Source organism: Schistocerca serialis, chromosome 2, assembly GCF_023864345.2.
Source record: "Schistocerca serialis cubense isolate TAMUIC-IGC-003099 chromosome 2, iqSchSeri2.2, whole genome shotgun sequence".
NCBI classification, from domain to species: Eukaryota; Metazoa; Arthropoda; class Insecta; order Orthoptera; family Acrididae; genus Schistocerca; species Schistocerca serialis.
The window spans coordinates 253253650-253325738 of record NC_064639.1 but is presented as its reverse complement, the minus strand read 5'-3'; positions in this window follow the sequence as shown (position 1 = coordinate 253325738).

Below are 72089 nucleotides of genomic sequence, written 5' to 3'. Positions count from 1 at the left end.
AGGACAAATATAGGGATGTAGAGGCTTGTCTCACTAGGGGTAAGATAGATACTGCCTACAGGAAAATTAAAGAGACCTTTGGAGAGAAGAGAACCACTTGTATGAATATCAAGAGCTCAGATGGCAACCCAGTTCTAAGCAAAGAAGGGAAGGCAGAAAGGTGGAAGGAGTATATAGAGGGTTTATACAAGGGCAATGTACTTGAGAACAATATTATGGAAATGCAAGAGGATGTAGATGAAGATGAAATGGGAGATAAGATACTGCGTGAAGAGTTTGACAGAGCACTGAAAGACCTGAGTCGAAACAAGGCCCCGGGAGTAGACAACATTCCATTAGAACTACTGATGACCTTGGGAGAGCCAGTCATGACAAAACTCTACCATTTGGTGAGCAAGATGTATGAGACAGGCAAAATACCCACAGACTTCAAGAAGAATATAACAATTTCAATCCCAAAGAAAGCAGGTGTTGACAGATGTGAAAATTATCGAATTATCAGTTTAATAAGTCACAGATGCAAAATACTAACGCGAATTCTTTACAGACGAATGGAAAAAATGGTAGAAACGGACCTCGGGGAAGATCAGTTTGGATTCCATAGAAATGTTGGAACACGTGAGGCAATACTAACCTTACGACTTATCTTAGAAGAAAGGTTAAGGAAAGGTAAACCTACGTTTCTAGCATTTGTAGACTTAGAGAAAGCTTTTGACAACGTTAACTGGAATACTCTCTTTCAAATTCTGAAGGTGGGAGGGGTAAAATACAGGGAGCGAAAGGCTATCTACAATTTGTACAGAAACCAGATGGCAGTTATAAGAGTCGAGGGACATGAAAGGGAAGCAGTGGTTGGGAAAGGAGTGAGACAGTGTTGTAGCCTCTCCCCGATGTTATTTAATCTGTATATTGAGCAAGCAGTGAAGGAAACATAAGAAAAATTCGGAGTAGGAATTAAAATCAGTGGAGAAGAAATAAAAACTTTGAGGTTTGCTGATGACATTGTAATTCTGTCAGAGACAGCAAAGGACCTGGAAGAGCAGTTGAACAGAATGGACAGTGTCTTGAAAGAAGGATATAAGATGAACATCAATAAAAGCAAAATGAGGATAATGGAATGTAGTCTAATTAAGTTGGATGATGCTGCGGGAATTACATTAGGAAATGAGACACTTAAAATAGTAAATGAGTTTTCCTTTTTAGGGAGCAAAATAACTGATGATGGTTGAAGTAGAGAGGATATAAAATGTAGACTGGCAATGGCAAGGAAAGCATTTCTTAAGAAGAGAAATTTGTTAATATCGAGTATAGGTTTAAATGTCAGGAAGTCGTTTCTGAAAATATTTGTATGGGGTGTAGCCATGTGTGGAAGTGAAACAGGGACGATAAATAGTTTGGACAAGAAAAGAATAGAAGCTTTCAAAATGTGGTGCTACAGAAGAATGCTGAAGATTAGTTGGATAGATCACATAACTAAAGAGGAGGTACTGAATAGAACTGGGGGGAAGAGAAATTTGTGACATAAGTTGACTAGAAGAAGGGATCGGTTGGTAGAACAAGTTCTGAGGGATCACCTATTTAGTATTGGAGGGCAGCGTGGAGGGTAAAAATCAAAGATGGAGACCAAGAGATGAATACACTAAGCAGATTCAGAAGTACGTAGGTTGCAGTAGGTACTGGGAGATGAAGAAGCTTGCACAGGATAGAGTAGCATGGAGAGCTGCATCAAACCAGTCTCAGGACTGAAGACCACAACAACAACAACAACAACAACAACAACAGTTAGGGGGTTCCTCTCCAAGTTTGCTGCATAAAAGAGAATACTTTTCAAAACATTCTCCTCTGTTTCTGCAGAGAGACACTACATTTTGCATTAAAATACACTCTTGGAAATGGAAAAAAGAACACATTGACACCGGTGTGTCAGACCCACCATACTTGCTCCGGACACTGCGAGAGGGCTGTACAAGCAATGATCACACGCATGGCACAGGGGACACACCAGGAACCACGGTGTTGGCCGTCGAATGGCGCTAGGTGCGCAGCATTTGTGCACCGCCGCCGTCAGTGTCAGTCAGTTTGCCGTGGCATACGGAACTCCATCGCAGTCTTTAACACTGGTAGCATGCCGCGACAGCGTGGACGTGAACCGTATGTGCAGTTGACGGACTTTGAGCGAGGGCGTATAGTGGGCATGCGGGAGGCCGGGTGGACGTACCGCCGAATTGCTCAACACGTGGGGCGTGAGGTCTCCACAGTACATCGCTGTTGTCGCCAGTGGTCGGCGGAAGGTGCACATGCCCGTCGACCTGGGACCGGACCGCAGTGACGCACGGATGCACGCCAAGACCGTAGGATCCTACGCAGTGCCGTAGGGGACCGCACCGCCACTTCCCAGCAAATTAGGGACACTGTTGCTCCTGGGGTATTGGCGAGGACCATTCGCAACAGTCTCCATGAAGCTGGGCTACGGTCCCGCACACCGTTAGGCCGTCTTCCGCTCACGCCCCAACATCGTGCAGCCTGCCTCCAGTGGTGTCGCGACAGGCGTGAATGGAGGGACGAATGGAGACATGTCGTCTTCAGCGATGAGAGTCACTTCTGCCTTGGTGCCAATGATGGTCGTATGCGTGTTTGGCGCCGTGCAGGTGAGCGCCACAATCAGGACTGCATATGACCGAGGCACACAGGGCCAACACCCGACATCATGGTGTGGGGAGCGATCTCCTACACTGGCCGTACACCACTGGTGATCGTCGAGGGGACACTGAATAGTGCACAGTACATCCAAACCGTCATCGAACCCATCGTTCTACCATTCCTAGACCGGCAAGGGAACTTGCTGTTCCAACAGGACAATGCACGTCCGCATGTATCCCGTGCCACCCAACGTGCTCTAGAAGGTGTAAGTCAACTACCCTGGCCAGCAAGATCTCCGGATCTGTCCCCCATTGAGCATGTTTGGGACTGGATGAAGCGTCGTCTCACGCGGTCTGCACGTCCAGCACGAACGCTGGTCCAACTGAGGCGCCAGGTGGAAATGGCATGGCAAGCCGTTCCACAGGACTACATCCAGCATCTCTACGATCGTCTCCATGGGAGAATAGCAGCCTGCATTGCTGTGAAAGGTGGATATACACTGTACTAGTGCCGACATTGTGCATGCTCTGTTGCCTGTGTCTATGTGCCTGTGGTTCTGTCAGTGTGATCATGTGATGTATCTGACCCCAGGAATGTGTCAATAAAGTTTCCCCTTCCTGGGACAATGAATTCACGGTGTTCTTATTTCAATTTCCAGGAGTGTATCATACTCAGGTAACTAGTATGCCATCAGAAATTCCATTTTTGTGAAAACTACTGAGCTAAAGAACACTTTTGATAGCTTATTGTTGGTCATTATTTCTGTATCTACACTCTTTATTTACAACCACTACATACACAAAAATTATGTCAGCTGATAACTGCACCCTGAGTAATGAGAATATTGGAGAATCATTAACACAATTATTAACTGGCCAAGTGCTCAGTTCTGTCACTGAAAATGAAACACACACCAACATGGATTTGATCTGACTTGAGAGTATTTGTGTATGGTGGAGAAAATGCAAGGGGACGAGGCCCCCCTGGCAACAGCATGGCATGTTTGTATTTGCCGGATTGGGTAGTGGCTCTGGATGATGGTTGCGCACTTGCTTTGCCCATCAGGTGTTGATGCTGGATATAAATGCTATGGTGCTACAGTAATTAAAACGTCCGGGCTAAAAGGCCGTGGTCCAATAGTAGAAATACTTCTCCCTGACGTTTCATTGCCAGCTGCGGGCAACATCATCTGAGGTGAGTCTACGACTGGCTGCTAGGCCATGGAGGTCCTGTTTATATAGAGCGCGAGAGGGCGCCACCACTCGTCACGTGTTGTCAACAGTAAAACTATCTCTGGCTGGCGTCATTACTCTCGATCGAAGGTAATCGATTGTCACATCTTTGGTGCAGAGTCGATCGCCATATCTTATCTAGCTTCAAGCCTTCTTCTTTCCTGTTAAAATTATTGTGATGTTTAAAAATCTCTACAGCCTCTCTATACATACGTGTATAATAATAAGATGTCTTAGTTAGCACGCTCGTCTCACTAAATTTTATTTCATGGTCACCTGTTTCAAAAACATGTTCTGCTACAGCCGATTTGTCCGTGTGTCCCAGTCGACAGTTCCTTTTATGTTCAGTTAGGCGAGTATTGATACTTCTTTTTGTGGTTCCAATGTAAACCTTCCCACAACTACACGGAATCTTATAGACACCAGGAGTAGCTAGCGGGTGTCGTGCATCTTTCGCTGATCTTAAGCATTCACTAATCTTCTTGGTGGGTCTGAAGATTGTTTCAACTCTGAACTTGGCCAGCACTTTCCCGATACGGTCCGTAATATTGTGGATGAATGGAAGAAAAACTTTCCCCACCGATGGTTGTTGTTGTTGCATGTTTTCGGACATTTTTCTTCTGGGATGGAGTGCTCTATCTATCTCCTTGCCAGCATACCCATTTTTCTGGAAAGCGGTTCGCAAGTGGTTTAGTTCCTCTTGCAAATAAGCTGGCTCACAGATTTTATTAGCCCTGTCCACCAATGTCTTGATAATACCTCTCTTCTGCCTGGGATGATGGTTTGAATCCTTATGAATATAACGATTGGTATGCGTATCTTTTCTGTAGACTTTGTGACCCAGAGTCCCATCTGCTCGTTTAATTACTGAGACTCCAAAAAATTTATCTGTCCATTACTTTCTGTCTCCATAGTGAATTGTATTTTTGAATTGATGCTATTCAAATGCTTCAAAAAACGGTTCAGTTCTTCTTCACCATGATTCCATATGACAAAAGTGTCGTCCACATACTGATACCACTTAAAAGGCTTTTTTTGGCTGACTGCAGTGCTTGCTGTTCAAAAAATTCCATAAAAATATTAGCAACGGCTGGACTTAGAGGGCTACCCATTGCCACTCCATTAATTTGCTCATAGAACTCATTATTATACTGAAAATAAGTCGTGGAAAGGCAATGTCTAAACAAAGCTACTATATCAGTAGGAAATATGTCAGATATGCAAGCAAGAGCTTCGTTTGCTATGGTGCTAGTTTGTGTGGGTGTGCCACCACAGCAGTCTTACCTTGCAGACTATGCGATATTATGTTAGTGTTACATCTGATATTATAACAAATTTTGCATATGATTATTTTAAGAATATTATATAAGTACATACAGAGCACTCAGTAACTAATAAAAGATTATAACAACATATTATGACAATGAGGAACAAATACATTGTTTTATATCATGGAGAAAAAGAATAGAGAATATTAAAAATACACTAATTTATGCTGAAGTGATACTGTAACTTCATATTCTGGATGTTGAGTGGCTTCTAGATGGTAACGATTAAGCAATTATGGGAATGACACTATCACCAGACAGCTTATGAGGTTCTACATATGTTTGCATGTCAACAGACACTGAATTATGTTAGTAGGTTACAGTCTCTTCAAAAACTCCATGATTATTATCAGATTTGTTGCATTTGCTGATGTGAGAATAGTGATGGTAAGAGTCTTCCACATAGTTACTTGCTAGATACTGCAACTTCACTGAGTCTTGGTTAACATAAATGTAAAATTAATCACCAGTCAGCATCACATTGTTGCCACTTAACCAGCAGAGGGTGAAGACATGCATAATTAGCAATGACAAATAGTGATTTAATTTAACAAATCAGTGTATGGATTTATCATCTGGCCAGAGCAGCTGGAGAGTGTGATTGTGTGTGCCTGCTTATGTGAATGGATGTGTGTGTGTGTGTGTGCACCTTTCTTTTCTGAAGGAGGCTTTGGCTGAAAACTCTGTATGTAACAGTCTTTTCATTGTGTCTGTCTGCAGCTCAATGTGTCATCTTTACAGTGAGTAGCAATCTATCACTTTTGTAATTGTTAAAATATAGATTCTGATCATTAAAAGAAAAATATTGTGAAAAGAACCTGTGGGATAATAGTGTGGGCTACAACAATTATCCTTGACTATATTTATTCAAATGATCACACACAAGTTTGAATTCAAATGATGACCTTACACAGATTGTTGACTCATTACAATTGAATCAAAATACCACTGAATTATTAATTTATAGCACAAAAAGAGCATTTCACAGTTAGTAGCAAGTGTCAGTTAAAAGCCTGAGCACAGTAACAAAATCACAAAATGTTTGTAATGATAATCAAAAAATTTCAACAGCTGAACACAAGTCATTAAATATTAACAAAGTTTTACTACTGTCAGAATTATTCAATCACTGATAACCAGCCTGTCACTATGTTCACCAGCATTTCGAATTCCAAAATTAATCTAAATTCTGAATTGATGGAGGCTGAATTATTTATAAGTCTGTACTATCACACTTAAACCAAAGTGGCTCTGTGGCTGCATGATCCTGCCTAAACACCATACCCAGTCAACTAGACACTGACAGAAGACTGCAGGCTCTGGCTTGCATACCTGATTAAAACCTTGGTCACCTGACCACTACTTAAGTCAATACAGCAACTTGCAACTTGACCACCATTCGCAAAATTCAATATTTTATAACATTTATACATTTTAAATATGTACAACAAATTCCCTTGGTTAATTAACAACCTCTTATGACATTATTTCATTCCAAACATGGCAATAATGGTGGATTTATGACAATTTTTTATGCCACAAACAAAGTGACATCACGCCAGTTCACCTTGGCATTGCAGTCCTGTGTTGATCAAATTACCATTTTATTTATGTAAAGTTACAAAAATTGCATTAAATAACATATGGAGTGATAGGACAATAGAATGAGTCTAGTGGTTTTCTTACTCCTTTTCCAATTATTCATAAAATTATAAAATTCTTTATGTATTTGTTTTATAATATTAGAGGGGTATTCATCCAACAGTTGACACCTAAAGCTACTTAACAGTGCATCACATTCCTATATTTCATTTATGTGTCATATGTTAGTAATTTTATAAACAATTTTAGTGTTAAATGTTGATAACTTTGTTAATAATAATTTCAGAGGTATTGTAATAATTTTAATGAGCTCATCTCACTATTGTCAATCAGGCACTATTTTTAGATTTTTTGTAGCATTTCTATTAGCAGTTTTGATATTTTCAGTGAATATACTTGGTCTCAGTTTTTAGCATACTCAGTTCACATGCCATCTTGCCTCACTTTCTCAAGTATTTGACACCACATGCTCCTCCTACCACTTGGGGTATCCAAGTTACTGAGCCACTGTAACCTGCTGAGTGACCCCTCCTGCCTTCTTTCCCTTTCGTCTCCTCCCCTTTCTGTCTCCCTCCTCCCCTTCTGCCACCCACCTCGCCCTCCCACCTCACTCCCCTCTGCCTCCTTCCCCTTCTGCTTCACTCCTTCCACACATTACTTTTCCTTCCCCTTCCACACCCTCCCCCTTCTGCCTCCTCCCTTTTCCGCCTCCTTACCACCAGCTCCCCCCCCCCCTCCATTCCTCCCCAGCACCCCCTCCTATCTTCATTCAACCGCTAACATATCACTGCATTAGACAGAGTGCTCTGCCCAGTGCGAAACTAAATATACATGCCACACTTAGTGGACTGACTTCTCACAAAGTCACATAACCCTCTTTGTGCCATATTTGTCTGCTAACTGTGACACAAACGAACACCAGTTATATCAATTTCCTTACACACCTATTTGTTGTGACAAACCTGTGTAAAAAATTGTAATAGTGGATCAAGCAGCGTGAGTGTTTTTATGTAAACATATACAAACCTTTCGCGGCTACGGATACTGTCGTCATGTAGGTGTTGTCCACTAATTGCACCAGGTGGAAGCAGCCAGTCTCTCGTCTCAGTGCAAATGCAGACCGTTAGTTGCATATGTATACAGCCAAGAGATTAATTTCAGCACAACGGCGTTCCGCCCCCTCAAGAGTTTTTTTGAAGACACTGGAATAAGTCGGCACCGACTATTTAAAATAATAAACGCTTACTAAATCACAACGTATCTATAATATACTGCTGTTGGCACCAGTGAACATACGACAATGGGTGACCAACGTGATGAGATGGGCTGGGCGAGGTTTTGTGTGTGTGTGTGTGTGTGTGTAATACAACCAAGATAAATTAAGCTCGTTCCGAAGTTCTGATGATTATGTAACGGTAACTTCCGTGTCGACTGCCTTTGTTTACGACCGTACCACCTTTCGTTTACGACTACCAGCAACCTCAGTGATGTAGTAGCATGGCAACGTTTCGTGTTACATTTGTCAATGAGAGGCCAAGGAGCGTCTATAATGTACTTCGACTTTAGCTCCTTAAAACAGATTTTGTTTTTTTGGACCCATCCTGTGATTTTTTTTTAATTTCTCTGTTGCAGAGCTCCTGAGCAATAATAACATTATCTGCTTTGGTTAACAAGTTTAAGTCATCTGCAAATGCTGGCGTCGTTGTGTTAGCTTTGTAATCCAATTTCAGCAGAGAATTATACTTGTTCTTCCAAAAACGTGGGCACCCTTTCGTCACCTTCTATTGTAGTTTGATGTTGTTAAATGTTAACACTGCTGTTCTGTTACTGAAATAGTTTTTAGCTAGGTTATATAATTTCCTAGAACACCGAAATTCTAGTAGCGCTTTAAGGAACTGGGCCTCTAAGCTGTGTCAAATGCTTCCTGAACATAAAGACTTACCTTTATTATGTGTTGTCGTCGTGACTTACTTTCCTCCACAAACCCATTAACAGCGAACGATGCAGTTACTTTCCGTTTCTGTGGAGTAAATCCGTACTAGCTGTTGCTTAGGAGATACTTAGAGAAGACACGATGATGCATAATTATGTTAATACCTTTTCCAATACTTTTCCCTCCGCACACTGATAGCTGATAGGTCGAAATGTGGATTCTTACGTGCTGTTTTTTCTTGCTAGGTTTTAGAATGGGTACTATTTTGGCTCTTTCCCACAGTTTCGGAAAACAAGCACTCTTTAGGCAACTGTTATATAATGCGGTAAGATAACGTAGATGAGGAAAACGCTGTGCAACGGACAAAGAATCTTATTAGTAATACTATTTTCAACAAGAGTGGTGCTTCCAGGAAAGTTCGTTATTATTTCCTCTATTTCTGTCTGTGTAAAAGCTACATCATCTATTGTTCCGTTGGGTCGTAGCGTTTGAGATCTTACTACTTCATGGTGTTTGTATCGTGTGTTTGATCGTCCTCAGGCACAAAATATTCGATAATATAGGTGACAAAAATTGGCTCTGAGCACTATGGGACTTAACATCTGAGGTCATCAGTCCCCTAGAACTTAGAACTACTTAAACCTAACTAACCTAAGGACATCACACACATCCATGGCCGAGGCGGGATTCGAACCTGCGACCGTAGCGGTCGCGCGGGCCCAGACTGTAGCGCCTAGAACCGCTCGGCCACTCGGGCCGGCAATATAGGTGACAGTTTCGATTATATTCGTTATTATGATGTTATCACTTCCCCTTGGAGTTGTCACAGGAGGATTATTTCTGATTTTCTCTGGTGCGATTCAACTGACTACGTTCATTTGTTGCGGTAAAGCTTCAGTATTGCTTCCAGGACTATCTTTTTGCTTCCCGAATAGCTGCGATGTTTTTTTTTTCTTTTTACAATATTGTTGCCTTCATAGCTTCCTTAGTAATTCGTTGTCTTTTATCCTCTGGTAAATTCGTCTTAATGTGTTGTTGTTTTTTTCGCATTGCAGTTAGTTCTGATGTCCAACAGGGGACAGATTTTCTCTCAGTTCTTTACTTCTGCTAGTTTTATGTCTTGGACGATTTATTGCATGAAGTATCTAGAACTTCTTCAAATTATGTAATAAGAGTTTCAGTATTTGTTTCCTCTTGAACTTTTACTGCCAAATTCTCGTCAGTTCCTTTTACGTTGTGTTAAGTCTATGTTTGATAAATATTTGTGCGTAAGTTCTTCCAACAACTACCCGTCAAAGTCTCAGCATAAACTGTTGGGCACGCTCCTACGCTGAATGTAATAAACTTGTGTCGGAGCAACTCTCTTCTTCGCCACACGCCAATTAGCTTAGTATCGGCAGCAAATGGGAGGTGGTCGTAGTTTAATCAATATTCCTCATCTCTTTACTATTTTCAGAAGTGGTCCATGATTCCCCTCTTTCAGTAGGTGCAGATTAGTGGAAGCCAGAAATTCTTCCGTCTCCTTCCCTCTGGAGCTCGTTAACTGTATTATGCCACTCACGGGCGACCGCAAGAGCAGATGCCCCTAGTGAGAATTCACTTAATTTACGGATATGAAAAAGCATCTGTAACCGCAGGGTCCTGATTTTTATGGCCTAAAATACTTATTTACTTGCTCCTTGGCGGACATAGCTCATATAGGGGCTTGACCTCTCTGACGATAGCAGTCCAATCTTGAGGAGCTTCTGCTCGTTTCTTCAACCTTCTTACTCCCATATTGTTCAAGTCACTCTCCCCATCACCCAGCCATCGTTTGCGTGATCTTCCTTTGCATCTCCTGCCACTTGGATGTCCTCTATAGACTTCTTGACGGATCTAATCTCTGACGTTCGCTCTGTATGGCCCAACCATCTTAGTCTGTTACACTTGATTTCTGGAACCAGATCAGCAGCGTACCCGCATAGTTCTTCCAATTCCTTGTTTTTCCGTACTCTGCATTGTCGTGTTTCACTCATTGCTCCAAAAAACTTTCTGAATATTTTCCTCTCCCATCTTCACACCAACTCCTCTTCTGCCAGGTCATTGTGCATACATCACCACCGGCTTTGTAATTTTTCGGTCGATAGGCAGCTTTCATAATCGGCTTAGGTTATGTGACGGAATAAACACAATTAGGGCTCAGTAAGCTCTACCTCGCCAAGCGGTCTAACGCACGGCTTCCCGGAGTGGGAAGGAGCGCCTGGTCCCCGGCACGAATCCGCCCGGCGGACTTGTGTCGAGGCCCGGTGAGCCGGCCAGTCTGTGGATGGTTTTTAGGCGGTTTTCCATCTGCCTCGGCGAATGCGGGCTGGTTCCCCTTATTCTGCCTCAGCTACACTATGTCGGCGATTGCTGCGCAAACAAGTTCTCCACGTAGGCGTACACCACCATTATTATACCACGCAAACATAGGGGCTACACTCGTCTGATGTGAGACGTTACCGGTGGGGGAGGGGGGGGGGCACCGGGGGCTGAACCGCACAATAACCGTGGTAGTCGTCGTGGGGTTGTGGACCACTGCGGTTGTGGCGGGGACGGAGCCTCTCCGTCGTTTCTAGGTCCCCAGTTCGCATACAGCATACAACAAGCTCTAATTCCCGCGGCAATCGTTGCTTTTATTTCTTCAGTCGTGTTGTTATCATCTGTTACCAGCGCTCCCAACTACTGTAACTTCTCACAACTCTCGCAGTTGGCTCCATCCAACTTGATAGCAGCGTTTCTCCTGGAGATGAAAATATACTGTGTTTTGGTGTCGTTAACTCGAAGCTCCAACTTTTCTATCTCTTGGTCTAGTCTGCCATATCCTTCCAGCTCTTTCAATCTTCTCGACATTTCCTAGGTAATGGTTTATGCGGCTAAACTGAGTGCCATCTGGATTATTGATCTCCAACCTTCTCATCACTCTCTCCAACGCGAAAAGCAGTGTGGATAAGGCAATTCCCTGTCGTAACTCTTGATTAACTTCAAATATTGTACCCGTGTTTTCCTTCTACTTGCACCTGGCATTTCATGCTGGTGAGGATCATTTGGACCAATATGGTTAGTTTATAAGGAAACATCGTATCAGTTAGGATCTGATACAGCTTTTTCCTTGTAAAGCTATCATAAACCAGTTTGAAATCTACAAAGAACAGACGTACATATACATTATATTCACAGCACTTTTCCATTATTTGCCTGACAGTGAAGGTATGGTCAGTCGTTGATATCCCTCCTAAGTGGAATGAGTCTCATAACAGTGAATTTGGCGAAGACTTTGAACACAAAGCTAAGTAAAGCGTTGCCACTGTAATTCTCACAAATTGCTTTGTCCTCCAAGTATGAAATTTTCGCTCTGCAGTGGCGTGTGCGCTGATATGAAATGTCCTGGCAGATTAAAAAAGATGTAAACATCCTCAAGGTTGTTGCTAAGACATGTCTCCGCAATATCCTTCCTTCAAGGAGTACTAGTCTTGCAAGTTTCTCAGGAGAGATTTTTTGAAGTTTGGGCAGTAATGGCTGGCTCTGAGCACTGTGGGACTTAACAGCTGTGGTCATCAGTCCCCTAGAACTTAGAACTACTTAAACATAACTAACCTAAGGACATAACACACATCCATGCCCGAGGCAGGATTCGAACCTGCGACCGTAGCAGTCGCGCGGTTCCGGACTGCGCGCCTAGAACCGCGAGACCACCGCGGCCGGCGTTTGGGCAGTAGTAGACGAGGTGCGGGTGGAAGTACAGCTGTGAGGACAGGTCGCGAGTCGTGCTTGGGTAGCTCAGTTGGTAGAGCACTTCCTCGGGAAAGGAAAAGGCCCCGCATTCGACTCCTGATCTGGCAAACAGTTTTAATCTGCTTTGTCGTTCTACTTAGGAATCTGGCAAATAATCGCCAAGTGCCACTGATACGGCATCACTTCTTTTCCGCGTATTTCAACGATCAGGTAGTGGAAAAACCTTGTGAAATGTTCACATCCCACCCCTACCCTCGATCATCTCTGCTAAAATTTTATCATTCCCTGAAGCATTATTATTTTTCAGGCTTTTGATTGCCAATCTGACTTCCTATAGAGTTGGTATTGGTATAGGTGTTTCATACTGACTAACATTGTGCCGTGGCTGATCGCTGTCTGCTACATTTTCTTCCGGTATTACTATCGCTGTAGTAATGTTCAGCAATTTACTGAAGTATTCAGCCAGCCGATCTAGAATCTGTTCTTCTCGTCCTGCAGAATTTCCTTCTGTATCTCAGCACAATACAGTAAGTGGTTAAAAGTCTTCCTTCAATGCCTGAACTCTTTTGTAGAATTTCCTTTCTTCGTGGTAGTTATATTCTTCTTCTCGTATAGATTCTCTGTGCCTCCTTCCATGTCTTCGGAAATTCATCCGTATTAGACCTTGTTGCCCTATTTATCATTTTGTTTTTTGCTCAATTTCTGTCTGTCCTTGCATTTTTACCATCTTTGTCAGACCACCCTGCACTTTCTACCCTTTCTTCTGTGCCTAAAACTATGAGGTGCGGCAATAAAGAAACCGGACTAATGCTCTAACTCTATTGAAAAATCTTACACAACTGAAATGTTGTCCGCTTCCTTCCCCGATCCCTGCAGCGTTCCATGCGAATTTTTCTCTGTTAGAAGCAGTAGTGCAAATCTTTTTCTGTTACGTTGTTGAGAAAACTCGCCGCATTTTCCTTCACTGCATCCACAGACTCAAAACTCGCTCCTTCGAGTGCAGACTTCAGTTTTTGGAAGAGAAAGGAGTCGCATGGTGCTAGTTCAGGCGAATACAGCGGATGATCCATCTGTGGAGTGTTATTTTCCGCCAAAAACCTCTTCACAGACATTGCGTTGTGGGTCGGCGCGTCGTCTTGACGAAAAATCCATGAGCGATACTTCCACGTATCTGGTCTCCTTCGTTGCACACGTTCATGGAGGGTCTTCAGAACAGTTACAAAGTAAGCTTGAATGACAGTATGACCTTCAGGCACCGAATCAATGCAGATAAGCCCTCGGATAGCAAAGAAACCAATCATCATTGCTTTAAATTTAGATTTACTCATGCGCCCTTTCTTCTTCCTAGGCGATTGAGGGCTCTTGCAATGCATAGATTGCCGCTTAGTCTCTGGATAATATTGGAATATCCATGTTTTATCACACGTAATTCCTTTGCCTAGTGGTCAGGGTTGATTCCAATGTTTTTAAGGGTGTCAGCACAACAGTCCACTCGATGTTGCTCGTCGTGAGGATTCGTCACCACTTTAGCATAAACCTGTGTCATACCCAGATCATACTGCAAAACCTGTCTTAACAGATTCCACATTGATGCAGACAAGTTCTGAAATTTCTCGAATGCTCAGGCGGCGGTCTTCTCGAACAATTCTACTGAGATTCTCCACGTTCTCTTCAGTTTTCGAAGAGGAAGACTCGAAAGCAAAATCGAGTTGTATCGCCTTCGACGTCTTCCCTGCGTCCTTGAGGCTCTTAAACCACTCGAAAGCTTGCGTACGATAGAGACACTGATCACCATAAACTTGTTTCAACAGATCTTAAGTTTCTGTGGCGGATTTTTAAATTTTTGTGAGGAATTTGATATTGATATGTTGTTCCACTTGAGAGCTTAGTATAATTCTGCCGGAGCTCTGACACACGACCCGTTTCTAAGAAAGATCACAGCCAGACTAATGACCACAGAGGCGTGAAATTTTGTACAGGTGTCTGGGAGAGACAGAAGTCATGGAGGGCTCGTTGTCATCGACGAAGCCGGAAATGCGCACAACAACCAGTCCGGTTTTGTTTTTTATTGCCACACCTCGTACTTTTGCGGTTTCTTTTAGAACATCTTTCCTCACACTCCATTTCACTTCGATGTATTCCAATGTCCAGTTTTGTTTACCCTCAAATTTTTTCTACAGCTCCGTTTCATACCTGTCGGATGTTACCTTCTCATTTAAGTTGGAATCGTTGTATCTTACTGGAACTTTCCTCTTCACTCCGAATCTAAAGACCGCTATACATTGTCTCTGTTTCGTTTCTACGGTGTAATGATACGAGCCGCAATGAGCTTCCCTGTAACTATCAACCTCAAGGTCAGATTCTTGTCTTCTGTCAATTACTATATCGTTAATTTGATTAAAACTGGTACCACCTCGGGAGCACCATGTGACATTCTTTATGCTCCTCAACTGGAGACAGGCATTCTTTGCTACCACTGCTTTGCCTATGGCAAAGTCAGTAAGTCTTTGTCCATTTTTACTCGACTTACCACGAAAGATTTCCTTTCTCACTGTTTCAAAAGGCATCTTCTTTTTCCACTTTTGCGCAGAAGTCCCCTAACACTATTTTCATATCTTGCTTGGTGTACTTCGTAATTCCTGCTCTAGTCGACCATATAATTCATCTTTCACTTCGTCTCGTCATCTGCTGTAGGTACATACACACGTGAAAGGGTGATGTTGAAGAAACGAGCCTGCATTCTCAAAGTTCGTTTCCTTTCATTTACATGGTTAAAATGCAGAACTGATTTATGCTATTGTCTACAAGAAAGCCTGTACCGCTATACCACTATCCCTTCCACTACAAAGAATTGAACTAAAATACCTGTGAATACTGTACCACTATCCCTTCCACTACAAAGAATTGAACTAAAATACCTGTACCACTATCCCTTCCACTACAAAGAATTGAACTAAAATACCTGTGAATACTGTACCACTATCCCTTCCACTACAAAGAATTGAACTAAAATACCTGTACCACTATCCCTTCCACTACAAAGAATTGAACTAAAATACCTGTGAATTTATCACAAAATGACGTGATAATATTGATAAAACGTCGTAAAATATAATAAATGTTTAATCGCAATCTCCAGGGTTTTTTTTCATCGATGTGACTGTTAATGAAACCCTGATCCATCACTACACACCAGAGTCGTATGGCAGTCAAACAATGGCCAAAGGTTAGTGAAAGTGCACCGAAGAAGGCAAAAACCATTTTGTCAGCTAGTAATGTGTTGTCCACTGTTTTATGGGACTCTCAAGGAATAATCCTCATAGAATACTTGAAAAAAGGCAGAACCGTAACTGGAGCCTATTACGGTTCGTTGTTGGATCGATTGAAACTTATGTTTTCTGTAGAAAGACCAAGGCTGGCGCTTGTAAAAGTACACTTTCGCCATGATAATGCAGCATCCCACACACAGTCACTGACAGTGGCGAAAGTGCATGAAATGGGCTTTGAATTATTTCTCATTCACCCTGTTCACCAGACTTAGCCCCCATGTGACTTCTTCCTGTTCGAAAACTTGAAACTTTGGTTTTCTGGGAAGAAATTTTCGTCAAATGAGGAAGTGGTTGTTACAGACAATGAGTCTTTTGTAGAGTTTGACAGAACCTGTTTTTCCTGTTTCCCTGGTGGGATTAAGAAGCAGGAGGATCGCTGGACCAAGTGTACATTTCTCAAAGGAGACTATGTCTAGAAGTAAGGTAAGTTACTTATGAAACAAATATTTTTCTTGATTTTTTTCGACTCATCAAACCACCTTCGTATAAAGAGCATTTAGCTTTATTATCAGTGTTTCAAACAATGTCTGTAACATTAGAATCTGAAGAGAGGCCTACTAAGAAGAGAACAGGGTGTGGAAATGTCGAGGAGATTATGGAAACAGCGAGACTCAAGGGGCAGTAGTTCGTGAGAACAACTGGAAGGTTATTAGAGAAAAAAAGAATCTAGGACCGATTGTGGTTGTGGAAAAAATATTTTGCGTGTTCATAGTTTAGGAGACGAAAAAGCTACAACGTACACATACACAAACGAGATGTGTTCTATGTTGTGCGACTATATTAAGAACAGCATTGATAGCCGTGCTATCTGAGGTGCCTTGCCACGGTTCGCGCGTCGCCCCCCGTTGGAGGTTCGAGTCCTTCCTCGGGCGGGGGTATGTGTGTTGTTCTTAACATAAGTTGGTTTAAGTTGGATTACGTAGTGTGTAATCCTAGGGACCGATGATCTCAGCAGTTTGGTCCCATAGGAACATACCACAAATTTCCAAAACAGCATTGACCCTCAACTCTTTACGTGTTCAGTGACTCGTGCCCTAGGCAAAACCGAAACCAAACATATTTCGATAATTTTGTTTCTTACTATTATTACGCGATTTAACGGGGTGCACGATTTGATGAGGTGCATGCACCTTTTTCTACTGGAGGTCATAAGTTTTTACCCTGTGACCGAAAAAGTGACAAAGAAAACGATTCGTCGCTACGTCAAGGTTTATTCCCATGTCAGAGCGACGGTATGATTAGCACTATTAAAACAAAGTAACCTTCATTCATCGTTAAATAGAAGTAAGTGAAGACATTTCGAATTTTAACGACAGGTGGCGATAATTTTTCATAAAGACATGTGTCAATGTAAGGTTGGGTTGATTTTTGGAAGAGGCCGAACAGAGAGGTTCAAAAATGGTTCAAATGGCTCTGAGCACTATGGGGCTTAACTTCTGAGGTCATCAGTCCCCTAGAACTTAGAACTACTTAAACCTAACTAACCTAAGGACATCACACACATCCATGCCAGAGGCAGGATTCGAACCTGCGACCGTAGCGGTCGCGCAGCTCCGGACTGTAGCGCCTAGAACCGCAAGGCCACTCCAGCCGGCGAACAGAGAGGTCATCGGCCTAATTGGATTAGAGAAAGATGGCGAAGGAAGTCGGCCGTGCCCTTTCAAAGGAACTATCCCGTTATTTGCCTGAAGCGATTTAGGGAAATCACGGAAAACCTAAATCAGGATGGCCGGACGCGGGATTGAACCGTCGTCCGCCCGAATGCGAGTCCAGTGTTCTAACCACTGCGCCACCTCGCCCAGTGTTAATGCTGGTAATAAAAATCTTTCATAATAAATACTTACGCTATCACAGCAGCAAAAAAGGGATATATTACCGCTTATATGTTTATAGATGGCTCATCCAGTGAAGTTTTCAAGCTGTACAGAGCAAATGAAGCTTACGTGCATGTTGCGAAAGTGTATAAGAGAATTGTTCCCATTAAAAAGAAGAATTTGTAATTACTACAAAAAGGGTAATTTAAAATCGCTGTTTTCCTTGAAGATATCTCATACTTTGAAGATGTGCGAACATTGTCGAATACCCGTCGTAGAGCTATTGCAGTTTATGGTAGTAAGCATCCAAAGGTTCTCGAAGGTGGGAGAACGTCTCTTGTCCGACAAGATGTGCTTGCAGTTCGAAAATATTTCAACATTTGCCGAAACAACTGGAGGTACACTTTCATATTTTCCTATAGGTTCAAAAGAGAACCAAAAAAAATAGAAGCATGAATAGCGTTATTTCACGAATGGACAACAAGTTTGGTACAATATCGGTACAAATTATCGATATCTCTGTTTCAAAACTCACAACTGATACAAATTAACAACAGCAAGTGACGCGCCAATAGATGAATAGTCAGTTTATTTTCAACATGTACGAATACATTATTGATCAATATTGTTGGTTTTTACATGCCAATATTAAGAGAATGAATTGTTGCGTCCCAAATGAACATTAAACATAGAGAGGTAGAGAGTGAAGACTTAAAATGCCATCGTCCTTTAAATTTTTTAAAAAACAAGTACGTTACATACACGACGAAATACGCTAAATTAAATTTGTATTTCTATAGCCAAAATATTCGAGATTTTAGTACTTGTGCGCAATGTGTAGCTCGTAAGTCAAGGAAGACTACATGTCAACAAATTCCAGGAATTACTACGAAGCTGTAATAAAATGAAAAGGAGGTGCCTATCGAGTGAGTGACGAAATACGTATCTTTAAGTGTAACCCCCCCCATGAACCATGGACCTTGCCGTTGGTTGGGAGGCTTGCATGCCTCAACGATACAGGTAGCCGTACTGTAGGTGCAACCACAACCGAGGGGTATCTGTTGAGAGGCCAGACAAACGTGTGGTTCCTGAAGAGGGGCAGCAGCCTTTTCAGTAATGCAGGGGCAACAGTCAAGATGATTGACTGATCTGGCCTTGTAACACTAACCAAAACGGCCTTGCTGTTGTGGTACTGCGAACGGCTGAAAGCAAGGGGAAACTACAGCTGTAATTTTTCCCGAGGGCATGCAGCTTTACTGTATGATTAAATGATGATGGCATCCTCTAAGGTAAAATATCCCGGAGGTAAAATAGTCCCCCATACGGATCTCCGGGCGGGGACTATTCAAGAGGACGTCGTTATCAGGAGAAAGTAAACTGGCGATCTACGGATCGGAGCGTGGAATGTCAGATCCATTAATAGGGCAGGTAGGTTAGAAAATTTAGAAAATAAAATGGATAGGTTAAAGTTAGATATAGTGGGAATTAGTGAAGTTCGGTGGCAGGAGGAACAAGACTTTTGGTCAGGCGAATACAGGGTTATAAATACAAAGTCAAATAGGGGTAATGCAGGAGTAGATTTAATAATAAATAAAAAATAGGAGCGCGGGTAAGCTGCTACAAACAGCATAGTGAACGCATTATTGTGGCGAAGATAGACACGAAACCCACGCCTACTACAGTAGTACAAGTTTATATGCCAACTAGCTCTGCAGATGATGAAGAAATTGATGAAATGTATGATGAGATAAAAGAAATTGTTCAGGTAGTGAAGGGAGACGAAAATATAATAGTCATGGGTGACTGGAATTCGAGAGTAGGAAAAGGGAGAGAAGGAAACATAGTAGGTGAATATGAATTGGGGCTAAGAAATGAAAGAGAAGCCACCTGGTAGAATTTTGCACAGAGCATAACTTAATCATAGCTAACACTTGGTTCAAGAATCATGAAAGAAGGTTGTATACATGGAAGAACCATGGAGATACTAGAAGGTTTCAGATAGATTATATAATGGTAAGACAGAGATTTAGGAACCAGGTTTTAAATTGTAAGACATTTCCAGGGGCAGATGTGGACTTGACCACAATCTATTGGTTGTGAACTGTAGATTAAAACTGAAGAAACTGCGAAAAGGTGGGAATTTAAGGAGATGGGACCTGGATAAACTGAAAGAACCAGTGGTTGTACAGAGTTTCAGGGAGAGCATAAGGGAACAATTGACAGGAATGGGCGAAAGAAATACAGTAGAAGAAGAATGGGTAGCTTTGAGGGATGAAATAGTGAAGGCAGCAGAGGATCTAGTTGGTAAAAAGACGAGGGCTAGTAGAAATCCTTGGGTAACAGAAGAGATACTGAATTTAATTGATGAAAGGAGAAAATATATAAAATGCAGTAAATGAAGCAGGCAAAAAGGAATTCAAACGTCTCAAAAATGATATCGACAGGAAGTGCAAAATGGCTAAGCAGGGATGGTTAGAGGACAAACGTAAGGATGTAGAGGCTTATCTCACTAGGGGTAAGACAGATACTGCCTACAGGAAAATTAAAGAGACCTTTGGAGAAAAGAGAACCACTTTCATGAATACCAAGAGCTCAGATGGAAACCCAGGTCTAAGAAAAGAAGGGAAAGCAGAAAGGTGGAAGGAGTATATAGAGGGTCGATACAAGGGCGATGTTGTTGAGGACAATATTATAGAAATGTAAGAGAATGAAGATGAAGATGAAATAGAAGACATGACACTGTGTGAAGAGTTTGACAGAGCACTGAAAGACCTGAGTCGAAACAAGGCCCCGAAGTAGACAACATTCCATTGGAACTACTGACGGCCCTGGGAGAGCCAGTCCTGACAAAACTCTACCATTTGGTGAGCAAGATGTATGAGACAGGTGAAATTCCCTCAGACTTCAAGAAGAATATAATAATTCCAATCCCAAAGAAAGCAGGTGAAATTACTGAACTGTCAGTTTAATAAGTCACAGCTGCAAAATACTAACGCGAATTCTTTACAGACGAATGGAAAAACTGGTAGAAGCCGACCTCGGGGAAGATCAGTTTGGATTGCATAGAAATGATGGAACACGTGAGGCAATACTGACCTTACGACTTATCTTAGAAGGAAGAGTAAGGAAAGGCAAACCTACGTTTCTAGCATTTGTAGACTTAGAGAAAGCTTTTGACAATGTTGACTGGAATACTCTCTTTCAAATTCTGAAGCTGGCAGGGGTAAAATACAGGGAGCGAAAGGCTATTTGTACAGAAATCAGATAGCTGTTATAAGAGTCGAGGGACATGAAAGGGAAGCAGTGGTTGGGAAGAGAGTGAACAGGGTTGTAGCCTCGCCCAGATGCTATTCAATCTGTACATTGAGCAAGCAGTAAAGGAAACAAAAGAAAAATTCGGAGTAGGAATTAAAATCCATGGAGACGAAATAAAAACTTTGAGGTTCGCCGATGACATTGTAATTCTGTCAGAGACAGCAAAGGACCTGGAAGGGCAGCTGAACGGAATGGACAGTATATTGAAAGGAGGATATACGATGAACATCAATAAAAGCAAAACGAGGATAATGGAATGTAGTTGTATTAAGTCGGGTGATGCTGAGGGAATTAGATTAGGAAATGAGACGCTTAAAGTAGTAAATGAGTTTTGCTATTTGGGGAGCAAAACAGCTGATGATGATCGAAGTAGAGAGGATATAAAATGTAGACTGGCAATGGCAAGGAAACCGTTTCTGAAGAAGAGGAATTTGTTAACATCGAGTATAGATTTAAGTGTGAGGAAGTCGTTTCTGAAAGTATTTGCATGGAGTGGTGCCATGTATCGAAGTGAAACATTGATGATAAATAGTTTAGACAAGAAGATAATAGAAGCTTTCGAAATGTGGTGCTACAGAAGAATGCTGAATATTAGATGGGTAGATCACATAACTAATGTGGAGGTATTGAATTGAATTGGGGAGAAGAGGAGTTTGTGGCACAACTTGACCAGAAGAAGGGATCGGTTGGTAGTACATGTTCTGAGGCATCAAGGGATCACCAATTTAGTACTGGAGGGCAGCGTGGAGGGAAAAAATCTTAGAGGGAGACCAAGAGATGAATACACTAAGCTGATTCAGAAGGATGTAGGCTGCAGTAGGTCCTGGGAGATGAAGAAGCTTGCACAGCGTAGAGTAGCATGGAGAGCTGCATCAAACCAGTCTCAGGACTGAAGATCACAACAACGACAACAACAAGTGTAAACGGTCCCATAACCAAGTATACCGATGGTGAGAGGTCCATACTGGAAATTTGCCCTCGAATGGAACGAAAATGTTTTCCTTCAAGTCACTGAGTGTGCACATTTTAATAAACCTCAACTGGCTATTGGTGTAACAAAATAGTCGGACGATAGAACACGTTAAACAATGATTACCCCTTCGTAATTCAAATAATGGTTAGCAACTGTCAGGTGCTAGTTAAAAATGGCATAGCTGTTTGTTTCTTTTCATTTGATGAAGTGTTCATCTATACTATGTGGCTGCTAATTACTTTGTGCCTGTAGAAGTAGGAAATCGTCGTCATCGGACACCGCAAATTTATGCAGTATAGCAATAGATGGCACTCTCAGAGTAACTGTAGTAAAGTAGCCTTCATCTAGGAAACTTTATAATTACTGCTGCAAATAAGTACCACATCGGAGAGTGAACCTCTCTATAACGCGCTATCGCGAAACTCCGGCGACAGACATGTTGCGAGAGTATTGTCGGCAATGAATGAAGTTACTTCTGAATATTTCCATAGTCAACCATGGCTTATAAGCGAGAAGTGATCCATAAACGTGGTTTATTTAGAATGTTGTGCTTGTGAGGTATAAAAGCATAGTGAATAGAGTGAAAAATGACCGATATTCCTAAGGTTTTTGTATCTCATAAATGAGTGAAAACCGAAAATGAAACTGATGGAACACAGTAACTACTACCGGCGATAAAATATCACAAGAAATGGTTGTGGTAAAGTCAAATATTTGTATTAAAAATCCCATTAATGGTACTGATGTGTAAAATGTAGACGTAGCCAGTATCTCTGCTGGCTACACGTGCTTTGACGAAAACGATAGTGGTCCCCTGGTCAGTATTTCGGATGTTAGAAATTACGTTGAAGAAAAGGGAGAATGACGATTCCTGAAGGTGCAGGATCTCATTGAATCCATGTCAGCCTTGCACAAATCATAATTTCAAGAATGTTCTAGATGTCATCAAGAGAACATTCAGATTGCTCAGGCTATCATTATATCAGTAAAGCAGTGAAAGGTGTGCTTTCTGTGTTGTGTGTGCTTTCCCAGCCACATGTAATGCAATATAATCGTCATGGCACATTCATCAGTTTCAAAAAGTTTCATAAATCTCCAAAAAGGCATATGAGTCTCAAACGGCTTAAATATGCAGTTGAGAAGTCAAATAATTTTGTTAATATTATGCTGAATGAAACTAAGGTTGTAGAAGAATTCGTCAGTGAGAATCTTGCGAAATTAATACAGACTAATCTGATGTTACTTGCATCTTGTTTTGTTCATTACACGATTTGAGTTTAAGAGGAAAAACAAATTTAAATGCTGGTTTTGATAATGTAGCGCAGTTTACAGTAGGAGAGAGCGATGTAACAAGATGGTGCACGGCTAATGACAATTGGCTACAACCGTCCACACGTTACTGAACTAGTTTTAAAAATATACTTCATTTTACTCAGCACAGAGCTCTGTAATTGAAGAATTACAAATTTCCTCCAGATAGCTTTAAAATATTATACAACGCCTAAATATGCAGAACTCGTAGTATTTGCAAACGCCTGACAAAACACAGCTCATGTGTCACAACAACAGAAACAGCAGAAAATGCCGGAAGGTGCTTAACGGTTGTTTCTAGTGCGCATTCATTCATGTGATTCTGAAATCTGTCACTAGACTGAAACCCCGATCAGAAAATGTCATGTGTTCCTAGATACACTATCCTCCAGGTACCACACTTTCCCCTGCAGTCAAGTGACGAAACATTGAGGAAACATTTTGGAAGTATTCTTAAAAATGAAAATGATATAGTTTTCACATAAATAAATTTGAAAATCGATGTTGAAGTTTGAGGTAGTGGCTCAATAGCGAAAAAAATGTTAATGGTAGGAAAATAGAAAAAATAGAGCTTACGATGGGAGCAACAAAAATAAAGTAAATGATGGGTAAACGTAAAATCTGGGAATGTAAAAAGAAATTGTACTATAATTATACCATTACATTGTTGATATTTATAACATTGACCCGGTACTAAAAGCGTTCCGTGGGAACCGGTATGAGGAAATGATGGGTAGATGTCCTCAAAATTACTGAATGGGGAAAATAAATGCCCTTACTGAGACGAAAATCTGCGGGCGCCCCTGGTGCCACATGCTGGATCTTGCACTGCTGTCCATAGCAATTACTAAACCAGCTCCTTCATTGTAGGCTATCCTATCGTCAATTTTTCTCAGGTCATCTTTTTGGTGATATGGATGTACACACTAGATATGAAGAACTGCAAATTTTCTTTTACTATATTTGCAAATACCGAATCTTCGCCAGACAAGTGGCTGATTATTGCGGAATCAGTAGCTTCGTTAGTTATCAATATTGCTGCGTTTTCCTTGCGTCACCTGTGCTAAATATCTCATAGCCTCTAATGATTCGAACTACTTTTGTTGATAACAATGTTGTTCTTGGATGAAAGCCATGTCAATCTGATCTTGCACAATAAGCTGAATTTAGTTAGTTGTTGCAGCTCTGCAGCGCTGTAGATTTTTTTCGTATGCATTTGATTTGTTTTTGAAGAGACCAAAAGATTTGGCTTGTATTTGGTGTTGCGATTAGTGATAATCAGTGTTCTCTTTGGTTTGTGTGATGTTTACTTCGGACTTATCCACACTACTGCATTGTTCTTGCCCGAACACACAGATGACGAAAACGTATCTCATTCAGCAACCATTTCTTTTTTAATTACACTTAAAAATCGCTGTAATTTTTGTAAGTTATTTATCAATTAATTGCTGGAGGGTTACAAAATCTTTAGTGGACTGTTTTGCAATCGGAAGTATTATTTTCTGATTTCTATTAGCTTTTAAAAAGGCTTTGGATTCTTTTGACGACGTGAAGTAATCTTTAGGGGTATCTTTCGACAGTAACTCACCGCTCATTGAGGAATTTGATACTGACGATCCACATTCGGATCCTGTATCTACCGTGTCATCGTTTTGTTGTACAGCACCAGATGCGGGTAGTGTATCAGTAGTAACTGCTGCGCCTGACGATATGTGAGCTTGATTAATCAGTCTCGTCAAATTCACATAAGTCTTTAGTTTCCATAGGAAGGACTCCAACAATTTTATCTGACATATTTTTAATCTAGTGTTCATTGGAAGAAATACTATTATTATTGACTACTGAACTGTTGACGGTATCCTTATAGAAATCGAAATCAAATCCACGTCTGTTAGTGTGTTCGGGTGATAATTATAGGACGGTAGCAGCAGAGTCGGATGTATGTTGCTCTTTACCAGACTGTGTAGGAAGAAGAGGAATTTTAGAAACTACTTCGTGTACCGATGATGATGTTTCTAACATTGCAATAGAAGAGTCAGATGTATGTTACTTTTTTCCAGACTGTTTGGCAGGCTGAAAGATTTTAGGAGATGCTTCGTGTCAATGATACGGACTTCTGTGTAGCAGCATCATGTGCGAGAGCAGAATTTCCCTTTCAGTATACGGAATAGTCGTGTGTGCGAGCAATCTGTCTTGATGTGACCAACGCCTTTGCAGTGATGTCATATAACATTATCCATGGTAGCATAGACAGTGAAATAATTTCCTCTTTAGGGAATCTACATCGTGGATGGTACTTTGGTTAAATCACCGAATATTTATTGAGCAGTGCGACGAAATGATTTTACTTGAGAGCATCTCTGAATCCTGGAGCTGTTTGGAATATCTACGACATGTTCTAGCACACAGACATTTTGTTAAATATTACAGTATTACTGTTGTTGTGGTCTTCAATCCGGAGACTGATTTGGTGCAGATCTGTACGCTACTCTATCCTGTGCAAGCCTCTTCATCTCTGAATGACTACTGCAACTTACATCTCTTGGTCCCCCTTTACGATTTTTAACCACCAAACTTCCCGTAGTACTGAACTAGTAATCTATTGATGTCTCCGAATGTGTCCTATAAACCGGTCCCTTCTTCCAGTCAGGTCGTGCCACAAAGTTCTTTTCTCCCCAATTCTATTCGTTACTTCCTCATTGGTTACGTCATCCTACCCATCTGATGCTCAGCATTCTTTTGTAGAACAACATTTGAGACGCTTCTGTTCTCTTCTTGTCTAAATTGTTTATCGCCCACGTTTCACTTCCGTACATGACTACACTCCATACAAATACTTTCAGAAACGACTTCCAGACCGTTAAATCTATACTCAGTGTTAACAAACCCCTCTTCTTCAGAAACCATTTTCTTGCCGTTGCCAGTCTACATGTTATATGCTTTCTACTTCGGCCATCAGCAGTTATTTTGCTGGAAAAAGAGCAAAACCTATCTACTGCTTCTAGTGTCTCATTTCCAAATGTAATTCCCTCAATTTCACATGATTAAATTGACTACATTCCGTTATTCTTGTTTTGCTTTTGTTGATGTTCATGTGATATCCTCCTTTCAAGACACTGTCCATTCTGTTCGACTGCCGTACGAAGACCTTTGCCGTCTCTGACAGAATTACACTGTTACCCGCAAACCTCAAAGTTTTTATTTCTTCTCCCTGAACTTTAATCGCTGCTACCCATTCCCCTGTAAGTAGCCTTTGATCCTTGTATTTTATCCCTGCTGCCTTCAGAATTTCGAACACAGCACCGCAGTCAATGTTGTCAAAAGCTTGCTCTAAGTTTTCAAATGTTATGAAGGTGTTTTTATTTCCTTAACCTATCGTCTAAGATGAGTTGTACGAACAGTATTGCCTCGCGTGTTCTTACATTTCTTCGGAATCCAAGTTGATTTTCCCCGAGGTTAGCTTCTACCAGTTTTTACATTCTTTTGTAAAGAATTCGTGTTAGTATTTTGCAACTGTGACTTACTGAACTGAAAGTAATTGCTGACAGATGTGAATTTTAAAATTCACATTTGTCAGCAATTACTTTCTGTGGAGGCGTTACAATCTTCGTGAAGTATGAGACTATTGCTCCTTTGTCATACATCTTGAGCACCATGTGAAGAGTTTTATCAAGGGTGGTTTTTCCAACGCTGCCAATAGTTCTGATGGAACGTCTTCTGCTTCGAGAACCTTATTTCGAAATAGGTCTTTCAGTGCTTTGTCAAATTCTTCTCGTAATGTCATATCGTCCATCTTCATCTACGTCTTTTCCATTTCTATAATACTGCCCTCAAGTACATCTCCTCTGTTTACCCACTCTATATACCCCTCCCACATTTCAGCTTTCCCTTCTTTGCTTAGTAGTAGTTTTCCGTCTGAGTTCCTGATATTCATAAAGTTGCTTCTCCCTTCTCCAAAAGCCTCTTTAATTTTCCTGTAGGTGACATCTATCTTACCTCTGAATGCTTACATTTGTCTTCTAGTCATTCCTTCTTAGCCACTTTGCGCTTTCTGTCAATCTCATTTTTAGACGTTTGCATTCCCTTTCACTTGCTTCATTTACTGCATTTTTATATTTTCTCTTTTCATCAGTTAAACTCAGTATCTCTTATGGTATCCAAGGATTTATTCTAGGCCTAGTCTTTTTACGTATTTGATTCTCTGCTGCTTTACTATTTCATCTCTCAAAGCTACCTATTTGTCTTCTACTGCATTCCTTTCCCTTGTTCTAGTCAATTGTCGCCTAATGCCCCCTATGAAACTCTCAACAACCTCTGGTTCTTTCAACTTATCCAGGTCCCATTTCCATAATTTCCTACCTTTTTGCCGCTTCGTCAGTTTTAGTCTATAGTTTATAACCAATAAATTGTGGTCAGAGTCCATTTTTCCCCTGGAAATTTGTTACAATTTAAAATCTCGTTCCAAAATGTGTGTCTTATCATTAATAATCAATCTGAAACCTTCTGGCGTCTGCAGGTCTCTTGTATGGATACAGCCATCTTTCATGATTCTTAAATCAAGTGTCAGTGATGATAAATTATGCTGTGTCCATTCTACCATGCGGATTCCTCTTTCACTACTTTCCCCTATCCATATTCACCTACCAGTAGACTTAAATGGAGATCAGTAGGAAAAAAAACTCGTGTACTGCCAGTTTTAAAATGCTTTACTGGCGTCATTATCTGTTCAACATTACAATTACTCTATTGTACTAATCTATCTATGTTTTCAACAGCTCTTGTGAAAATACAAATATTTCCTCCAGACTTGCACGAGCAATGTGTAATATGGATACGAGAAATTGTATGTTACTCATTTTACGTAGTCGTCTATTACAGTATTGGGAGCATTGTCGATGATGACAGTTTTTTCTGGTGAGATCACATATTCAGAATATTCCAGTTATGTCGCTCTTTCCCACCATTTTTAAGAAGGATCACGAATAGCGAGACTTACGAAATTGCTCTGGTAAGGAAGGTGAGAGGCGATTTCCAGCCGTTTTAATGTCTTCCTATTGATTTACAGCAATGATTGAGGCTGACCTTCACTTACAACAACCTCTTGGTCAAAACCGACTCAGTGTGTGGGTGACCTTCACTTTCCTGCGATTTTTAAGTCACAAAATTGCCTGAGAGGTGTATGCAGGGTAAGGGGGGTTGACATGTGACAGACAACAAGTTAAATCCTGACCTTGAAAGTATCACACACTAGTGGCCCAGAGTTGTGAGCGGGTTATCAGGTTACATTATGACCTTGTTTTTAGTTCCAGAACCTGCACTGTTCTACTACTTCTATGTATGTTGGGCTCTGCCTCCCAGCGATATGCCCTAAGCTGGTCATGTTGGTATCATCACTCTATGGTAGGTAAAACATCTCTTTTTCTTTGTCGCTGCCAGATGAGGATACAGTATCGGTCAATCGGAAAGTTACGCACCTTCGGATACGATGGCTGTCAGAAATGAGGATTGTATGACCCATTACCCACACTTGGTTATACCTGTAGGCCTTAGTAGATCACTCTGTTAAAAAAAAGTCAAAATTGCGCAGGATGAGACAACAATTAGGACTCTATGCTCATATTCGGCGGTTCTGCTGTTTGTTTCCTTGTCTTCATAGTTTGAGACAAATGGCAGAATGATGGCTTCAAGAAGGTCATAGAAGATTCATTTCCCATATCAGTACAGCATTAATGACCTGACGATTGATGCACGTTCACCAGCACCCGTCCCCTATACAGTTAGATTCCTTTCCTAGTATGCTGATGCATTAGCTCCATACTTAACAATCATATACAACCGAAAGATCCGTACCCAAAGACTGGAAAGTTGCACAGGTCATACCAATATTCAAGAGAGGTAGTAGGAGTAATCCACTAAATTACAGGCCCATATCGTTAACGTCGATATGCAGCAGGATTTTAGAACATATATTGTGTTCTAACATTATGAATTACCTCGAAGGAAACGGTCTACTGACACACAGTCAACATGGGTTTAGAAAACATCGTTCCTGTGAAACACAACTGGCTCTTCATTCACATGAAGTGCTGAGTGCTATTGACTAGGGATTTCAGATAGATTCCGTGTTCCTGGATTTCCGGAAGGCTTTTGACACTGTACCACACAAGCGGCTCGTAGTGAAACTGCGTGCTTATGGAATATCGTATCAGTTATGTGAATGGATTTGCGATTTCCTGTCAGAGAGGTCACAGTTCGTAGTAACTGACTGAAAGTCATTGAGTAAAACAGAAGTGATTTCAGGCGTTCCCCAAGGTAGTGTTATAGGCTCTTTGCTGTTCCTTATCTGTATAAACGATTTGGGAGGCAATCTGAGCAGCCGTCTTCGGTTGTTTGCAGATGGCACTGTCGTTTATCGACTACTAAAGTCATCAGAAGATCAAAACAAACCGGAAAACGATTTATCAAAAATATCTGAATCGTGCGAAAAGTGGCAGTTGACCCTAAATAACGAAAAGTGTGAGGTCATCCACATGAGTGCTAAAAGGAACTCGTTTAACTTCGGTTACACGATAAATCAGTCTAATCTAAAAGCCGTAAATTCAGCTAAATACCTAGGTATTACACTTAAGAACAACTTAAATTGGAAAGAACACACAGAAAATGTTGTGGGGAAGGCTAACCAAAGGCTGCGTTTTATTGGCAGGACACCGCGCAGCAGTATTCTAAAAGAGGACGGACAAGCGTAGTGTAGGCAGTCTCCTTAGTAGATCTCTTACATTTTCTAAGTGTCCTCATGTGGATGACCTCAAACTTTTTGTTATTTAGGGTCAACTGCCACTTTTCGCACCATTCAGATATTTTTTCTAAATATTTTTGCAATTTGTTTTGATCTTCTGATGACTTTATTAGTCGATAAACGACAGCGTCATCTGCAAACAACCGAAGACGGCTGCTCAGATTGTCTCCCAAATCGTTTATATAGATAAGGAACAGCAATTGTACTACGAGCCGCTTGTGTGGCACAGTGTCAAAAGCCTTCCGGAAGTCCAGTAATACGGAATCGATCTGAAATTCGATGTTAGTAGTTTATACAAATGTAAATCTCTTGCCAACAGTGTACTATGACAAATACACGTAATATAGGAAATATTATTGGCTTAGTATTTGGTTTTAACTGTGAGTGAGTAATTGTAATTTCATGTGTAATATGACTTAAGCGCAAGAACTTTGATCTACGATCGGCAGGTCTGACAAAATGTTCAAAAATCTTCAAATGTGTGTGAAATCTTATAGGACTTAACTGCTAAGGTCATCAGTCCCTAAACTTACACACTACTTAACCTAAATTATCCTAAGGACAAACACACACACACCCATGCCCGAGGGAGGACTCGAACCGCTGCCGGGATCAGCCGCCCAGTCCGTTGACAAAACGTAACGTATACTGTATTAGTAATTCTATTATGTTATATAAGCACAGATGTAATGTAATTTTTGGAAAATTATGCTACGTGAATAGGTGCGTCAGTAGCTGTGAATGGCTGTCCCGAAATATATTTTGCATTAAAGAAATTGTAAACCATCACTGCAACCAGACGCTAATTTATTTATAATTACAAATCATCACACGGCTGTGTTCCCACTATCCACTACGATGGAAAGTCAAGACGAATATTCATACTTTTCTTCTCTTTCATTTGTAACGGTTTCTCGTCAGTAACAGCCAGACTAAAGCCGTTATTAGGAAATTTATTGCGACGATAATTTTCGGGAGTTCCTTATGTGGAGCGGACGTTTGAAAACCGTACTGCTGAGGAATGAAGTTGGGACAAGATAAGCTGTTTTAAATTAATGTCGACGCCTTTCAGAATCTCCGGGTGATTAATTTTAGCTGCGTTGTCTGTGCCATTGTTTGTTCCGTGACAGATGAGCCGCGGACAGCTTCTGGAAGCCAATACGGGAAGTTAATTACGTTAAGGAGAAGCGATAGTGTGCAGGAATTTGACGGATAACGGCGGCGACAGGGTCGTCGGGGTTGAGTGGAGCTATTGTGCCCGCCCACACGACACTGGCGTATGGCGTGGCCCGGGGGCAGTCAAGCGTGGCGTGGTGAGGCGCGCACGTCGGCCTCTTCCGTCATCTTTCATGCGTAGCAACACCTTAGTCTCTAACGCACCCTAGTGATCTCGTGAACAGATGTCGAAATGCCAGCCTGCCGGAGTGGTCGAGCGGTTCTAGGTGCTACAGTCTGGAACCGCGCGACCGCTACGGTCGAAGGTTCAAATCCTGCCTCGGGCATGGATGTGTGTAATCTTCCTAGGTTATTTAGGTCTAAGTAGTTCTAAGTTCTAGGGGACAGATCACCTCAGAAGTTAAGTCCCATAGTGCTCACAGTCATTTGAACCATTTTTTTCGAAATGCCGTCTCTCTGGAACGGAGCCTGAGAAATGGAAATGGTTTACTAGAAAGGTCTCATTTTCACTCTAGTTGACGAAAAGTCGCGATCTATTAATGAAGTGACATCATTTTTATCAGATAAAGATGTAGTGTTCAAATTATTTCACGATCAGCTTTGGAATGCACACCATTCTTTCTTTTGCTTTCTTTTGCCATCGCCTTTATCCCGGATTGTGAACAGGGTCGGCAGGTTGAAGTACGGAATTGACATGGTTAATTTAAGGGGTGGCCGGATGTCCTTCCTGCCTCCACCCCATACCCCCCGGGAACGGAAGTAGTGTACCCCAGCTGTCTGCATCTAGTGTAAATCGTGAAACAGTGTGAATGTGTTTCAAATGTCTGCGAGTCGTGTAACTGAGGCGGGACGTGGAGACCAGCCCGGTATTCGCCTAGGAGGATGTGGAAAACCGCCTAAAAACCACATCCAGGCTGGCCGGCACACCTGCCGTCGTCGTTAATGCGCCAGGTGGATTCGATCCGGGGCTGGCGCGCCTACCCGAGTCCAGGAAGCAGCGCGTTAGCGCTCTCGGCTACCCTGGCGGGTGCATGCACACCATTATCAGGTGATTTTGAAACACGTTAGCACGTATCATAACGTAAACTCGAAACACCACGTGCCAAAATCTCTGATACCGTCAATGTTCATAAGTTTGTACAATTTTACGGATAAGTATGGATTATTTCTTCATCTGCATCTGCATGCGCAATTCGCAAGCCACCATACGGTGCATGGCGCAGAATGATTTTTACCACTTCTAATCATTCCCTCTTCTGTTCCACTCACAAATGGAGCGAGGGAAGAACAGCTGTCTATGCGCTTCCATAGGAGCCCCAATTCCTATTGTCTTGTCTTCGGGGTATTTACGCGAAATTTACGTTCGTGGTAGTAGAATCTTTGTACACTCAGCCACAAATGCCGGTTCTATAAATTTCTCAACAATATTTTGTGAAAAGAATGTGTTCTTCCTTCCTAGGGTTCCAGTCTGAGTTCACGGATCGCTTCAGTAACACTTTCGTGTTTGTCTAACCTGTAGGTAACAAACTTAGTAGCACGTCTCTGAATTGCTTCGACGTGTTCTTTCAATTTGACCGTGTGGGGTTCCCAAATACTCGAGCAGTACGCAGGAACGGGTCGCTCAGGTGTTCTGTATGCGGTCCTCTTTATACACTCCTGGAAATTGAAATAAGAACACCGTGAATTCATTGTCCCAGGAAGGGGAAACTTTATTGACACATTCCTGGCGTCAGATACATCACATGATCACACTGACAGAACCACAGGCACATAGACACAGGCAACAGAGCATGCACAATGTCGGCACTAGTACAGTGTATATCCACCTTTCGCAGCAATGCAGGCTGCTATTCTCCCATGGAGACGATCGTAGAGATGCTGGATGTAGTCCTGTGGAACGGCTTGCCATGCCATTTCCACCTGGCGCCTCAGTTGGAACAGCGTTCGTGCTGGACGTGCAGACCGCGTGAGACGACGCTTCATCCAGTCCCAAACTTGCTCAATGGGGGACAGATCCGGAGATCTTGCTGGCCAGGGTAGTTGACTTACACCTTCTAGAGCACGTTGGGTGGCACGGGATACATGCGGACGTGCATTGTCCTGTTGGAACAGCAAGTTCCCTTGCCGGTCTAGGAATGGTAGAACGATGGGTTCGATGACGGTTTGGATGTACCGTGCACTATTCAATGTCCCCTCGACGATCACCAGTGGTGTACGGCCAGTGTAGGAGATCGCTCCCCACACCATGATGCCGGGTGTTGGCCCTGTGTGCCTCGGTCGTATGCAGTTCTGATAGTGGCGCTCACCTGCACGGCGCCAAACACGCATACGACCATCATTGGCACCAAGGCAGAAGCGACTCTCATCGCTGAAGACGACACGTCTCCATTCGTCCCTCCATTCACGCCTGTCGCGACACCACTGGAGGCGGGCTGCACGATGTTGGGGCGTGAGCGGAAGACGGCCTAACGGTGTGCGGGACCGTAGCCCAGCTTCATGGAGACGGTTGCGAATGGTCCTCGCCGATACCCCAGGAGCAACAGTGTCCCTAATTTGCTGGGAAGTGGCGGTGCGGTCCCCTACGGCACTGCGTAGGATCCTACGGTCTTGGCGTGCATCCGTACGTCGCTGCGGTCCGGTCGCAGGTCGACGGGCACGTGCACCTTCCACCGACCACTGGCGAGAACATCGATGTACTGTGGAGACCTCACGCCCCACGTGTTGAGCAATTCGGCGGTACGTCCACCCGGCCTCCCGCATGCCCACTATACGCCCTCGCTCAAAGTCCGTCAACTGCACATACTGTTCACGTCCACGCTGTCGCGGCATGCTACCAGTGTTAAAGACTGCGATGGAGCTCCGTATGCCACGGCAAACTGGCTGACACTGACGGCGGCGGTGCACAAATGCTGCGCAGCTAGCGCCATTCGACAGCCAACACCGCGGTTCCTGGTGTGTCCGCTGTGCCGTGCGTGTGATCATTGCTTGTACAGCCCTCTCGCAGTGTCCGGAGCAAGTATGGTGGGTCTGACACACCGGTGTCAATGTGTTCTTTTTTCCATTTCCAGGAGTGTAGATAAGCTACACTTTCCTAGAATTGTCCCAATAAACCTTCCCTACTACCAACTTTACATGCTCGTTAAGTTTCATGTCGCTTTGCTACGTTACGTCAAAATATTTAATCTGCGTGTCTAACAGCACATCACTAACATTGTATTCGAACAATACAGCATTGTGTTTCCTACTAATCTGCATTTTATGGTAATTCCAGCTCGCTATTTGTGTTCGATATGTGATTATGTCTAAAGTCATTAACTTTGTCGTCGTCAAAAATTTTAGCACTTTGGGGTAGATTTTAGATTACGACATTTGCTTTGACGTTTCAGAACCACTCGATACTATTTTCAACGCCGAAATCAATCGTGGACTGGATTGGTTATCATATCCCTTATAGTGATCTCTCAAATCTATTGGCATTTCGTATTTACAATGGTATCCGATCAGATAAAACGTCTTTGAGGAGGAAACCGTCGTTCCTTAACAGGAACCATTCTGAAGGAAAAACACGATACAAACAGATGCTGCATTGTCAATCTAATGTGATAAATATAATAAGATAAATAATGTAAACCTGGGGTCTTTGCTTTGTTGGTAGACATAGTTGTTGGCAGTGCTACTTACACGTCTTATGTTTTCCTCTATGTGCATCGGGGCTAAAAGGGTGAATAACAAATCAGCAGCGAACTTAGTAATTGGCCTGTAAATGCCACAGAATTTCAGTATGGCTAAAAGTTCCTGAAACGCTTAGCAAATTGCATGTAAAAGGTAACCTTGTACAGTAATTTTCTTTCGTCTGAATATGAAAGTATAGTAAATATTGAAGCAGTCTTTTGAACAAATCCAATCTTTCTTTAGTAAATTGTTGACGCTTCTTACGGGAGAAGTCTTTTGAACAAATCCAGTCTTTCTTTAGTAAATTGTTGACGCTTCTTACGGGGATGTGCATGAAAATCTGTGAAATTATCAAGTTCCCAAAATATTTGGAGAGGAAGAGATATGAAGAGATACACCATTATCAATTAATCATCTTCTTTCTGACTTTCCTTATATTATGTTGAAAATTGCGTGATAGGTAGATTGCTGTATGGACCTTTCACTAAATGCCTGGGCGGACCGCTGTTTGTGGTCTACTTTTAACCTGGATGCGCAGCAACGGAGTAGGTGAACGGCAAGCCGTAGCGTGCGACTTTGGCCGACTGCTTTGGTTAACGCATTGATAGATAGTGTCTGTTTGCCAGGAGGTCAATCACTTCAATCAGAAACACGTAACAACAAATTAATTTTACAATCCACTGAAGTCCTACTCCATTCTCTTTGTGTGAAACTGGATCTTAGGAGCTTTTTAATACTAAAGTAGCAGTTCTACATTCTGAACTGTGAAATGCATCTCGGGGGTTACTTCATACCAACATGAGCAATTTTCAATCCTATTCCATCCGTCTTTTGAGACATGGAAAAATGGCTGTCTTTATGCCTCTGAACGCTGCCCAATCTTTCTTTAATTCTCACGATGTTTGCACAAGATATATGACGGTAGCAGCAATATGCTCGCACAATCTTCTTCAACTAGAGGTTCTCCCAATTTACTCGATACGCTTTCACGTCTCGGAGTTCGTTGGATGTTTTTTTGTCATGTGTATTTGATGTCTCCAAACGCTGGAACAGCATCTGTTGCCTTAGAGCCTTGTATTTAGTTTCCTTCACATGTGCGCTGCACTTTTCCAGAACGCATCCAGCAAATCTAAGTCTTCCATTCGCCTTTCCAAATGCTGGTTTTGCGTGGTCGTCCCACTTTAACAAACTTCTGAGCATTAAAGCTAAATGCTTAATCGAAATAAGCTGCTCAAGATGTTCACTATTAACCTTCTAATCGGTTACTATCAGGTTCTTTCAATTTGTTATTGGCAGTATATTGTATTTAATAACTAAATCTGTCATCATCCCGATAGCTGTTTTGAACACTACAGTTCTTCACTACAAATGTACTGTTGAGTGTACCTGGCCGTTTCCATCCTCTGACTTTCGAAGTAATTCACACAGCCAGCTATTGGGAGACATACAGTTTAACATGAAATCCGAACAGCCATGCAACTCGGCATTTTTCAATCAGCAAACATTTCCAGGGGTGAAAACGTGATAAGTGACAGATAAAAATCCTAGGTGTAATTGGACGGGATGGAACTCTAGACCTTAAGATTCTTAACCTGGCACTTTGCCACATTTTGTTGCAGAAAATATTGAATTTATTTAGTAACAGGTATTGCAATCTTTTTACATTGACTTTAAATACAAGACGTAAATAAAATGTATAAATGGTAAAAACCTTTGTTTTTTGTTAAATATATGCCGCTTAAAGTATTTCATGTACTGTCGTCCCCTGCTGAAGACGAATTATATAAAACAAAATATGAACCAGGTGAGTGTTGTTACTTTGAATGCTTCAAAGTCTTTGACTTCTGTGTGCATTATTTGCTTGCTGTTTATTCGTTGATAGTCACTAATAGCAAACTCGCTGATTTAAGTTTTATCCATTTGCACGCAAATGTAATTCTGGAGCAACGCACTGGTCGATGTATGGGATGGTCAACCAGTCCACAGTGCTGGCAGTACGGATGACTAGTGTTTTATTCTGTGGCATCGGATAAGTGTTGGGAATAAATCATTTATAAACACGTAGGCTGCTGAGCACAACCTTGAACTTAGGAATTTGTCTCCAAAATTGGATCAGACCGTCTTCCAGTTTGTCTTTGTGTTTCAACTGTTTGTCTAGGGACATGGAATTATTTTTGTCAGTGGTTTCGATCATTTATATGTGAGGAGTCTTCTCAGGGCTTGCATGACACGGATTATATTTGTTGGTGTCCCCCTGTCACCTATATGTTCTCTCGTGGTACCGCACAGAACCTTAAGTAAGTCCGATCTACTTGCAGGTAATTTGAGTGTATTTATTAGCTTTCTCACTACAACGGCTCAACATGTTGCCTCACAGTCTGTTAACTCAGTGCCACCTTCGTTAGGTAGTTTTCTCAGCTGATGCATCCAATTTAAAAAAGATCTGCTATTCATTGCACTAAGTGAAAATCCTATACAAGTTGTTCTTTATTTCCTTAAGACCATTCAACGACGGTAATTCCCCATGGGTAACATCATCAGCTAGTGACCATTCCTTCTGACCCTGCCTCACGAAGTGTTTATGGGTATTGTGCTATTACTCTATCTTGGGGCACATCTGATATTTCTTTCGTTTCTGCCGAATTTTTTGGCGCCGAGTATAAGGTACTTGGTTGCAGTAGTTGGACATTCTGCAAGGCAGTCATGCACGTGTGGCTTAGTGTCAATCGCCATTCGTACAAGTGTGTCGCATTTCCATTAGAACTGTGGGTGTGAAAAATATGTCATGGATTATGTTCACAAAACCACTGGATTTATTAAAATTAGTCTCCCATTGAATCAATATACACCTGAAATCCTTTTAAAAGTGTTTTGGAACAGCCAGTCACTGTAGTCCTAATTTTGAAGTGTATTTAGTACTCCAGTACAGTTTTCTTAGATGTCCTTAATTGCGTCTAATGGTGTTCTTTCATTGCCAGCTTCAATTTTGGGAACAAGTAGAAGTCAGCTAGGGCCAAATCCGACGAATACTGTGGGTGATCAAAGACTGTGATCCATTTGCTGGCCAAAAAACACGCTCTCGATCTTCAATCTGTGTGCTGGGGTGTTGTCGTGTCGGATGACTAGGAATCCACCACTCGGTATTTGCGTTAAATTCGACGAATTCTCGCCCACGAACACAAAACTTGATGTTGCCTCGCTGTTTCGCCGCCATTTTCCGACGAATGTCAGACACGTACTGTTAAGTCCGTTTCACACGGGTCGTCCAGGACCAACAAGAATGTCTTCGTCTACTGCAATGCCCCACGAGACAGATGGCCAAACTGGATAAAAGCGTTTACACAGTACGTGTCTGTCTGGTCGTGTGTTCTACGTGTCTGCTACGTTTTTGCCAACAGCTTAACTTTACTTGTCGACAATGTCAAATGTTTTATGTCCTTTTGTAATAATTACTATATTTATTTGTATTTTAGACGGTCACAGTGCCGCTGTATTTGATTGGTTTCATTAGGTTTATGCGAAACTGTGTCGCTCACCTGTGTAAGCGATCTCATTGTAAACACTGGAACAGATGGACAATCAATAGAAATGTCGCTTTTCTGTTGTCAGTGAGAATTCTCTCGATTAAGACTAGATTTTCCTGTAATGAGAAATCACCTCTAATTACATCGTGAATACATGTTCAAGTGAACAAGAACAAAAGAATAGTTCCAGATAGATCCAGATTGCTGAACTACGCTACTGGCCATTAATATTGGTACACCACGAAATTGACGTGCTACAGACGCGAAATTTAACCGACAAGAAGAAGATGCTGTCATATGCAAATTATTCGCTTTTTAGAGCATTTACACAAGGTTGGCGCCGGTGGCGACACCTACAACGTGCTGACATGAGAAAAGTTTCCAACCGAATTCTCATACATAAACAGCAGTTGACAGGCGTTGCCTGGTGAAACGTTGTTGTGGTGCCTTGTGTAAGGAGGAGAAATGCGTACCATCACGTTTCCGACTTTGAGAAAGCTCGGATTGTAGCCTATCACGATTGCAGTTTATCCGTACCGCGACATTCCTGCTCGCGTTGGTCGAGATCCAATGACTGTTAGCAGAATGAGGAATCGGTTGGTTCAGGAGGGTAATACGGAACGACGTGCTGGTTCCCAACGGCCTCGTATCACTAGCAGTTGAGATGACGGGCATCTTACCCACATCCCTGAGTCGACAGATGGGGACATTTGCAAGACAACAACCATCTGCACGAACAGCTCGACGACGTTTGCAGCAGCATGGGCTATCAGCTCGGAGACCCTTGACGCTGCATCACAGACAGGAGCGCCTGCGATTGTGCACTCAACGACAACCCTGGGTGCACGAATGGCAAAACGTCATTTTTTCGGATGAATCCAGGTTCTGTTTACAGCATCATGATGGTCGCATTCGTGTTTGGCTACATCGCTGTGAACGCACATTGGAAGCGAGTTTTCGTCATCGCCATACTGACGCATAACTCGGCGTGATGTTATGGGGTGCCACTGGTTACACGTCTCGGTCACCCCTTGTTCGCATTGACGGCACTTTGAACAGTGGACGTTACATTTCAGATGTGTTACCACCCGTGGCTCTATCCTTCATTCGATCCCGGCGAAACCCTACGTTTCAGCAGGATAATGCACGACCGCATGTTGCAGGTCCTGTACGGGCCTTCCTGGATACAGAAATTGTTCGACTGCTGCCCTGGCCAGCACATTCTCCAGATCTGTCACCAACTGAAAACGTCTGGTCAGTGGTGGCCGAGCAACTGGCTCGTCACAATACGCCACTGTTGAAGAACTGTGGTATCGTGTTGAAGCTGCATGGGCAGCTGTACCTGTACACGCCATCCAAGCTGTGTTTGACCCAATGCCCAGGCGTATCAAGGCCGTTATTACGGCCAGAGGTGGTTGTTCTGGGTACTGATTTCTCAGGATCTAAGCACCCAAATTGAGTGAAAATGTAATCACATGTCAGTTCTAGTATAATATATTTGTCCAGTGAATACCCGTTTATCATATGCATTTCTTCTTGGTGTAGCAATTTTAATGTCCAGTAATGTACATTGATTTTCTCACATGAGCATCTTATAGTTTAAATTCCAATGAGAGTTTATGGCAGATGTTTGGCCCGTTAGTTATTTATGAGACGCACGGACTATAACTTTAAGCTGAAAGGAAGAGACAATTCACAAAGAACTTCGCGCTGTTTGTTAGTTAGGCCCCCCATTCTGTCGTCTGGGCATGCGCGACATGGTATTCCATCTAAAAGCGGTCGTATGCGTCTGTTCGAATGCAAGTGGCCGCGCCTACACGGTAAAGGCGAGCGAAACCGGTGCCTCGTGGGTAATCTTGCGAGATCACACATCCGTATAGAAAAGGACTTTACATTCGCGACTATCATCCCTGCTTTGATCTTCTACAGCGCAGAAGTTGTTGGAACTTTACAGTAACGCCACGACTCGCCACGAGATAGCATTGCAGTTTGAAATTTTATAGAAGTAATCCTAACGGAACTGGGACACATTGTGTAAATCTAGGACAGCAGGCCGTCAGCCGGGCTAATAGAGTGTTTGTTTCTGCCGACGGCCACATCCCTACTATCTTTGCTGACGCCGAGGGCGGAGCTGTCGGGATGAGCGGTTGAGGGAAGGCACTGAGACGGGAGGCAGCTGTACGCGGCGCAGGGTCGGGCCAGATGGTGGCCGCGGAAGTCGTAACTCGTGGCGTTCGGCGGGCTGCGGCCTTTTTGTGGGGAGGCGGGAGCGGCGCGGCGTGGCGCGTGCCGCGGCCCGGGGCAGGGCCGCCCCCGCCGCGATGAAAGCCGCTCGAGGGCCCACATGGCGGCGACAGGCCGGCTCATTAGCGGCGGCGCGCTCGCCTGTGAAATGAGAAAAGCCGCGCCGAAACGGATCCTCCTCTCCTAATTATCACCTTGTCACACAGTCTCATAATCCATAACGAAATAAATGGCTCTGTAGGACAGTCACGACTGCATGTCGGGAATTCACGTCAACAGTAGTACGAGGGTATTCAACAAGTAATGCAACAAATTTTTTTTCCGGTCAATTCTACATCTACATGAATACTCTGCAAATCACATTTGAGTGCCTGGCAGAGGGTTCATCGGACCACCTTCACAATTCTCTGTTACTCCAATCTCGTACAGCGCGCGGAAAGAACGAACACCTACATCTTTCCGTACGAGCTGTGATTTCCCTTATTTTATCGTGGTTTAATAAGTCACAGCTGCAAAATACTAACGCGAATTCCTTACAAAGGAATGGAAAAACTGGTAGAAGCCGACCTTGGGGAAGATCAGTTTGGATTCCATAGAAATGTTGGAACACGTGAGGCAATACTGACCCTACGACTTATCTTAGAAGAAAGATTAAGGAAAGGCAAACCTACGTTTCTAGCATTTGTAGACTTAGAGAAAGCTTTTTACAGTGTTGACTGGAATACTCTCTTTCAAATTCTGAAGGTGGCAGGGGTAAAATACAGGAAGCGAAAGGCTATTTACAATTTGTACAGAAACCAGATGGCAGTTATAAGAGTCGAGGGACATGAAAGGGAAGCAGTGGTTGGAAAGGGAGTGAGACAGGGTTGTAGCCTGTCCCCGATGTTATTCGATCTGTATATTGAGCAAGCAGCAAAGGAAACAAAAGAAAAGTTCGGAGTAGGTATTAAAATCCACGGAGAAGAAAAAAAACTTTGAGGTTCTCCAATGACATTGTAATTCTGTCAGAGACAGCAAAGGACTTGGAAGAGCAGTTGAACGGGATGGACAGTGTCTTGGAAGGAGGGTATAAGATGAACATCAACAAAAGCAAAACGAGGATAATTGAATGTAGTCGAATTAAGTCGGGTGATGCTGAGGGAATTAAATTAGGAAATGACACACTTTAAGTAGTAAAGGAGTTTTGCTGTTTGGGGAGCAAAATAACTGATGATGGTTGAAGTAGAGAGGATATAAAAACGTAAACTGGCAATGGCAAGGAAAGCGTTTCTGAAGAGGAGAAATTTGTTAACATCTAGTATTGATTTAAGTGTCAGGAAGTCGTTCCTGAAAGTATTTGTATGGAGTGTAGCCATGTATGGAAGTGAAACATGGACCATAAATAATTTAGACAAGAAGAGAATAGAAGCTTGTGAAATGTGGTGCTACAGAAGAATGCTGAAGATTAGATGGGTATATCACATAACTAATGAGGAGGTATTGAATAAAAGAGGAGTTTGTGGCACAACTTGACTAGAAGAAGGGATCGGTTGGTAGCATATGTTCTGAGGCATCAAGGGATCACCAATTTAGTACTGGAGGGCAGAGTGGAGGGTAAAAATCGTAGAGGGAGACCAAGAGATGAATACACGAAGCAGATTCAGAAGGATGTAGGCTGCAGTAGGTACTGGGAGATGAAGAAGCTTGCGCAGGATAGAGTTTAGAGTAGCATGGAGAGCTGCATCAAACCAGTCTCAGGACTGAAGACCACAACAACAACAACATCGTGGTGATCGTTTCTCCCGATGTAGGTCGGTGTCAACAAAATATTTTCGCATTCGGAGGAGAAAGTTGGTGATTGGAATTTCGTGAGAAGATTCCGTCGCAACGAAAATCGCCTTCCTTTTAATGATGTCCAGCCCAAATCCCGTATCGTGTCAGTGACACTCTCTGCCATGTTTCGCGACAATACAAAGCGTGCTGCCCTTCTTTGAACTTTTTCGATGTACTCCGTCAGTCCTATTTGGTAAGGATCTCACACCGCGCAGCAGTATTCTAAAAGAAGACGGACAAGCGTAGTGTAGGCAGCCTCCTTAGTAGGTCTGTAACATTTTCTAAGTGTCCTGCCAATAAAACGCAGTCTTTTTTTAGCCTTCCCCCACAACATTTTCTATGTGTTAATTCCAATTTAAATTGTTCGTGTTTGTAATACCTAGGTATTTAGTTGAATTCACGGCTTTTAGATTCGACTCATTTATCGTGTAACCGATGTTTAACGCGTTCCTTTTAGCACTCATGTGCATGACCTCACACTTTTCGTTACATAAGGTCAACTGCCACTATTCGCACCATTCCGATATTTCTTCTAAATCGTTTTGCAGTTTCTTTTGATCTTCTGATGATTTTATTAGTCAATAAACGACAGCGTTATTTGCAAACAACCGAAAACGGCTGCTCAGATTGTCTCCCAAATCGTTTATATAGATAAGGAACAGCAAAGGGCCTATAACACTACCTCGGGGAACGCCAGAAATCACTTCTATTTTTCTCTACATCTACATCTACATTTGTACTCCGCAAGCCACCCAACGATGTGTGGCGGAGGGCTCTTTACGTGGCACTATCATTGCCTCCCTTTCCTGTTCCAGTCGCGTATGGTTCGCGGGAGAACGACTGCCGGTAAGCCTCCGCGCGCGCTCGAATCTCTCTAATTTTACATTCGTGATCTCCTCGGGAGGTATAAGTAGGGGGAAAGAATACATTCGATACCTCATCCAGAAACGCATCCTCTCGAAACTTGGACAGCAAGCTACACCGCGATGCAGAGCGCCTCTCTTGCAGAGTCTGCCACTTGAGTTTGCTAAACATCTCCGTAACGCTATCACGCTTACCGAATAACCCTGTGACGAAACGCGCCGCTCTTCTTTGAATCTTCTCTATCTCCTCTGTCAACCCAACCTGGTACGGATCCCACACTGATGAGCAATACTCAAGTATAGGTCGAACGAACGAATGTTTTGTAAGCTACCTCCTTTGTTGATGGACTACATTTTCTAAGGATTCTCCCAATGAATCTCAACCTGGCACCCGCCTTACCAACAATTAATTTTATATGATCATTCCACTTCAAATCGTTCCGCACGCATAATCCCAGATATTTTACAGAAGTAACTGCTACCAGTGTTTGTTCCGCTATCATATAATCATACAATAAAGGATCCTTCTTTCTATGTATTCGCAATACATTACATTTGTCTATGTTAAGGGTCAGTTGCCACTCCCTGCACCAAGTGCCTATTCGCTGCAGATCTTCCTGCATTTGGCTGCAATTTTCTAATGCTGCAACTTCTCTGTATACTACAGCATCATCCGCGAAAAGCCGCATGGAACTTCCGACACTATCTACTAGGTCATTTATATATATTGTGCAAAGCAATGGTCCCATAACACTCCCCTGCGGTACGCCAGAGGTTACTTTAACGTCTGTCGACGTCTCTTCATTGAGAACAACATGTTGTGTTCTGTTTGCTAAAAACTCTTCAATCCAACCACACAGCTGGTCTGATATTCCGTAGGCTCTTACTTTGTTTATCGGGCGACAGTGCGGAACTGTATCGACCACCTTTCGGAAGTCAAGGAAAATGGCATCTACCTGGGAGCCTGCATCTAATACTTTCTGGGTCTCCGGAATCCATGTTCATTCGATGACTTTCGGTCAATTACTACGAACTGTGACCTCTCTGACAGGAAATCACGAATCCAGTAATATAACTGAGACGATATTCCATAAGCACGCAATTTCACTAGAAGCGGCTTGTGTGGTACAGCGTCCAAAGCCTTCCGTAAATCCAGAAATACGGAATCGATCTGAAATCCCTTGTCAATAGCAGTCAATACTTCATGTGAATAAAGAGATAGTTGTGTTTCACAAGAACGATGTTTTCCAAACCCATGTTGAATGTGTGTCAATATACCGTTTTCTTCGAGGTAACTCATTATGTTCGAACACAAAATTGCGGTTGAAAAAATGCGGAATTTGCCGTGGGACATCGTGGAATAGTTCCGCTTCAGTTCCTGTAGTTTCATATTCCGATAGGTGGCGGCGCTATATACAGCCTTCAAATTGGTGTATGTAACGGAGGTGCGTTCCAAGGAGAGAACGGTCATTGAGTTTCTTTTGGCGGGGAAGTAGAATATCTACGGAGACCTGGCAGTAAACAAAAGCACGGTGAGTCGCTGGGCGAGGTGCCTGTCATCGCAGCCAGGTCGCGCAAAGCTGTCCGATCTCGTGCGTGCCGGCCGGCCGCACATAGCTGTGACTCCTACAAAGTGGTGAAACGTCCCCTTAGAAAAATTAGTAAATTACTGTGCTGATAAACCTCTTACATTATTTGATTTTCAAACAGCTGAGCAAAACTGAACGTACTCAGACATTTCTCTCTTCACTTATTCTGATCAACACTAAACTGACAAACAATATTTTTAGCGCAACGCGATCTGACTTTCAAAAGTCCTACAAAAGAATGGCCCTGACTAACAATAACCTATACCTTTCACTTACCTCATAAAAATCTTCGTTACTCGAATTACTGCAATACAGCGAGCGCCAATACTGCCAGCTAAATAAAAGATTCTAACTACTGAAGGCACTAACTACTGATAGGCATAGTTAGCAAATGAAAGATTTTGATAGAGAACAAACAATGTATTTACCTTAATAGTGTTCAAAAGTCATTTTATATATATATATATATAAAATCAGTTCATGACATCAAGTCTTACAAATTTACTGTCTCTGATAGACACACGTCCAGATCATCCGCTCTCAAAACTCCGCCATCTCTCTCCCCACATCCACCACTGCTGGCGGCTCACCTCCAACTGCGCAACGCTGCGCGCTGTTCACATCCAACTGCCCAACACTACAATAGCGAATGTTCCAACAATGCCAACCAGCCACAGACTGCACACAGCACAGCCAGTGATTTTCATATAGAGCGCTACGTGGCGTTACCAGCATGAAAACCTAAACAGCCTACTTACAGTGGGAACGTGCGGATACTCTCATTCGAGGTGATCGACAAAACATCTCGCTGCACAACTGGACACCTCTACTAAATATGCTGATGCACTCATTCACCGTTAGGGTGCTCAGACGTGTGTGCCCATTGGGTTACTCGCCGCCTAACAGAAAACCAATGAGGGACAACGAAGGACCATCTGTGTCGAATTGCTTGCGCGTTACGAGGCTGATCCTGACAATTTTTTGTCGAAAAACGCTACAGGCGATGAAACATTGGTTCATACCCTGCGAACCGGAAACAAAATGGCAATCCATGTAGTGGCCTCACACCACCTCTCCTACGAAGAAAAAGTGCAAAGTAGCATCCTCAGCCGGGAAATGAATGGCGATGATACTTGGGGACTCTGAAGGGGTTATTCTGTTCATGTGCTCCCTCATGGTGCGACGATCAACTCTCGGGGAATTGAAGAAACAACTTGAGCGTGGTCACCGCTATAAGTATGCAAATGAACTCCTTCTCCATGAGAGCGCAAGTTCTCACACAAGCCTGTGCACGTGAGAGGAGCCTTCAATGGTCTGTTCTTACTCATCCACCCTACAGGCAGGATCTCGCACCTTCCGACTTCCATCCATTTGGTCCAATGAAGGGTGTACGTGGATGATAGGGACGTTATTGATGCAGCAAGACGTTGGCTCCGACGTCGACCAGTAGTGTGGTACCACGCGGCCGCACAGGCACTTTCAGTAAGGTGGCGTTAGGCCGTCGCACTGAGCGAAGTTTATGTTGAAAAATAGAGTTTTCTACCTGAAAGTCTGGGGAATAATATGGTATGTTGGAAGCCTGTATAAAACGAATTTGATTTTACACTACTGGCCATTAAAATTGCTACACCACGAAGATGACGTGCTACAGACGCGAAATTTAACCGACAGCAAGAAGATGCTGTTATATGCAAATGATTAGCTTTTCAGAGCATTCACACAAGGTTGGCGCCGGTGGCGACACCTACAACGTGCTGACATGAGGACAGTTTGCAACCGATTTCTCATACACAAACAGCAGTTGACCGGCGTTGCCTGGTGAAACGTTGTTGTGATGCCTCGTGTAAGGAGGAGAAATGCGTACCATCACGTTTCCGACTTTGAGAAAGCTCGGATTGTAGCCTATCGCGATTGCGGTTTATCGTATCGCGACATTGCTGCTTGCGGTGGTCGAAATCCAATGACTGTTAGCAGAATATGGAATCGGTGGGTTCAGGAGGGTAATACGGAACGCCGTGCTGGATCCCAACGGCCTCGTATCACTAGTAGTCGAGATGACAGGCATCTTATCCGCATGGATCGTGCAACCACGTCTCGATCCCTGAGTCAACAGATGGAGACGTTTGCAGGACAACAACCATCTGCAAGAACAGTTCGACGACGTTTGCAGCAGCATGGACTATCAGTTCGGTGACCATGGCTGCGGTTACCGTTGACACAGCATCACAAACAGGAGCGCCTGCGATGCTGTACTCAACGACGAACCTGGGTGCACGAATGGCAAAACGTCATTTCTTCGGATGAATCCAGGTTCTGTTTACAGCATCATGATGGTCGCATCCATGTTTGGCGACATCGCGGTGAATGCACATTGGAATCATGTATTCGTCATCGCCATACTGGCGTATCAGCCAGCGTGATGGTATGGGGTACCATTGGTTACACGCCTCGGTCACCTCTTGTTCGCATTGACGGCACTTTGAACAGTGGACGTTACATTTCAGACGTGTTACGACCCGTGGCTCTACCCTTCATTCTATCCCTGCGAAACCCTGCATTTCAGCAGGATAATGCACGACCGCATGTTGCAGGTCCTGTATGGTCCTTTCTGGATACAGAAAATGTTGGACTGCTGCCCTGGCCAACACATTCTCCAGATCTCTCACCAACTGAAAACGTCTGGTGAATGGTGGCCGAGCAACTGGCTCGTCACAATACGCCAGTCACTACTCCTGATGAACTGTGGTATCGTGTTGAAGCTGCATGGGCAGCTGTACCTGTACACGCTATCCAAGCTCTGTTTGACGCAATGCCCAGGCGTTGGTTGTTCTGGGCACTGATTTGTCAGGATCTATTCACCCAAATTGCGTGAAAATTTAATCAGATGTCAGTTCTAGTATAATAAATTTGTCCAATGAATACCCGTTTATCATCTGCATTTGTCTTTGGTGTAGCGTTTTAATGGCCAGTAGTGTAGATGGAAAAAGATTTTGCGTTATTTTTAAACGCCGTTCGTAGTTTATTTATCCATCGGTTACTTTTCTAACGATGTTAAAAATTTTTAGGGGAAGGCAAAGAGAAGAGGAAACACAAAAATACATACATACATCGTTTTGGTCTTCAGACCGAACATTGTTTTAGTGCAGCTCACCACGCTGTTCTACCCTGTGCAAGTCCCTTCTTCTCTCCATAACTACTGAAACCTAAATCCATTTGTACCTCTTGAGTGTAGTGAAGTATTGGTCTCCCTCCACACCTCCAATCATTACCAAACTGACGTTTGCTTACTATCATTGGGTGAACTCTACGAACCGATCTTTTTTAGTCAAGCTGAACCATGCATTTGTTATTTTCCCTATTCGATTTAGCATCTCCTCATTAGTCACACTCAATCTACCCGTCTAATGTTTAATATTCTTGTGTAGCACCACATTTCAAAAGCCTCTATTCCGTTCTTGTGCAAACTGCTTATTGCTCACGTTTCATTTCCGGAAAAGGCTACACTTGAACAAATACCTACAGAAAAGACTTGTATGTATTGTACTGTATGTTCACCGTGGACCTAGAAACGACGGAGAGGCTCCGTCCCCGCCGCAGCCGCAGTGGTCCGTAACCCCACGACGACTACCGCAGTCCACTTCACCCCTCCGCCGCCAAACACCGAACTCAGGGTTATTGTGTGGTTCGGCCCCCGGTGAACACCCCCCCCCCCCCAGGGAACATCTCACACCAGACGAGTGTAACCCCTATGTTTGCTTGGTAGAGTAATGGTGGTGTACACGTACGTGGAGAACTTGTTTGCGCAGCAATCGCCGACCTAGTGTAACTGAGCCGGAATAAGGGGAACGAGCCCGCATTCGCCGAGGCAGATGGAAAACCGCCTAAAACCATCCACAGACTGACCGGTTCACCGGACTTCGACACAAATCCGCCGGGCGGATTCGTGCCGGGGACCGGGCGCTCCTTCCCGCCCGGAAAGCCGTGCGTTAGACCGCACGGCCAACCCGGCGGGCCAGAAAAGACTTAGTAACACTTAAATCTATATTAGATTATCGATCCTCACCAGCTTGACGTGGAACCACTGAGTACCTAGGACCGGATGACTTGTCTGGCGTGGCGATAATAAGTCTTATATACAAACCTAGCTTGTGAATCAGGCTATTTCTGAAAACCGTATCAACATCCGTACGGTAGTTACCGAGATTAGCTTTCATATACAGGCAGAAAAACGTGGCGGGGAACTTTACTGTATAATGTGTATAAAAGAAGAATACAATGCGTGGTGTTGTGCGGACTGTGCTAACAATGTACGTGAGGAGTACAGAGATGACGATACGTGCTTAACAAGTGAAAGTGATATTGAAACAGGTGTCGAACCATATAGTTCATCATCTTTGTCAGACAGGGAGCCACAATTCCCGTCGTCAGTCAGCCGTAGTAAAGGGCAATCGTTGTCCAAGGAGCAGATACTAAACATAATTGCGTACAAGGAAGTTTGTCCGCAGCATAATAAAAAAAGAATTACGAAAACATTTTGAATAAATCCGCAGCAGTATGATGGTGTAGTGCATAAAAAGAACTACGGATATTCAAGAGAGGATAAGGCGCACTTGTTACAAAAACTGCTGTTTGCGCATTTCAAGAATGCCCAATAAAAGTTGCAGCACGTGCATTATAATGACCCACTACATTATGCACATCAAATCGTAACGACACAGTTCACAGAAATTTCAAGGGAACCAGTGGATGGTTGCGTTACTTCAAACAGTGCTACAGAATTGGAAGGCGTAAGATTACAAAATCTGAAACAAAGCGTCAACTTGACGATGTATAGTAAACTGCGGAATCGGCCCGAAAATTTGTAGATGAGGTAAATGAACCTATTCCATCGTTCAGTAAGGAATTTGTTTTCAACTCCGACTGATCATAATTTGAAGAGGAGATGCATGTGAAAGGAACTCTAGGAATTAGAGCTACCAAGACAGTCGTATCAGTATCAGCTACCATCAGTGCCTTGACCCATTCGTATACAATTGTGCCGAATGTTAATCTGGATGATGAATTGACTGGAAATTCATTTCATATGCTGCAACAAAATTGAGGTGCTCTCCCCCTACGATTATTTCTCATGTGCGTAATTTTGCAAGGACTGCACTATTTACGTGAAAGCAAGCAATAGTGGGAAAATGGGCGGAAGAGAACTACAAATATGGTATAAGCACTGCTTTTGGCACATAACTGGTGTAAATAACTTGCTTTTGCTTGATTCCTGGTCTATGTATAAAAATCACACTCCTTTAGAGCAAACTACCCCTCCTGACAAATGTGTGGAACATATTATCCGAACTATCTGCAGCTACGCCTTGAAAGAATAGTCAGTTTCACGATAAGCTCCACGACAGACTTTCGCATTCCGTAGCATGCCATCACATTCCATCGGTTCTCATCAATCCGTTATATCAATCCGATTCTGTAAGCATTCTTTAAGAGTGCATATCTAGCTGAATGTCCTGCACGGTTCGTAACACCCAAGGAGTTCGCCTTCGATCTTGATGGTGCGAACCTTTGTGATCACTGTGTAGCGCCATTTTTCATTCAGTGTTCATGGTGCAAGTTAATGGTTTCTTTCGTACATTTCTTGAATGTCGATGATATCCGTATGTGAAGTGTGATACATACATCCCATAGAAAGTTGTTCTCTGCACCTCCTGGAACTCATTTCTGTAGCAACTAATATTTTTCCTGTCACAATTGTTAACATAACATTTTCAGATGAGCCTTACTAATGACTGATCTTTCGACTTCGCACTCAAGGGAGCCGCTTGTAAGATAAGTCGTAAGGGCAGTCTTGTCTCGCGTGTTTCTACATTAATTTGTTGACGGATTCTACCAGTCTCTCTAGTCTTCTGTAAACGATTCGTTTCAGTAATCTGCTGTTATGCCTTACTAAACTGATAGTTCTCTACCTTCTTTGCGGTTGGGAGTATGACGTTCTTCTAGAAGTCAGAGTATTTCGCCTTTCTCATACATATTGCGTAGCAGATGCAATAGTTTTGTCATGACGTGTTCTCCAAAGGGTCACAATAATTCTTAGGGAATTGCTTACTAGTGTCGTTTACAAAGACTCAGGCACTGTAGCAGATGACACAGACGTGGAGCTAATTTAGCTGATAATAGCAGAACTAATGGGACTCTGTTTCTAAATGTACGACTTACTCTCACGTTTATCCAGGTTGACATAATTTCTCTTTTCCGCAGCTAGTATCCTTTTGGCTTCCACACGGTTGCAGCTTGTGCGAGCGTTGTGGGTTTCGAGAATTAGATGCAGCGTCACGTAGTCCATGATTTCTGTTAATACTGTACGGTTGACATACGGTACATGCAGTAATGAGAGCGCCGAGGATTACACTGAAGCGCCAAAGAAACTGATACAGGCATTCTTATTCAAATACAGAGATATGTAAACAGGAAGAATACGGCACTGCGATCGGCAACAGCTGTCTAAGACAACAAGTGTCTGGCGCAGTTGTTACATCGGATACTCTTGCTACAATGACAGATTATCAAGATTTAAGTGAGTTTGAATGTGGTGTTATCGTCAGCGCGCGAGCGATGGGACACAGCATCTTCGAGGTAGCGATGAAGTAGGGATTTTCCCATACAACCATTTCATGAGTGTACCGTGAGTATCGGGAATCCGGTAAACATTAATCTCTGACATAGCTGCTGCTGGAAAAAGATCCTGCAAGAACGGGACCAACGACGACTGAAGAGAATCGTTCAACGTGGCAGAAGTGCAACCCTTTCGCAAATTGCTGCAAATTTCACTGCTGGGCTATCAAGAAGAGTCAGCGTGCGAACCATTCAACGAAAGATCATTGATATGGGCTTTCGGAGCCGAAAGCCCACTCGTTTATCCTTGATGACTGCACTACACAAAGCTTTAGTTCTCGCCTGGGCCCGTCAGCACCGACCATTGACTGTTGATAACTGGAAACATGTTGCCTGGTCGGCCGAATCTCGTTTAAATTGTACCAAGAGGATGTACGTTTCCGGGTATGGAGCCAACCTCATGAATCTGTGGACCATGCATGTCAGCAAGGGAAAGTTCAAGTTGATGGAGGCTCTGTAATGGTGTCGGGCGTGTGCAGTTGGAGTGATATGGGACCCTTCATACGTCTAGATACTACTCTGACAGGTGACACGAACGTAAGCATTCTGATCACCTGCATCCATTCATGTACATTGTGCATTCCGACGGACTTGGGCAATTCCAGTAGAACTGTGCTACACCCCACATGTCCAGAACTGCGACAGATAGGTTCCAGGAACACTCTTCTGAGTTTTAACACTTCCGCTGGTCACGAAGCTCCCCAGACATGAACATTATTGCGCATATCTGGGATGCCTTGCAACGTGTTGTTCAGAAGAGATCTCCACACTTCGTACTCTTATGGATATATGGATGGTCCTGCCAGGATTCCTGGTGTCAGTTCCCTCCAGCACTACTTGAAACATTAGTCGAGTTCATGCCACGTTGTGTTCGGCACTTTTGCGTGCTCGTGGAGGCCTACACGATATTAGGCAGGTGTACCAGTTTCTTTGGCTCTTCAGTGTACAAGCTGACATGGCACGTAGGGCGTACAATAAGGATCAGTGATCACAGAAACCGGGGTCGCAAACGCCACGAGAGGGAGCTGCGGTCACGTGTGCGTTGGTATCGTCGGACACAGTTTGTCTGGGCCGTACATTCACCCTCACGCACTTGATGGCCGCACATGTATTCCTGCGACAGGTTCTGCCGACCATGCTGAATGACGTTCCCATTGCTGTTCGTCGCCGCTTTCGATTTCAGCTCAACGGAGCCCCCGCGCATTTCAGCAGACAAGTGAGGGCACATCTAAGGCAACCTTCCGCGGCCGCTGGACCGGTCGCGGCGGGCCAATCGCATCGCCACCACGATCACCAAATTTTGTCCCCAAACGATTTTTTTCCTGTGGGGTATCTGAAGGGTCTTGCGTGTGAAAGGCCTGTTACATCGCCGAAGGACCTAGTGGACAAGATTGTTGCAGCAGCAGGAAGTCTCTGAGATACACGAAGTGTCTTCGAGAGGCTGCGCCGTTCGATATAGCGTCGATGTCTGGAGTGTCTCGACGCATGTGGACAAAGCTTTGCACATTTCCTGTAGTGGGGGTCCATTTGTTGCGTGGTACTAAATAACTGAAACGCCATTTAGAAGCCCCGGATAGCCTTTGCGACCCCCAGCTCTTATGTGATTACTGATCCTTTTTGCGCGATGTGCTATTTCAGTTTGTAAAATGTTTTTGAATCACTCTGTAGATGTGGGTACGTAGATGTAGATAGTACAGACTAGAGAAAGGCAAAACTATTTTCACAGCATTTGTGGATTTAGAGAAACATTTTGACAATGTTGACAGGAAGAACATGAAAAGGAAGCATTGTTGAGAGAAGAGGAAGGTTTTGTGTGTGTGTGTGTGTGTGTGTGTGTGTGTGTGTGTGTGTGTGTGTGTTTGGTGGGCTACACTGTGTGCATATCTATGTGCATATTTATAAATCATAAAAGTGCTACATATGTTTTTCCATTTTATAAACACAGGCAGTCAACCGTGCGACATAATGACACGGGAATTTCGATCACCGCAAGGAACTTTCACTACAAGGGTGGGGGGGAGAGAAACTGTTAACAAGTAATGTAAGCAACAACAGATGCAATATGAGAATAAATTGGCGTCTAAAGATGAAGCTGTCTGTTCGAAACCGAAAACGGTGCTATTGATGTAAACAAATAGCGTTATTAAGTGGCTGGTTGCTGCTGTTATTAAGTGGCTGGTTGCTGCTTACTTCTTTTAAAGAACCAGTACGGCCATATGACTTGCCGACCTATGACAAAATCTTCGGTGAATACTGTGACAGTGAACGTTATGAACTTCGTTTCTGTCAACAATCGTGACGTTGATAGGAACTGGAGCAGCGATTAATTGTGCGCATCGATTCAGCATACATAATATGCAGTTTCCCAAAAATTTAACCATCGCGAAGCATCTTATCGGGAAACTAGCACTAAAACGAGTAAATGCGTTACAATAGTTAAGCGCATTTGCATGCGTCATTTTGATTTGCACTCCTGTGACAGGGTTTTAAATGGGAACTGTGACAGGTTTACGACATTGTGCAGCACAGTAATTTGTGTGTGTGTGTGTGTGTGTGTGTGTGTGTGTGTGTGTGTGTGTGACGAATTACAGACTGGATATATCATCAATAGGAAAGACACACACACATACTCACACACACACACACACACACACACACACACACACACACACACACACACACACACATTCAAATGGTACAAATGGCTCTGAGCACTATGGGACTTAACATCTGAGGTCATCAGTCCCCTAGAACTTAGAACTACTTAAACCTAATTAACCTAAGGACATCACACACATCCATGCCCCAGGCAGGATTCGAACCTGCGACCGTAGCGGTTCCAGAGTAAAGCGCCTAGAACCGCACGGCCACACCGGCCGGCACACACACTCAGCTGATGTTAGTATCACGACAGTAGTATTGGATTTCCATTACCCTTTTCGAGCTTTGTCATTTCTGTGCCTGAAAACCTGAGCCAGCATCTTATCAGATCCTGTCAACATGCTTTGATTTTTCTTCACTTTTGCTTCCATTAGCAACCGCAATGTGAGAACAGCCTTTATCTTTCCTAAAGTCAAACTGATCGTCATCTAACAGGTCCTCAAACCAGATATTCAGTTTTCTTTCCTATTCTTCTATATGTTACTCTTGTCAGCAACTTGGATTCATGAGCTGTTAAGTCGATTTTGCTATAATTCTCGCACTTGTCGGCTCTAGCAATCTTCGGAATTATGTGAATGAGGTTTTTTTCCGAAAGTCAGATAGTATATCGCAGGCTCATACATTCTACACACCAACTTGAACAGTTGTTTTGTTGACACGTCGTCGTATTATTTTCGAAATTCTGATGGAATGTTATCTATCCATTCTGCCTTATTTTATCTTAAGTCTTCCAGAGCTGTTTTGAATTCTGATTCTAATACTGGGTCCTCTATCTCTTCTATACTGACTCCCGTTTCTTTCTCTGTCACGTCATCAGTCAAGTCTTCCACCTCATAGAGGATTTCATTGTACGCTTTTCATTTATCCGCTCTCTCCTCTGTATTTAATAATTGAATTTCCATTAAGTCTTAATGTTATAGCCCTTGCTTTTAATTTCACCGAAGGTTGCTTTGACTTTTCTGTATGCTTCCGACAGTCATTTCTTTCTCGATTTCTTCGTATTTTTCATGCAGCCATTTCGCCTTAGCTTCCCTGCACTTCCTCTTTATTTCATTCCTAAGTGACTTGCATTCCTGTATTTCTGAAATTCCCTAAAAGTTTTTGTACTTCCTTGTTTCACAGATCAACTGAATTATTTCTACTGTTAGCCATGGTTTTTTCGCAGTTACCACCCTAGTGCCAATGTTTTTCTTTCCAACCTCTGTGATTGTCCTTTTTAGAGATTTCTAGTCCTCTTTAACTGAACTACCTACTGAGCTGTTCCCTATTGCTGTATGTACAGCCTCCAGAGAACTTCAGGCGTATCTCTTCATTCCTTAGTACTTCCATATCTTACTTCTTTGTACAACGATTTTTCATGACTTGTCTCTTAAATTTCAGCCTACTCTTCAATACTGCTAAATTGTGATCTGAGTCTATACCTGCTGCTGGGTGTGCCTTCCAATCCAGTATCTGATTTCGTAATATCTGTTTGACCATGATGTAATGTAACTGAAATCTTCCCTTACCTCCCAGCCGTTTTCAAGTATTCCTTCTCCTCTTGTGATTCTTGAACAGAGTACTCACTATTACTAGCTGAAGTTTACTGCAGGACTCAGTTAGTGTTTCTCCTCTTTTGTTCGTAGTATCAAGCCCACATTCTCCCTTCACCCTTTCTTCTACTCCTTCCCCTACAACCGCATTCCAAATACCTGCACTATCGTTATCAGTGTTCATTTGCTGCCGATTCTGATGAGAACAACCCTGTCACTGAACTGTTCACAGTAACTCACCCTTTGTCCTATCTTACTATTCATAACGAATCCTACTTCCATTCTACCATTTCTGCTGCTTTTGATATGACTCTGTACTCTGAAAATATGTCGTACGTAGAGACTAAAGGAATTTTCTGCGAACACAGCTCTGCTACAGTACGGATGATGGTGCTTCACAGCTTGCAATCGAAATTCTGCAGCAAATGATAATGTAATCCAAAGTTGAAGTTTGTGGGACAGTACGATTCTTGTGAAAACAATGTCTAAATTTCTCCCAGATTCGCTGTGAAATTCTGGCAGTATTTAAACCAAATGCAATGATGAGTCCAGCCGTAGTGAAATGTTACTTATAATATGAGTAAGAACTCTACAGCACAAAAAGCGAGTCACCATAGAATTCCCATTTGTATGCTGCACCTGACTGTATGCAACCAACATAGCATAGCTGTGTCGTAGGTCCTCAGCATCCTCTGCAGTACAGTCGTTTGACTATATACAATGGGTACCACAAGAGACGATTAGAGAACACTTCTCTTTATGGCGATCAGTCCAGATGTAAACCAATACGTCATACGACAAATATTAGAAAATACGCTATTAGAGATGAGACAGTCCCTAATTACTAGCAAACTAAACGTCATTGCAATATGTGACCCTTCAGAAGTCTTAACATGCTCGTTATATGATATGACGAATTTTGGTCTTTGATCTCAATTTGAACCCACTATTAACCACACAAAGCTTCCGTGTCTGATCGAGATTCGACTAGGCATGAAGAGGTGTAAAATATCGAAGTGTTTCCCACTATCAGTTTACAAGGCTGGAACTTGGAAATAAATAACGATATCTATAGCACTGCACTGGGAATCCCATGAAGCTTGTATTGCCCCTGAGAAGTAACAACGAAAAGTATGCAGAAAACGAGCACACAAGTGTGAAACGCTATGAAGTAAAGCTGTGGTGATGGACGGGGCGTAAAATCCAGTACCTATATGAATTGTTAACTAAGCACAATCAGATGTCGGATATTAAATATGTTCACCAATAGCGTGATATTGTGAGCTAAAACGACGATTCAAACGAATTTTGCCTGGCAGGGATTCGAACCCAGCAGCGATTCGAACCCGGGACCTTTCACTATTGTCTTATAGCTATGAATCGATATGAAATATTTATATTTCTTCACCGATAGCGAGATGTGCACGTGTTCAGCTAGAGGTAATGCAACGAATAGTTCTGTGCTACCTGGAACTGCAACCCGCGCATGTCGTCGTTGTTGACATCACACGGAGAGGTATCAACTATCAAATTTGCTTTCTCTAGTAGTTAGGATTGCTCCGTTCGTAGAGATCTGGAGGAGTTTGGCATCGTGAGGACACAACGAAATGCTGGAACAGTATCATCTCGAAGGGTTCAAATCCAATGAAAAATTGGAATCCCAGTCCAGTGGCAATATTTTCAAAATCTCAAGGCCACTTAAAATAAGAAATAAAGGTTCTACGACCTTAAATGACAATTTGTTCGTGAAATAACATTACTAATTTAAGAACGCTCACTAGAGACAAAGTTTCCGCAAGCAGCGACTTCCGCTTCTGACAGCCTAAACTAATCCAGATCTGTTCCAGTCATTAGCGAATGGATATGTTTAATATTGATTTGGAACCAGAGCACAGCCTATGTTACTTACTTGGCGTAACCGGAGGTGAAGAGGATATGTTTGTGGCTGTTAAAACTGGTACCCTCAGCGGGAACCGAACTCACACCTTAGCCATTACACTTCGCCAGTCAAGCTCCTTGGCGCTGTCTTCAAGGTCGCATTTCTTACTCTGCGACTGCAAGGCATCTCATTTGTCGGCAACAAATATCAACTGCGAAGGGTATATCCCTGTGAAGCAGTTTGTAACACAAAACTCCTGTTTTGTGCCACCAGCTGTATAACAACAATAATACATTTTGTGGACCTACACAACCCATCGTTTGAGATAATGTTTGTTATGGTTTATCGACTATCTTCACCTTATTAAATTACTGTACGGTATTTCAAATCGCCATCAGGCCGCACTGATTTAGGTTTACGGTGACCTTAAATCTACAAGTATAACGGCAATTTCCAGGATCAATCTTTCACCAAGGTTAATTGGACGACACACTTGTTAATTATTGGAGACACTGTCATTGACAGGAACAGAAAATCTCAGAAACGTCCCTCATCAACGTCCGTTTGTCTTCCTGGATATGGTGATTAATTTGTCTCAAAAACGATCGCACTTGAAACGATATAACTTGACTGTCTTGATAGCACTCACACCATACAGGGCACAGGTGTTTCGACTTGCCTCCACTGCTTTGACCCTTTTATTAAACACAAACAGAACACAATGTCACAAATGTTAGACTTTACTCCGTTTTGCTGATACAGAAACGAAACTCCTCGTAATGTCAAAAATGAGAAATATTCCAGTTGTCATGGCAAGAGCTATACTGCAAACTTGAACAAAATAAGACCATTGTTAAATGCACTTATAGTAACATGACATACAAAAACGGCGTACAGTAGGATGAAACGTAGTAGTATATCATACGTAAAGTTACGTAATGTTATACTTGCTAATTCGAGTGCACAAAAGTCCTCTGGAGATCATAAGATCTTTGCCCGGTGCGTCGCAATCACTTGGACGGGTGCCGGTCTAAATAAAGCGTCCGGTGGCTGATGGCGCAGAAATTGGTCTTATCATGACAGACACCCACGAGCCCGTTCACAAACATTTTTACGCAAGAAACTGGATGGTTAGAAAATGAACGAAACTGTCCATGACCTTTTGTCAGACTGTTGCTCTTAGTAGACCGACGGAATACGGGTTAAAAAAGAAAGGAAAAGGATGGGTTTGAGGTCACGGCTTTTCACAACAACAGCTCAAGTGGAAGTCAACATTTCTCGTAGAAGATGCTGCGTACCCCATTATGACAGAAACATGATTGGTTAGACTGAGACTAGCGTGTAACGGCTACGGTGTGGGTACGATTCCCGCTAGAGGTACCAGTTTTTAACAGCCACAAACGTACCTCCTTACCCTCCAGTAACGCCAAGTAAGGAACGCAGGCTGTGTTCTGGTTCCAAATCAGCATTAAACAGGTCCATTCACTACCGACTGGAACAGAGCTGGATTAGTTTAGGCTGTCAGAAGTGGAAGTCGCTGCTTGTAGAAACTCTGTCTCTAGTGAGATTCTTTACATTAGTAATGTTATTTCGCTCGCCCGGTTGGCCGTGCGGTCTAACGCACGGCTTTCCGGGCGGGAAGGAGCGCCTGGTCTCCGGTACAAATCCGCCCGGCGGATTTGTGCCGAGATCCGGTGAACCGGCCAGTCTGTGGATGGTTTTAGGCGGTTTTCCATCTGCCTCGGCGAATGCGGGCTGGTTCCCCTTATTCCGCCTCAGTTACACTATGCCGGCGATTGCTGCGCAAACAAGTTCTCCACGTACGCGTACACCACCATTACTCTACCACGCAAACATAGGGGTTACACTCGTCTGGTGTGAGACGTTCCCTGGGAGGTCCACTGGGGGCCGAACCGCACAATAACCCTGGCTTCGGTGTGTGGCGGCGGAGGGGTGAAGTGGACTGCGGTAGTCGTCGTGGGGTTGTGGACCACTGCGGCTGCGGCGGGGACGGAGCCTCTCCGTCATTTCTAGGACCCCGGTTAACATACAATACATACAATACAATACAATGTTATTTCACGAACAAATTGTCATGTAAGTTGTAGGACCTGCATTTCTTATTTTAAGTGGCCTTGAGATTTGGAAAATATTGTCACTGGACTGGGATTCTAGCTCTGATTAAAATTTTTCAGTTTGAGCCCTTCGAGATGATACTGTCCCATCATTTCGTTGTTTCCTCACGATGCCAAACTTCTTCAGGTGTCTACGAACAGCCAATCCTAACTACTAGAGAAAGTGAATTTGATAGTTGATACCTCTCCGTGTGGTGACAACCACGACCATATGCCTGGGGATTGGAGTCCCAGGCAGCAGCACAGAACTCTTCGTTGCATTACCTCTAGGTAAACACGTGCACATCTCGTTGCTGGTGAAGATCGTATGAATCGTCGCTTTAGCTTTACAATATCATGCTATTGGTGAACATGCTTATTTCCGGCATCTTATTGTGCTTAGTTAACAATTCATATAGTTAGTGGATTCTACTCCCCGTCAATCAGTACACTTGTGCGCTGCATTTTACTATATACCTTTCGTGGTTACTTGTCAGGGCCAATATAAGCTCTTTGGATACCCAGTGCAGTGCATTAGGCATCGTCATTTATTTCCAAATCGGACATTCGGCCTTGTTAACTGGTGCAGGGAAACACTTCGATATTTTACGCCTTCTTATACCTAGTCGAGTATCGATCAGACACGCAAGCTTTGTTTGGTTAACAGTGGCTTTAAACTGAGATCACAAATAAAAACTCGCCATACATATAATGGGTGTGTTAAGACTTCTGAAGTGTCATATATTGTAATGATGTTTATTTTACGAGCATTATGGACCGTCTCATCTCTAAAAAGTGTATTGTAATATTTGTTGTGTCGTCTTTTAGTTTACGTCTGGACTGATTGCCATAATAAGTGTTATGTAGTAGTCACTTCTGGTGACCACTGTGTGTAGTCAAACGATTGTACCCCACAGAGGTTCGGCGTGTAGTGGACCTGCTACATGGCTTTGTTATGTTGCTTGCATCCAGCAGTGGCCCACTTGTTTACTGTCAAGTGTATGATCTTGTTCCCCAGTGGAAAATGTTACTATAAGTTCTTCATTAGTTTTGTCGCTGGTAAATGTGGTACGTCTAGCTATTAGCACAATAATCAATGTTTTCTTAATGTACATAACGGATTGGTAGCTGCTGGTGCTCGCCAAGATTCCAAATTCTTTAACAGGCTTTATTTTTCTGTGAGTCTGATTATCAATTGGATTTATTATTTTTATGGCCTTTTCCTGTAGTCTGAAAACAGTGCCCGTAGTTTGCGGAATTGATTACCAACAACCAGTTTCAGAAGTAAGGACGAAAAGTATGTGAAGGAACACATCATGCCCAGTAAATAATACAAGAGACGCAAATTTGCAAATGAACCTAGTTGTTAATAGTATAAAGCACACCTCTTAATTTTTAGATTTTGTTGTATGCATATATTTGTGGCACTGAATACTTTATATATAAATTAGTGTACCATCTTATTACTTGTGAGATTCGAGATATACACCTCCTTAGCTACTATGTTGTTCCTCCAAGAGAGCCCGTCCCTAAACTTTATTAATGTACGTACAGCTTGATACGTCTGTCGGTACTTGGGTTTTTTGTGTCTTTTTCGCTTCTTTCACCTGTGCAATAGTTTGTTAGATCGAGGACGGCTGCACCTTTTAGGTGTATAAAATCGGCAGAAAACTGTGCCGGTGGTTTTTTCCGTTCAAAGGCGCCTTTTTCATCATTGGCCTTAAATGGATATATTCGACAGTGAGTTTAATGTTTTGGAAACTATGTCCAGCAGCGTAAGAGCGTTATGGTAGTGTCGTAGTGACCGTTCAAGACAAGAGATATTGGTTTTGTTGTTATTGTGCGACATTAATAGTAGCTAACATATGCTCGCCAAGCGTGGCTCATTCGAGGCCTCATTTGCCCTGAAATATTCACTTTCGACCATTGATTGTTTATCTCAAAGTTATCAGCTTAGGACGTCCCACCGTCCGTATGATGTTTACCCTAAGGTAAATATTTTGCGTAGTCATAAAGCTGTGAAAACTATCGCAGGGAGTTTGAAATCTAACAAAGATTTACACGGTGGCTCCCTATTAATGGAAACTAAAGAAGTCCACCAGCGGACCACACTTTTGCAGAGCAATGATCTGGACCAGCATCCCATATAGTGGAAAAGCACTACCCCTTTTCAGGAAGTGCTTTGAAATCTCTAGAAATGCAATAGAAATAGTCACAGTAGAATTACAAACAGAATGGAACGAGGTTTGAAGGTAAGGAACCTAGTGAAAATAGTAACTGCTCAACTACAAAAAATTGTTGCCTATATTTCAACTTTTAGTGCACCAATACTTAATGAATATATTTATCAGTCTAAAATTAAGAAACCCATAGTAAAGCTACCAGACATACGAAAGAGTATTATCGTGGACCTTGACATGTGTGCAGATGAAATTAAAAGCATACCTCCTCATTTCTCCTTACTCTGCAAGAAAAGGTCGGAGGAATGTTTGATCGATTGTTAAAAATGTCATAGTCAAATATAAAAGGATTTCGAACTCATTCGGAGGAAATTAGGCGTTTGTCGTATGCTTCCAGCAAAACTCGTGTTAAATCATCGGACAGTAACGTCTTATGTAGTTAAAGCCTATACAGGAAGGTTGCTCTGTATGTAGACAGAGCCAAAGAAGGCGTGGTTCAAAACTTGCACTACGTCTCATTACTAAACATTGGTCATTAACAGCAGACATTTATTTTAAAATAACAGTTTATGGTATATATCTTCCACCACATAAAATCAGTTGATGTCACTGCCCTTGCATATCTCGACGATCCACTCTCATGTATATTTGTACCCTTCAGGGATTTTAATGTGCGCGATGCACAGTGCAGCTGTTTCTACACACCCAAGTATTATGTTGGCCAGATCATCGCTCAAAATAATTTGACTAGCCAGGAGAACGATGTGAGCTGGCTGATCGGATCTATGGTAACGTCTAGGGAGGGATCTCAACGGTTTACCAGGGAGACTCGTCCTGAGTATGGTGATTTGACTTCGAGACACCACAGTGGACATTTTACGACGAGACTCCATAGTGGAGACTTACCTTGAATACGCCAGAGTAGGCACATGATATTTGGTTTCTGACAAGGTAACCTCCCCATCGCACCCCCCTCAGATTTAGTTATAAGTTGGCACAGTGGATAGGCCTTGAAAAACTGAACACAGATCAATCGAGAAAACAGGAAGAAGTTATGTGGAACCGTGAAAAAAATTAGTAAAATATACAAACTGAGTAGTCCATACGCAAGATAGGCAACATCAAGGAGAGTGCGAGCTCAGCAGCGCCGTGGTCCCGTGATTAGCGTGAGTAGCTGTAGAACCAGAGGTCCTTGGTTCAAGTCTTCCCTCGACTGAAAATTTTACTTGCTTTATTTTCGCAAAGTTATGATCTGTCCGTTCGTTCATTGACGTTTCTGTTCACTGCAATAAGTTTAGTGTCTGTGTTTTTCGACCGCACCGCAAAACCGTGCGATTAATAGACGAAAGGACGTGCCTCTCCAATGGGAACTGAAAACATTTGATCGCAAGGTCATAGGTCAACCGAGTCCTCCGCAGGAAAACACGTCTGATACATGCTACACGACACTGGTGACGGCATGTGCGTCACATGACAGGAATATGTTGTCGACCCACCTAACTTGTACACTTAGCGAATGGGTAAAAAGATTCTTCTACCTTGCCCGATTTAGGTTGTCTTGTAGATGTGATAATCACTCCCAAAATAGTGATGAAAAAGTAAGAGTTTGTCACATAAACTGAAAATAAAAAATTAAAATTTTCACTCGAAGGCAGATTTGAACCTAAGACCTCTCGTTCCGTAGCTGCTCTCGCTTACCACGGGACCACTTTTTTTTTTTTTATAAAAACCTTTATTAAAAAAAAAACAATGTTACACATTCCAAATACATACTAAGTTATACATACATGAAGTTATTTAAACAAAACGGTTTGATCATTTCAACTACGCTGACGTTAAGGAAAGACAACAGAAGATTGTGTTACTGACTAAATTACCAGAAAGAATTAAATTAAACATCAAGAAAACAATTTTAAAGACATTCAAACTTCAACCTGAAGAAGTAAAATCAGCACTTCGAATTATGAGCTGCAATCTTTACAGAAGCATAATTAGTTCTTTATGATGGATGTCAGCAAGTTCGTGGGATAATTTTAAATATAAAGCAGTTTAATAATCATATTAGATAATTTCTGAAATACTTGAGAATGGCGGAAAGGAGATAAAGAATAAAGTTGACTAGCCTTCCAACTACACTTTCTGGACATTAATTGAATCTAAGTATCTGAAGTGATCAGATCTATATAATCAGTCTTTCAGTGCAAAAATGAACAGGGCAGTATGCCAGCCATTGAATATTACATTTATCATATAGAATCTTATGATTTTAACCAATCGAGAAGGACATTTCTATAAAAACCGTCTTTTTCCAAATTTCTAGTATAAGCCAATAATGCACCTTTAATGTTTTGTGTACGGCACTATTAGACACACAATCTCAAGGTCACATAAGATCTGTACATTAGCTTATAAATTTCAAAAAACTACTCTCTGAAGTAGAAAAAGCACACATCATAAATATACTGTAAAATCTTAAATAGTATCCTTAAGGTAACTACAATACATCACTGTCAACACAGTCTTCTTTTTTATATTAACCAATGCCCATTCTTTCAAATACAATTTTTAGCATATTACCGAACTTTTTCTTGTGATTCGAATAGCTTCTAATTTTGTGGAACTCACACAGCATGTGTACCTTGAACTCTATGATGCTCTCGGATCCTAATTTGTTAAGGACGTAGTTAACAAAATTTCCCAGCAACCAGTACACAGCGTTATTTTGTGCTTCTGGGAAATAGCGGACCACGGAGCAGCTTGCTTCCCAATGTCCCTGATGTTGCCTATCTTCGCATGGACTACTCAGTTTGTATATTTTACTAATTTTTTTTCATAGTTCCACACAACTTCTTCCTGTTTTCTCGATTGATCTGTGTTCAGTTTTTCAAGGTCTATCCACTGTGCCAACTTATAACTAAATCTGAGGGGGGTGCGATAGGGAGGTTCCCTTGTGAGCATCGCTGCCACTGGTATTTGGATCCCTGCCGCTAACGCCGGACATCCAGTTGTCGCCAGTGCCGAAAGACACGCACAGCCCGCCAGGTTCACCCCCTCTGCGGGTATATGCTGGGATTCTCTGTATAGCAACTCGTACCGCTCCAGTATCCTCTGACGAACATGTGGTCTAGTGGCTAGCGTTGCTGCCTCCGCATCACGCGGTCCCGGGTTCGATTCCCGGTCGGGTTGAGGAGTTTCTCTGCCTGTGGACTGGGTTTCTGTGTTGTCCTCATCATTTCATCATCATCATTTGTGCAGTGGCTAAATTGTATTGTGAAAAAATTGGACTGTGTGAAAATTGGGACTTCTACAGGCGCTGATGATCGCGTCGTTGAGCGCCCTACAAACCAAACATCATCATCATCTGACGAACATACAGGCTTCGACCGAGGACGCTTCGCTTCCAATATTGATCCCTCCCGTGCAAATTGATCGTACGGCCTGTGAATGGTTCCCTAGCAAGGAGCCCACAGTGTGTTAAACTGTTGCCGAAACCTCCTCTGAGTCGCAACAGGACTTCTCGTTTCGTGAAAAATTAACACAACTGCCGATCAATGGTTTGCTATTAGTCGTCCATTGTCGGCCATGTTGTAAACACTAGTGTCCAGTGACGGTATCGTGAACTACGCGTCATTTCGTAACCCGTTTATTTATCCATGCTCTACTGCTACTGCTATTGAGATGCTCAGCGGGATACCTAGTGCGGCTTACGGATATGTACGATACAAATGGTGACACATTTCGTGCGCCATCCGGTGGTGGTGGTGGTGGTTAGTATTTAACGTCCCGTCGACAACGAGGTAATTAGAGACGGAGCGCAAGCTCGGGTTAGGGAAGGATTGGGAAGGAAATCGGCCGTGCCCTTTCAAAGGAACCATCCCGGCATTTGCCTGAAACGATTTAGGGAAATCACGGAAAACCTAAAGCAGGATGGCCGGAGACGGGATTGAACCGTAGTCCTCCCGAATGCGAGTTCAGTGTGCTAACCACTGCGCCACCTCGCTCGGTCCATCCGGTGGTCCAAAACACTACTGTTTGTGAAAATAAATGTTTGTCACTATCTAATTACGTTGTTGCGGCACTCAGATGCAGCTTAAAATATGGTAAGTAATATACGTGAAAGCAAAGAAAATGCAGTCACCACTACATGTAATCGGGGGATATTTTCTACACACCACAACATTGACATTCCAACACTTACTTTAAAACAGCAGCATGACAGTCCTCAGTTATTGATTTACCACTTAGTTCTTCTTCCATATCCAGTACAATGCAATAGGAGTTCGGGTGACTAATTTCCCATTTGGCTTAATTTTCCCTACTCGTTGCAGCCGAGTTGGAGGCCATCAAGAAGGAGAGCCATCACGGCCCTGTGCAGGCAACGTGGTATAGGTTTTATGAACCAATGACAGCGTCGAGAACATGATGATCATGTCACAGAACTGATAAGCAGACCGCAGAACCGTTTCGGAATTCTAACGCCAACTAGGTCGTAATCCACAACGCATCTCTCGAAGCGTGTGCCAAAGGCGTTTGATGAGCAGCTCCGTGGTGTTCTCCCTCTTACGAAACCAATCTGCGACGAAAAATACCATTCTTAGAAATAATGAGAAACATGCCTCTCTGTGAATTTCTATATACTTTGTATGATATTTATTCTAATATAAGTTTTATAATGGAGAAAGATAATGAAAGTCCAAGTTCATTTTTGGATGTACAGGCACTTCGAAAAAATGACGTATGTTTAAAGTACAAACTCTACAGAAGCCGACTTACAAGGGTAGATACATCATAGAAACTACAGTCACCACCCAAAACAGAAAAAAGGTAGTGGTAGAAACACTGGTGGATTAAGGTGATAGAATCTGTGAACTACACTATATGGAGGAACAGCTCGAACGTTTAACAGTGACGTTCAGAAGAAACGGTTACTCTCACAAAAATATAAATAGGGTACTACATCTTAAAATATCTGGAGCTTCTAGCAAAAAAGAACTAGCTACAGGGAAAATTTTCCCCCCTTTCGTAAAAACAGCCACGTATCGCATCAGCAAAATGGTAAAAAGATACGGTGCTGACACAGTGTTTGAACCGGGAAGAAAAGTCTGTGAATATTTGAACATAACAATGGGTCGATTTACACCACTTGCCACAGCAGCAGTTTGGCTAACTCCTTGCACATGCGGCCAAGTGTACATACGGCTTACTAAGAAAAGCATTAACTCACGGCTTAAGAAAGGGAAGAGAAATGGTCGCCTGGGCTACATGGATCAATAGGGAATAGAAGGTCGAGCGTTAAAACCAGGAAACCACCAAATTTGTCTCTCCGACATTATAATTTTATCATTGTCCAGTCATTACTGTGCTAGGATGTATACAGACACCATAGAAATTCAGGACCACAAAAATGACTTTATCAGAAAAGAAGGACTGAAATTAGACAAGTTGTGGGCCTTAGTGCTAAATAAACCAAACAGAGCAAAGTTTTCCTCAGCACTAGCTCCGAGTTCTGCAGCGGTCTGATGTTATCACGTCCCGAACGTTGCGCGGTTATTTACTACCAATTCGGTTTTCTGAGCTTGTTCAAGTTGCTGAGCTTGTTCAAGTCGGAAATCATTGACTACGTCTTTATAGCCTTTAATGAAACACTAAGAACAGAAACATGACGTACACCACAACGTAATGACTATGTAACAAGAATCACCAAGAACGCAAGAACAGGTCGAAAGACGATTTTGAAAGCTTCCTGTTCCACGATGAATTACATTTACTTGGGTCTTCTACAGGCGTTGCAAGGTTTCTATATGCAACAGCGTCATCCGTGAAATACTTCATGTAGCCTCCGAAGTTATTCACCAAATCCCTGCTTGACAACGGAAATGACATACGTCTTAAAAAACTCACCTAGAACGTTTGGTTGCTCTAGCGACCTGCGGTAAACTGCAGCAGGAAATGCTTTCGAATAGTATATATGAAATCGTCGTATTCCCTTCAGACATACACTATCTGATAAAAATCATCGGAGTACAGATTAGTGGACATTACTATTTAGTGTGTCACCCTCCGTCTTTATGACGGCCTGAACTCTGCTGGGAGGACTCTCAGTGAAGTATCTGTATGTCTGTGGAGAAATGACATCCTGTCCTTCTTCAAGAGCGGAAACCAGGGAGTGTGGTGATGTTTGGACTCCGGGGTCTGGAGCGAAGTTGACACTATCATTCATCCCAAAGGTATTCCACTGCCTTTCGGTCGGGACTTTGGGCAGCCAATCCATTCCAGGAATATTATTGCCCATAAGCCATTGTTTCACCAATGCTATTTTATGACGGGACACATTGTCATCCTGATGAAAACAGTCATCGCCTCTGAACTGTTCCCCTACAATACAATGCTGTACACTTTGTTTTTTTCCTTCCGCATTTAGCGTTTTCTTAAGTGCAATAAGTGGATCACAAACTAACCACGAAAGCCACGGCCTCTGTACCTCAAATGGTGGCACAGCGCTTGATGGCAGGTAGCGTAGTCCAGGAACTTACGATATCCAAACATTTCCATTGGATTATCACATGGCACAGCGTGAATATTACTCCAGATCACTCGTTCCGTGTCATCCACTGCCCAGTTGCGTCGCTCTTTACATACCTCAAGAGTCACTTAGAATTGATTACAGAAATGCGTGAGTTATGGGGAGCTCCCAGACCACAGTGCCCTATTCTTTTTAACTGCCTACGCAACTGTTTTCTACGAAGTCCGCTACCCACTCTATCCTGACAACACGTCTTGCAGTAGAAATCGGTAGTGTGAGGCTCTCTTTCGCTCAGGGCTGGTAACCGTTTGTGGCTCCAACGGGCTGACATTCCGCGCTGCCTTGACCTGTTTCCGAGGCACACCAGCGAAGTGTCTCACGTGGTTGTTCTCAGGGAAGTGCTCAAGGCTGGTTGTATTTCTTCTGAGGAATCTGGGAGAAACTCGGAGAGCCTTGTCCTGGCCGAATACCCTCCGATAACAGCCTTAGCGGAGTTCTAGTTCACAAATACCGGTGCGTCATTGCCCCACATAAGTCTTGACGTAGGATCTGCGTGGAAATGCTTGTTGTAAATCTCGCTTCGTGAAAGTAGGAGGAAGGTTTAGCTCCGCTTCTATGTCATCGTGATTTTTGAAATAGTTTGAGTTCTTCTCTGCAATAAATATGATTTTAACCGTGCGACATGCTGCTGCACCATGGTGTTACTTGTACAGGTTTATATGTTTATGATATTTGATCCCGGAAGTGCAAGGCTAAGGGACAAACATCCATACATACAACAACAATGAATGTACGTACACATGTATGTTTGTTCCACATGTCCTTCTAGACCACCTGACCGATTTAAGTAAACTTGGTACACATATCACTTTCTGTCTGTAAATCATCGATATGGTGGTAAGAACCGTCTACCTTTCAAAGCGGTGACTATGAGAGTGAAAGAGGAGTGCACCTACGACGTAGGAACAAAGTTTACATATAATTTCAAAACTTTATGAAACTTCTTCTTGTTGACTGCCGGCACAAAATAATGAAAGCAGAAAAGTTTATCACCTACCACATTTTCGCTGTTCACGTAGTAAAACCGCCGCAGGATGCATGGCTTTTTAATTAACTACTTCTGTACTATTAACTGTGTTCGTGATACATGTGTCAGATAATACTGAAATGTACCACTGAATGTGCCAGCAAAATTAAATCATTGTACCACACGTAGTTCAGGAGATGCAACGTTGTAAACACTGATATGTGTGGAAAACTGCCGCATCATGCATGATATTTTAATTTATTACTCCCTTAGTACCAACTCTATTCGCAACACATTTCACAGACAGTGTGCACATACAAAAATATAATATTGTTCGACAGTTTAGGAGATATGGCTTCAAATACTGATGTGCGTGGAAAAATGCAGCATCAGGTATGAGGTTTTAGTTTATTACTTTTTTACTGCTAGCTTTATTCGCATCACATTTTCCAGATAGCAGCCACATATGCCACTGAACGTACCAAGAAAAATATATTATTTAACGACACATAGTTAGGAGGTATGAGGCCGTAAACACTGCGATGCATGAGGAAGTGCCGCATTATGTATGACATTTTAATTTATTACTTCGATACTATTAACTCTACCACAACACATGTCGCAGGCGGTAGCCACATATATCACTGGGTGTACCTACAAAACTAAATCGTTATATAGCACATTGTTCAGGACATATGACGTCATAAACATTAAGCTGTGTACAAACGAAACGGGAGGGCGAAATTCACTATGGATACGGGTGAAATATGCATGAAATATATTTGAAATGTATTTGATATGTGCAGTACACGGACAAAGCAATAGGTAAAAAGCTCATTCTAAACCCCTGGAACGATTTCAACCAAATTTGGTGCACGTACACTATGTGATCGAAAGTGTCCGGACGCCCAAAAAAAATACGTTTTTCATATTAGGTGCATTTTGCTGCCACCTACTGACAGGTACTCCATATCAGCGACCTCAGTAGTTATTAGACATCGTGAGAGAGCAGAATGGGGCGCTTCGCGGAACTCACTAACTTCGAACTTGGTCAGGTGATTGGGTGTCACTTGTGTCGTACGTCTGTACGCGAGATTTCCACACTCTTAAACATCCATAGGCCCATTGTTTCCGATGTGATAGTAAAGTGGAAACGTGAAGGGACACGTGCAGCAGAAAAGCGCACAGGCCGACCTTGTCTGTTGACTGACAGAGACCTCAGACAGTTGAAGAGGATCGTAATGTGTAATAGGCAGACATCTATCCTGACCATCTCACAGGAATTCCAACCTGCATCAGGATCCACTGCAAGTAGTATGACAGTTAGGCGAGAGGTGAGAAAACGTGAATTTCGTGGTCGAGCAGCTGCTCATGAGCCACACATCACGCCAGTAAATACCAAACGGCGCCACGCTTGGTGTAAGGAGTGTAAACAATGGACGATTGTACAGTGGAGAAACGTTGTGTGCAGTGACGAATCACGGTACACAATGTGACGATCCGGTGGCAGGGTGTGGGTATGGCGAATGCCCGGTGAACGTCATCTGCCAGCGTGTGTAGTGCCAGCAGTAAAATTCGGAGGTGTTATGATGTGGTCATGTTTTTCGTGCAGGGGACGTGCAGCCCTTGTTGCTTTGCGTGGCACTATCACAGCACGGGGCCTACGTTGATGTTTTAAGAACCCTCTTGCTTCTCACTGTTGAAGAGGAATTCGGAGATGGCTATTGCATCTTTCAACACGATCGAGCACCTGTTCATATTGCACAGCCTGTGGCGGAGTGGTTACACGACAATAACATCCGTGTAACGTGATCACTTGCAAAACTTGCTACATTGTGCTTTATGAAGAGTGGTCAAATGCATCACATAAGATAAGAGCTTCTAAAAATAAACAACATAAAGATTAAAATAAAAGGTGAAAGCTGGTAGCGATATGATTCTTCCGTTTTACCAAATAAAAACGTCGTGACCACCATACATATGAAATCAAGGCACACATGTTTCTCTACAAAATTTTAGGGCAGTAAACCCATATCAGATGGGAAAGGTAATGCGTTCCTATGCCTTGTTACTTTCTGTTATTTGCACAAAAAGTAGACTGGAAATTATCCAAAAATCTTTTGTTTTTCAAATGAGTTGGATCGTTAAGTAAGTTGTAGGATGATTTTTAATGTAGCTGCAAATTTCTTTTCGAGAATGTTCATAATTTTACTTTAGGCACTATTGTAAGGGGTGGATCTATTATAAACAAACATATGTTGTGCGACGTAGATTCAGCCCTTACAGTACTGCATAAGGCGCCTAAAAGTAGACATGTGGACATTCTCGAAGAAATAGAAATTTGCAACTAAATTAAAAATAATGCTGATAACTTTCTTAATTATCAGACTGATTTAAGATAGAAGATTTGTAGAGAATTTCCAGTATGACAAAAAGTACCGTGGCGTAAGGACGCATTACCTTTCCCATATGATGTAGGTTTGCTACCCTGACAATTTTAGAGCAACGTGTCCTCAGAGGTATTTCTACATTAACGTTCACGAGCGAAAAACGAGATGCAGTGCTTTACTGGTTATTTCTTCAGTAGAAAGTTTA